Source organism: Diadema antillarum, unplaced genomic scaffold, assembly GCF_040938485.1.
Source record: "Diadema antillarum isolate AM-2024a unplaced genomic scaffold, OU_Dant_1.0 scf00000041, whole genome shotgun sequence".
In the NCBI taxonomy this organism is placed as follows: Eukaryota; Metazoa; Echinodermata; class Echinoidea; order Diadematoida; family Diadematidae; genus Diadema; species Diadema antillarum.
This window is the reverse complement of record NW_027270930.1, coordinates 120,492-192,580: the sequence shown is the minus strand read 5'-3', so window position 1 is coordinate 192,580 and position 72,089 is coordinate 120,492. Positions and strand designations below refer to the sequence as shown.

General features: G+C 38.2%; 3 protein-coding genes across 3 annotated transcripts; 2 read left to right on the top strand and 1 right to left on the bottom strand.

The window, feature by feature from the left end:
• Window positions 1-5,336: 5,336 nt before the first annotated feature.
• LOC139712379 (uncharacterized) lies at window positions 5,337-7,118 on the bottom strand. The gene is made up of 2 exons (XM_071624208.1): window positions 5,839-7,118; window positions 5,337-5,790 (listed from the first exon to the last, which is right to left on the bottom strand). The coding sequence occupies exons 1-2, from the start codon at window positions 7,116-7,118 to the stop codon at window positions 5,337-5,339; spliced, it is 1,734 nt and encodes a 577-aa protein (XP_071480309.1).
• A 5,722-nt stretch (window positions 7,119-12,840) lies between these two features.
• Window positions 12,841-29,737, top strand: LOC139712369 (stimulated by retinoic acid gene 6 protein-like). The gene is made up of 18 exons (XM_071624198.1): window positions 12,841-13,420; window positions 14,922-15,007; window positions 16,384-16,526; window positions 17,350-17,482; window positions 18,038-18,080; window positions 19,096-19,221; window positions 19,908-20,002; window positions 20,999-21,060; window positions 21,923-21,984; window positions 22,756-22,906; window positions 23,854-23,929; window positions 24,742-24,817; window positions 25,441-25,489; window positions 26,102-26,219; window positions 27,088-27,189; window positions 27,532-27,695; window positions 28,574-28,711; window positions 29,289-29,737. The coding sequence occupies exons 1-18, from the start codon at window positions 13,085-13,087 to the stop codon at window positions 29,735-29,737; spliced, it is 2,409 nt and encodes an 802-aa protein (XP_071480299.1). The 5' UTR covers window positions 12,841-13,084.
• Window positions 29,738-33,318: 3,581 nt separating this feature from the next.
• Window positions 33,319-50,790, top strand: LOC139712358 (stimulated by retinoic acid gene 6 protein-like). The gene is made up of 19 exons (XM_071624191.1): window positions 33,319-33,603; window positions 34,401-34,486; window positions 35,300-35,442; window positions 38,640-38,772; window positions 39,508-39,550; window positions 40,288-40,413; window positions 41,534-41,628; window positions 42,151-42,212; window positions 42,595-42,656; window positions 43,238-43,388; window positions 44,353-44,428; window positions 44,817-44,892; window positions 45,539-45,587; window positions 45,986-46,103; window positions 46,964-47,065; window positions 47,485-47,648; window positions 48,001-48,138; window positions 49,365-49,687; window positions 50,488-50,790. The coding sequence occupies exons 1-19, from the start codon at window positions 33,319-33,321 to the stop codon at window positions 50,788-50,790; spliced, it is 2,535 nt and encodes an 844-aa protein (XP_071480292.1).
• The last annotated feature ends 21,299 nt before the right edge of the window (window positions 50,791-72,089 follow it).

The following is a 72,089-nucleotide window of genomic DNA, read 5'->3' as shown; positions in this document are numbered from 1 at the left end:
TGTTTTTTAAGTGTAGAAAAAAATGAGCAGGGATTACAAAACAGAAAATTCAATTAAATGCTGTGAGTTTTAAGAGGAAAATTTGAACAGCCTTTAGGGCCAGACACAAATTTGAATTCTGGTTCTTTATGTTTCAAACAAAAGTTGTCCTTTTTTGGACAGTCTGTCAGGATTGCCAGAATCATTTAAGGCTACTTGACTTAAGTGTTTGTCCTGTTTAGAGGACAAGTTGCCTGACAAGTTCTTAGGCTACATGATTTCAGGTATTAGGAGTAAAGATTTTTTTTTTCAGTGTTATGGATTTTGGAGATATCTCCCATGTGGTACATTATAGTGCAATAACTATGTTATGTTTCCCTGTCTAAGCAATTACTGGTGTTGGAATTGCGCTTTTATGTTAATAGTTGCATAGTGTTTTGAAGTGTCTATTCGACGAATAACTCACAATTTTTTAGCTCCTTTACAGGTGTTTGGGACAACAGATGACTGCACCAATTTTATCTTGAAATGCCAGTGATATGCTGAAGTAGAAGTTAGTAGCCCTTCGTGATATTAAAATGAGAAAATCATGCTTTTGGTTTTCATTGGTCATTCGTAATCATTCGGGCCATGAGCAAATGAAGAAAACTGTCCTGAGATATTGAAACAACTATGTTGGAGGGCCCATGGAATGTGAAATGGGAGGATATAGTGAAGTTGACAAACACACAACCTGTTATTTGTCCACTTTGTTCACATCAACACTGATTGAATGTACAAATGTACTATTACTCTCTCTTACGAGTCAAAATTTTCTTTTTACAAATGGTGGTTCTCCTTCATTTCGTAATGTTTCATCCGGAGGTTAAGGGCATATCCATTCTAATGTCTCGGGTTAATGATGAGAAATGACAGTGTGCATTAATGTGTTCTACATTTCTCTGACTGTGTCATCTTCCTGTGGTCAGTGAATGTTTACATCATGATCACGAATCGGGAGGTAATATACAATGTATATTACATTGTACTTGCCACAAGATTTGTTGTTTTAAGGCACTAGGAGTACACGCTCCCCCTCCCCCTTTTTTTTTTCAATGCAAAAATAACAGTTTCTAGCTTTAAAGATACTGGAAGACACATTGACAAACTATTTCATCCCAGTCATTCAAAGTTTGTTTGGTTTTTTTTTTTTTTTTGTTCAACCTGAAGTCATCAGACTCAAGAGTAGTATGACCAACAATCTTGCACATTTGGTTTGGAACATCACATTATTACGTGTATTATGTTCCAAACCAAATGCAACACTGTGAATGCTTTGTCGAAATTGGTTTCTGTTTGTATCAAACAGAAACTAGATAAACTTTAAAAAAGGATGATGATTTATATTGATGTTGATTTCTAGAGTTGCAAATACAGATAAAAAGTGTTTATTCATATTACCATACATACAAATTGTATTGTCATTGTTGATTGTCATACTTCATGATCTTCGTGGATATAATGAAGGCTTTTCCACTACACATATGCAAATGCTAGTACAGTTGCTGCTGCCTGATCGGGATGACTCGGGTGCAAGACCTATGTACTGACGAAGTGACTGTCACTTATGAAGTTACTGAAATTGATATTCAGAATATCACACAAAAGTCAGTACACAGGCTCACACAACCCACCATAACTTGTTCACACTTGAATGGCACTAACAAGATGAATTCATGCAAATTGTCTTTTTGTGTAAGTATCTGGGGAAAGTGTTGACTCTTTTGGAGAGAGGTGAATTTAATGCACCTTGGAATTGTTTCAGTAATATTTGTGTCCCATTGAAGCTGTGTTCAAGTTTATCAGAGTCCCAACTGAACAGCAACAACAATGATTCTTTAGGTTTTCATGATACAGCTTTATAATCATTCTTTTCTTGAAATCTACAGTGTTTCCTCACTGTAAGGAGATCCTTGAAATTGAGAAAATATTAGAGAAAGTTATTTCAGTACAGTGACAGAACACCCAGGACTGACGTGGGCAATCTTCAGGCCACAGTGGTCAGATTACCAATAGCTGTTCAAAATGTGCCTCAAAATGAATAGCACAGCGGAGTCCATCTCATGAATATAAAAAGCTTGAGAGAGCAAGTGAAATGATTGAGGATTGTGTTTTAAGTAGTTTAAAATGCAACATTAAAACTGTGCAAAATACCTGGTTCACTTCATTGGTAACTTGACCAGATGGGGATACATATTCCCTGCTACCACTGTAAACAATCAAATGAAATACACACACACAAACATACACAAACATGTGTGCATGTGTTGGTAAATATATAGAGGTATCTGCTTGATTCTCTATTCATGATAACAGTAATACCGAGTGTAAAAAGCTAGAAATGTTTCATTTATTGCAGGTAGAATTTTCAGTGGAAATATGCCATGATATTCACTGTACATGTTTACACAGTGTATACATCAACTGGTATGTACATGAAGCAATTTAAAATGCAGCATTAGAGCAGTGTGCAAAATACCTGTTTCTTTGCCGGGGTTATGTAATTAACCAGATGGGAATATATATACTCTGCTACCATAGTAAAAATTAAATAAAATACACACACACACACACACATTCATGTGTAAGTGTGTGTTGGTAAATATACAGAGATATCAAATGGAGTCCCGATTCATAACAGTAATCAGGAGTGTTTAAAGCTTGAAATGTTTCATTTATGGCCGGCGTATTCATTTCTGTGAAATTATACATGGCATGATATATATGGTACACAATGTCTACGTCTACTGATATGTATGCATGTACATGTATTAAGTATATTAAAATGCAGCATTAAAACAGTATGTGCAAAATACCTGTTTCAGTGGAGTGGTTATTTAAACAGATGATTATGATTATATATACATTATAAGACTATTTCCAGCCATAAGGAGAAATGAGGAATAAATGATAGTTTGGGGGAATTTTGATAAAAAGCATAATAATATTCAGAAACAAATACATGTACATGTATTGCCCTCTCTTGAAAATTATGCATTAATATGGGCTCAGTGAAGCATTGAATTGACAAGAGCAAAAAAAGACATATACCACTAAATTCTGTATGTTAATGAGAAAATACACATGCACAACCCTCTTTCTATTTTTTTAAAGAAAAGGCAGATACAATGTATCCTCCACCAATGACCAGTTTTCTATGCACATCCAATACATTGTATTACATCCATGATATATATATATATTTTTTTTTTGGCATCACTGACAATCTCCCCTAAATTGTATTGATGGTACAGTCCTCTACACACACTAAGCCATAAGTGTCCTACTGTGGAGTAGTCCTGAGGCCCCAGATCACTGATAAGGCATTGAAAAACATTGTCAAAACCTTAAGGGAAATACAAAATTTCCCTTTCGGAGCAAATTTTCCTATGGACAAGTATATTTATATTTGTATACGTACATGTATGATTACATGCTCTGTAATCATGGTAATATTATTTTGAATTAAATACATATATGTACAAAAAAGATATTTAAAGCAATGCTACAATTACCTGTGGCCTTTCAGCAAACACACACACTGCTGACACTTGAACAGTGTACTAGTAATAAAGTTAAAAAGCAGTCTTTTCTTTTCCTCCTCAATGACATTGTTTGAAAACAAGAATTTTATAAACCGATTCATGAAAAATATACACATTGACCCATCACACACTAAAACAGGATAATCAATTTTTGTAACATCTTTCGACTTTTTAAAGATATTTATGCACATACATAATATCAATGAATTTGACTGGAAATTATATTTGGTGTACTGTATACCTGGGTACATATACGCATTGCAATAGTTTGATGATTAACAAAACAAAACAAACTTCTAGATTTTGTCTTATACACTATGTACACTAAAAAGTAGAAAACCACAACAAAGGGTAGAAACATGCATTAAAACCCCTTATCATGCATTAAGAAATAATATACATGCACGCCTTAAGGTACACTTTTCTATGCACCACTGTATTTGAATATTTCAGTTGAAAATTTTAGGCACTGTTTTGTTGAGCTGAAAGTGTCAGTTTTACTTCGTTGGAATCTTATGTACACACATACTCTTTCCCCTTGATATTTGGCTTGTGTCAAGCTCACAACAAATTTCCAAAACTGTCATTTCAATGATTTGAAGGAATGTCAACAAATTTTGTGAGGTCTTGCGCACACACCACAGCCACAAAAGTGGATGAGTTGTGGTATGCCTGAGACTGAAAACATGCAAGTATTTTACCTGTATTTTGCCTGTACATGTATCTTACTTTCAGCTGGTTGCTCACCAGTATAGTGTACGACGCTGTTGGCGCAGTATGCATGTTAATATGAAGAGTTTGTTCTCAAAAACCAATAAGTCAATTTTTGAAGATTTTGAAGTACGGTGTCTGTCATAAAGTACAAAATAATACCTTTTAAATGATATATTGGTCACTACATATAAAGGTACATTTTTGAAGTTATGGTCAAAAGAAGCAAAAATTTTCTTATTATTCTCTTTATTTTTCTTGACCTTTAATCGCAAATATCTCCATTTGGCAAATGTGGACTTATTGGTTTTTGCGAACAAACTCTTCATATGTTCTCTACATACGAGTGCCATATATCCTGCAGTTCCTGCAGGTGACCATGCCAACTACGCTTGATAACTAAAGCAGGTAAGAGAAGTCTTTGACATTGATAATCAGGCCTACAGGCGACTCCCATAGTAACAAAGTCGTCCGGACTGGCAGTTTTCTTTCTTTATAAAATTATCATCATCTCATAATATTCAAACAAATAAAGTATATGAAGATATCTAGATAACCATTTTGAGCCCTTAATTTTACTGCCTTGTATCCGAAATTTTGTGATACAGCCTGTACACGTAGTCATTTTTCTCATAACGGGATTGCACTGGATAAAATTATTTTCACGAAATTGAGATCTGCCAAATTACACAGAATGTCAAGTTGCTATAGTAGTATATGTATAACATTATATTCGACCTCGAGACAACAAGCATCATTTCACATCATGTAGGCCTACATTTTTTTCACATTCATGCTCTCTGAATTGTCCTTAACAGCTTGCGAAGATGACCAATATTTTCATGTTGTACATATCAAAAACCTCTTGCTGGTACATGTATTTCACGTTGGCTCTGCATTTTCTTTACATATTAATGGTCGCAACAGATGGTCACATCCCTCAGTACACCACAGAGTATTTCTCTCTATAGAGAATCCAATCCAGTCACACAAACACTTTATGTGGTAGATTCAGTTTGCATAATTATAGTAGTATATCAACACTTGACGAGGTACCGGTATTCATCCGTTGACAGGCAGCGTGATGTCAGGGGGCAACTCCCACACGCAGTCAAGGCAAAGGGCGGATTTGCACTCGTCACAGTCGCCAAATTCCTTAGCCCGCACGTACTCGGTCTCTACTCCCGCGACCGTCAACTTCAGCCGGCCACGCGACGAAATCGATGAATATGGCTGTCGACTTGGGATTGGCAGGACACTCGATTCGGGTGACGGGCTGCTTGTGCTGTTCCTGAAACGTGTTCCAAGACTTATCTTGACTCTTCCCTTTGCAGATAAGATGTGCAAGGTATCGCTAGGCTTGGGGGCATCGCTGCCTTCCGTTCCTTCCGTGCCTTCCTCTGGCTCTAGCTCTCGCACAACTTCCTCAGAAATGTTAACAGCTTCTTTGGCGGTATCAGCAGCTTCCTCGGAGGTGTTAACAGCTTCTTTGGCGGTATTAGCAGCTTCCTCGGAGGTGCCAATAGCAGCTTCCTCGGAGGTGCCAATAGCAGCTTCCTCGGAGATGTTGACAGCTTCTTTGGCGGTGTTAGCAGCTTCTTCGGAAGTGTTGGCAGCTTTCTCTGGGGTGCTGGCAGCTTCCTCGGAGGTGTTAACATCTTCTTTGGCGGTGTTATTAGCAGCTTCCTCGGAGGTGTTGACAGCTTGTTCGGAAGTGTTAATAGCATCTACTTCCTCGGAGGTGTTAATAGCAGCTTCCTCGGAGGTGTTGTAATTAGCAACTTCTTCTGAGGGATTAACAGCTTCTTCGGAGATGTTGTCAGCTTCCCCAGAGGTGTTATTAGCTTCCTCGGAAGTGTTAATAGCAGCTTCCTCGGAGGTGTTGACAGCTTCTTCGGAAGTATTAATAGCAGCTTCCTCGGAGGTGTTAACAGCTTCTTCGGAAGTGTAAGCAGCTTCCTCTGAGGTGCTGGCAGTTTCCTCGGAAATGTTAACAGCTTCTTTGGCGGTGTTATTAGCAGCTTCCTCGGAAATGTTAACAGCTTCTTTGGCGGTGTTAGCAGCTTCCTCGGAGGTGTTGACAGCTTCTTTGGCGGCGAGAGCAGCTTCCTCGGAGGTGTTGACAGCTTCTTCAGAAGTGGTAACAGCCGCAGCTTTTTCGGAGGTGTTAGCAGCTACCTGGAAGGTGTTATTAGCAGCTTCCTCGGCGGTGTTGACAGCTTCTTCGGATGGGTAAGCAGCTTCATCTGGGGTGATAACAGCTTCTTCGGAGATATTTATAGCAGCTTCCTCAGATGAGGTGCTAGCTGCTTCCTCGGAGGTGTTAACACCTTCGTTCACGATGTCAGCAGCGACCTGGAATGTGTTAACAGCTTCCTCGGAGGTATTAACGGCTTTTGCGCAGGTGTTCACAGCAGTTTCGTCGGAGGTGTTAGCAACTTCTTCTGAGGTGTTAACAGTTTCTTCTGAGGTGTTAACAGCTTCTTCTGACGTGTTATCAGCTTTGCCAGAGGTGTTGGCTTCCTCGGAGGTGTTAGCAGCTTCCTCGGAAGTGTTTATAGCAGCTTCCTCGGAGGTATAAACAGCTTCCACGGAGTTGCTAGCAGCTTCCCTGGAGGTGTTTGCAGCTTCCTCGGAGGTGATAGCAACTTCTTCTGAATTGTTAATGTACGCTTCTTCTGAGGTGTTAGCTGATTCCCCAGAGGTGTTATTAGCTTCCTCGGAGTTGTTAGCAGCTTCCCCGGAGTTGTTGGCTGCTTCTGATTTTTTGTCCCATTTTGCCTCGCTATCCGCAAAAGTCGATGGAAGTTCACTTGTTGATTTCAGCATGTTTGTGATTTCCATTTGGCTCCGTCAGGTGTTACAGGCAGGTGGATATTGCCTCTACAACCTCTCTGCGTTGCAAACTGTCCTACAGCGAATTATAACGTGGAATATAGTATGCTCGCTTCCTGTACAAGCTTTTATCAGCGTTTCGTGTCAACAATGTTGAAACATTCGACTGCCTCTCAATGACTACGCGGTAAAGGACTGCACTGGGGAATCCCCAGTGTTGATAGTCTTACTTTCTAGCCTTGTTGCTGAGGTGAGGCGATGGTGGATCTACACCAGACCATGCTTAGATTGATTGAAAGTGTTAATCCTTTTTGAAGAATACAGAACATGGGTAGATTGTTGTTGTCATGTTAAGGGACAGTGAGCAGACCTTCAGGGGATAGTATGCAAGTTTAAAATACGAGCCGAGGGACTACAGTAGCTGCAGCGTGGACCCCGCTTTGACCACCACACCACCAGTTCAGGTCATCCATACCATTTAATCATGAAGGGGGTGTAAAACGTGTGCAGTGGCAGATCGTGGGGGTGGGGGTTGGTACCATGCACTATATAATTTATAATGCTCGAAAAGCGCACTGAATTTCCCAATCAAATATATACAAGCACACATAATCATATCATTATTATAAGTATATATCTTATTATAGATATAATAAACATACATGTATATATATATATACACACACACATAGGTGTTTATGTATGTATATATATATATATATATATATATATATACCCTACTCACTAAAATGAAATGGTAAATCGACATTTCGAGTGTTAAATTCAACATTCAACATTAGGTTGGAGTGACAACATTTTAATTTTTGATTTACTATTTCATTTTTAGAGTATATATATAAATAAATATACAGTACATATAAATATATATATGTGCATATATATATATACTATACATATAATATATATATATAATGTATATATATGATATATATAATATATATATATATATAATATATATATATATATATATATATATATATATATATATATATATATATAATATACTCAGTAGATTGTCCGCTACCGGCGTGAAACCGCCGGTAGTGGACAAGACGCAAAAGCACAGGTACGCCTATTATATACATGTATTAATATATATACATGTATATATACACATATATATCAGGGATCAACATTAGCATTGCAAGTGTCGGGCCACCAAATTTCCATAAAGGTTATCCTTTGGTGACCCGATCGCACATTTAAGATTCAAAATGGATTGTTTTGTCTCCGTTTATATCGGGCCACTGCATCTTTTTTTTTTCAGGCCACCAAAACTCCAGATTTTAAAATTTTAGTGGCCCGAAAGAGACACCAAAGAAAAAAAAAAGTAGTGGCGAGCCCTGTATATGATTACGTAAAGCATCTTATAAACCGTCATGCCAATTAAGCCATTTCTTCCACAACACTATACAGCTTATATGTCAAAGAATGAAGCTAAAAACAAAACCACACCCCCCCCCTAAAGTTTGGTCAATGCCAAAGAACTAATCATTGTGGTGTGTGTGTGTGTGTGTGTGTGTGTGTGTGTGTGTGTGTGTGTGTGTGATTTACAGTCATCTTATGTTTTACAAATTAAAGATGACCACAGTAGCTATGATTATACAAACAAAGAAATGAAAGATCTTTTTATTAAACCGAGTAAGTGTACATTGATAAGAAAATATAGAGAATTTCAATTTATGATGTTACACAAGAGCCATGGCGTAGTTTACACTAAGGAGCGTTTAATGAAGTTTGGTTTTGTAACAGACAGCCTTTGTTCCTTCTGCCAACATGAGCCTGAAACTTATCTGCACTTATTTTTACACTGTGTTAAAGTGAAACCGTTATGGGAATTCATAACTAATTATTTTGATATAAATGAGTTAAGGAATATGGATTGGAGAGATATATTTGGGGGAATCTCTGGTTATTCAAGTAGATCAAAATGTGTAAATACTTTGATTATTTTAATAAAATACATCATTTTTAAATCTAGAACGGGAAATAAGTTACCCACTGGAGAAAAGATGCAAAAGATTATTGTTGAATTGATAAATGAGGAAAAAATCCTTGCGACCAAGGCTGGGAAGCTACATGTACATTTACAAAAATGGGAATATTTTGAGACTTCGTTGAATAAACCAGTCTGAAGCTACGTGCAACGTCTGTGACTTTTATGAAAATAGTAATGTTTCCATAGTATTCCACTCTTTCTTTTCTTCATTTTTTTTCCTTTCCGTCATTCCTCCTCCTCTTCTTCTTCTTCTTCTTCTTTTTTTTCTCTCTTGTGTTGTGTTGTATTTGCTCCCCCTCCTTTCCCATGCGTTCCTGTCAGCCTGTTGGCGGGCTGATTATATAACTATATTTACTATATTGTGATGTGTAGGCAAGAGCAGTTAACCAAATTAGGTGCATGTGTATGTGTGTGTGTGTATGGGTGTGTTTGTGTGTGTTTGTGTGTTGCATGTGTACAGATAGGGGTGGGGGAGGAAACAGGAAGGGAGGGAACTGGTGGGGGTGGTCATAGGGACTCAGTAAGGGATATGAGTTAGTAGGTGGGCGGGTATTGGTTGATAAATAATATGGTTCCATTATTTATTACTGTATAATTTTGCTGCATAATTCATTTGGATGATTATTAAGATTAATGATAGAAGAATTGAATTATCACTGTTAAATTTAAGCAATTTTTTGAGAGCATAGGGGAAGTGACTGTATGTAAATTGATAATTGTTCATGAAAATGTAATTTTTGTTATGTCATTATGTACAGCAATAGCAAATTTGCTATTATGATCACAAATGTATATTTTCGTCATTTCAATTGTAGCAAATGAAAATTGTTATTTGTTTCTATTACTTTGAATGGAACAGAATAAACATCGTTGAAAAACAAAACAAAAAAGTGTGTGCGCGTGTGTGTGCGTGCTACCGTAGTGAGCGATTTAAAGAACGGAGGGGCGGTCCCCTCAGGTAGGTGGAAAGAGACATCTCCCTGGCATGGTCTGCTCGACTGTGGTTCTGCTTAGTCGATACTCCATCACGGTCGTTTAAAGGAAGGCTGCACCGTTTTTCTAAACAGAAACATGCATGTCTTAAAGTGAGTTTTTACTGCAACAAATAGAATACTCTTATTGAGAAAGGGAAGCGTAGATCTGTGTCCAACCTCCAGATAGGATGGACCCTACTTTGCAGAGGAATTTTGCCCAGGATACACACGCGGCTGACAACAATTTCTCCTCAAATTGGGTCAGCCCATACCCCCACCCCCCCCCCACCCCAAACACACACACAGACAGATGCAATAACACATGCACTTGTAAACATGAGTTAGTTATTCAAATTCATGAAATACTTCCGTCGAGATGTTTTTATTACAACTGATAGACAAATTGCAGCACTTGCTGTCGGGCGAAATATCGGTGGTGTGGTGGAAATGACGCCTGTCCGGAGATCAGAAGGGCGTAGGTTCGAATCCTGCTCGAGTACGTACGCCCATGATTTTTTTTATCATGGCTACTACTAAAATGCTGATCAATTCAGTGCTTATTTACGTCGATGTAGGGCAACTTGTCAATCAGTTGCAATGAGTAACTTAAGTAATTATTTTGGAAAAGTCCATTCTTACCGTCCATTATTACAACTTACTATAGCATACGTCACACCCGGGCAAAGAAACAGCACAGTCCACAGTGCATGATATCAGGTGGCTTTTTCTGTTCAGTTGTTTGTTGTTTCTTAGTTGTTGTTTTTCTTGTAATCAGATCTGAGTGCAGGTGATCGCGTTATATACGTGTATAAGCTGTAAAAGTCATGCCTGTTCTGAGTATTGAAGAACACGCTTCGATCAATTTTCCACAGTCTCTATATGGATTATCATATTCTTTATTGTAGAGACCGTATATCCTAAATTTCACTGGAGCCCACAACGGTTTCAGTATATCGCATCACTTCCCTTGATAATTCCTATAGACCTTATAATTTCTATAGACCACTCAGAGCTTGAAGATTAAAATTTTAAGCATACAAGTGAAGTGTGTGGAAACATAGGCTCTCTATATGTATCCATATTCCTTTTCCGGAGTTCACCTCCCCCCCCCCCCATTTTTTCCAGTCAGTAGAGCTATTGGCGCATTGTTATATATGAATTTGTTTTGATTTTATCTGGCAAATCAGTAGCAAAATCAGTGTGTGTGTGTGTGTGTTTTGGCAGATTGTGCATAATGTTTCATATTGAACTATCGATTTTTTTTTCCAGCATTACATCTTTATCAGTATCGTTTTGTTATCACTGCAACAAAATTGGCTTTTTGAATGATTATGACGTCTTTGATTTGATTTGATTTCTGCTTTCACTTCCTTTAACACTTTATTTATGAAACATTTTTAATATCTATGCAAATAAATTGCATGTTTTTAACCCTATTCTCACCAGCGGGGGGAGGGGGGAGGGGGGAGGGGGGGGGGGCTAAAATACCCGACGTTTCGCGTGATTACTCCCCAACGCAATGGTGCTCTCGCGGCGATAGTTTATGACTTTTTTCTTTCAAGTATCGCGCAACTTTTGTCCCTACCGGGCATACCTTTATGAAGCCACGCCCCTTTGAAAATAATTCGTCGACCCAAAAATTGCTCAAAAACATGATTTTGTTTACAAATCCAATGTAAATTGTGTTTTTGCAATTAATTCATATAAAAATAAATATTTTTACTTTCAATGACTGATAATGATTTATTTTAGCATGATTATGCTTTAAAATGTTTCTGCGACAAATTTTGACAAAAAAACATAAAAACAAAAAGAAAAAAACCCAAAGAAATACATAAGAAAATTTTGACAAAAAAAACATAAAAACAAAAAGAAAAAACCCCAAAGAAATACATAAGAAATTCAATAAACATGAAAATAAAAAAGAAATACACTGTAATTATGAAGCCGACAATTATTTTTGCATAAATTAATACAAAATACATAAAGTAAAATTTGAAAAAAAAAATACCTATACAATCTTGTTGATTACATTGGCCTCTACATTAGTGCAAATTTTCGCGAGGATCGCGCGACCCACGACCGAGATCTGAAGGGGGGGGGGGGGCACTCAGCCCCCACCCTCCTCCCTCACCCCGTGGTTTCAAGTCCCCAAAAACCCGATGGGATTAGGGTTTACACTATATGAATATTATTAGATCCCCTTGAGATACAACCCCTGCTGGAAAGGCTTCCAACCCACAATTCATAACATATTCATCGATAAAAATATCAATTCAAATCATATCTAATCACATTATATCATAATTATTGTCATATCGTATCGTATCGTATCATATCATCATATCATATCATATCATGATTTTTATCATATCATATCATATCATATCATATCATATCATATCATCATCATATCATATCATATCATATCATATCATCATCATATCATATCATATCGTATCATATCCCACTGCTTGATGCGTAGGCTGTACTGCCCTTTTAGCTCCACAGAGCTCCATGTCCCACCAAACAGTTCTAATAGAGATTGATTGACAGTTTTAGGGCTTTTGAGAGAAGGCTATCTTCTCTTTAATGCAAAACTAGCAAGCCGATGTAACGTCAGTGCGGAGGTCAACACTCTTGTGACACTGGTGGACTTTGATCACTTGCTTGTGTGTCAGTGTAATCAGTTATCTGTGCTGTGGTAGCAAGAAATGCATGAAATGCGGCTCGATTCTCGGGACCGCGGTCGTGTTAACTTCCGTCATGGAAGCGACGTTGGTCCTCATACACAATAACATACGAAGTGCGCATTTTAAGCTTCTATACCACAACAACTGTATACTTGCAACAAAATGTTACGCGTCGACCTTGCAAATGGGTGAATGAATGGATGAAACGAAACACAGGAAAGTCAAAACGTTCATGTTCTGCGGATCGAGATCGACTAGCCACCCAAATTTGAAACGCCAGCCAACCACATGCACAGGCTTCCCAAGCGCGGTGTACTTCATCAACACAATCTGACATTGACCAATAGTTCTGAAATCACACACAGAAACCTGACCATGACTACCTGGTTTAAGAAGCACTCGAGTCATTTCATGCTCCTTGGCGGGCTTGCTCTGGCCATTTTAGGCTGCATCCTCGGCTATGCCGTCTTTTCCTCATCGTCGGGCAAAGGGACTGCGACCAACTCATCGACGATCATCGACTGGATCGACATCCAAGATACCAGCGAAAATGTCACAACGAACCTGTGTTCGAACCCGACGTTCAACGTGCAGCAGTGGACCATCTTGAATCTACCAGTGGCAGTAAGTTTACTTGGAACGGAATCTTGATGTGGGCCTATGTAGTGGTTAAGAAAGAAATATGCCAAACATAATAGGCCTGGTATTTGAAAAAAAAAATCTCTAAAAGAATCTTGTTTCTCAAACCCTACTGTCTACAAATAAATTTGCTGGTTTTGTTATCGTTATTCTATTTTATCTACTACTACACATGTACTAGCTACTACTGCTACCATCAGTATGTCGTTATCATTGTTTTAATTCTATACGTTATCATTATTCTACTTTAATCATTATTATTACAGGCCCTATCTTTATCTATAAGATTACAATCGTTATTGTTATATTAATTGATCTTGATCATCCTATTCTATTGTCATCATTGTCGCCATTGACACTAGGCCTAATCATTGTTATACTTCAATGTCATTGTGACTATCATTAATTTTGATGAGGTTTCTACTTTCTGTACTTCACAGAACACGCTATGTCCAGGCACATCTTCATTATTTTCGTCTTCATTGTGACGTTAATAGTAGGGATTATATGCAAATATATAAAGTTGACCATGCAGAGATTTTTTATAGCATGTAATTAACGAAGTGTCAACCCGCTTCTGTCTGCTTCATCGAAAGTAGAATTTGTATCAACACTGTATGTTAAAGTTTCCTTAACGCAAATCCGTGTTGCTCAATGATAGTTTCCTTTCATCCTTTTTTTTTTTGTATGAAGACAGTTGGCGTATGTGGAGCGAATTTACAGTGAAAATATAAATTAATGAACCATGACAGTGAAATGGTTTACAATCTCTTGGACTCTACCTCTTTCTTCCTTCCCCCCCCCCTTCCTCCTCTGATCCTCCTTCCTCCCGCTCATTCCTCTTCTTTTTTCACCTCTTATTCGTCTTTCTATGTATCTGTATCCAATTATTCCTCCCCTGCCAACCCATTCTTCCTCCTCCCCTCTCTTCCTTTCCGTCCTTCCCTCCGCCCGCCCCTCCTTCCCATCCCTCCTCCCCATCCCCTCCTCTCTCCCCTCCTCCACCCCGCCCTCCCCTCTTTCCCATCCCCTCCTCCCCTACTCCATCCCCCGCCCTCCCCTCCTCTCCTCCCCATCCCCTCCTCCATACCCGCCCTCCCCTCCTCCCATCCCCTCCTCCTTCATCTCATCCCCATCCCCTCCTCCATCCCCTCCTCCCTTCCCTCCTCCCTCCCCTCTTCACCATCCCCTCCTCCCTCCCCTCCTCCATCCCCGCCCTCTCCTCCTTTCGGTTCCCTCCTCCCCCCCCCCCCTTCGTCTTTTTACTTATCTGTATCCAATTTTTCCTCCCCTGCCGACCATTCTTCCTCCTCCCTCCCCCTCCTCCATTCCCCGCCCTCCCTCTTCCTCCCCTCCTTTTTCCCCATACGAACCCGTCTTCTTGCTATCTCCATTCTCCTTGTCTTTTTCTCCCCTCTCCATCTCCCTCCCCTGTCATCTCTCCCTACCTCCACCCCCTTTTCTTCAATCACTTCTTTTCTGGCAGACTGTCATCATCGTATTCTTTGGCTTCTTCCAGCCTCGAGCTCGCCTCTTTCCGGGCTGCTGCAATGGAAAGCCGAGTGTAGCGTAGTGAGTATACGATGACGGCCGAACCATGCAGTTTGTCCATGTTCTGTTCTTATTTTTCATAACCTATTACAATTAACCTCTTACAATATGCATGGTATGGAAGGTCAATATCCACTGGCATTGTGCTCTTTGGCATTACTTCGATCCGGAGAAATCAATCATTTTTTTTAGACAAGGTACCAGTAGTTTACCGAAGTTTTAAACTGAATCTTACAATCTGATGCATTTTATATATAGTTCACAATAAGCATGTATTGTGTTATCAGTTCAATTCATTTCAATTCATTTCAGTTCGATTCAAACCTGCTTTTATTTTATTTCATATTAATCCTATAATACAGAGTATGTATACAGTGATAAATCATATAGCGTTAACAATTTGTAAGCTATATAATTATTATGCAGATTATAAAACTTTTATGCAAATATGAACGAATGAATAGAAACAATACATATTTTGCAATGGTGACAAAAAGTAAGCATATCGATGGAAGAGGAAAAGCAGAGCTTGTAAAGTATAGGTCATTATAGGTCAATATGCCAAAATCATGATATATTTCCGAATTTACCTATTTACAGTAAGGGCATTTGGGGATAAATGAATGAATGAATGAATAAATGAATGAATAAGAATGAATGAATGCATGCATGCATGTATGAAGAAATGAATATATATGTGTATATATATATATATATGTATATATATATATATATATATATATATATATATATATATATTATATACATGTTGCAAGTGATCAAAAAACGTGTCATACACACTGTTTTAAAGTACTGTATTTTTAAGTATAGAGAACATACAAACTTAAAATGAGATAAAGTGTTGGGGCAAAGATGCACTATTCATCCTCTTCGTCTTGTAATCATCCCTTCTAAGGCTACATCTCAGGTAAATTAATTGACTTATGTCGCATGTTGCAACATTTCTCTCTCATATTGCCGTTTCCATTAATCTTTCTTCGTTTGTTTGTTTGTTTTTCTAATTCTATTCTGTTTTCCTTCTCCACAGTTCCTCCATATTCTCATTGATCTTTCTTTACATTCTCTCCCTCAGTCTTCTCAATTGCACTATCTCCTTCCGATTTCCCCTGTCTTCTTCTCTCATGTTTTTCCTTTTAATTCTGCTGTTGTATACATGTACATTATCATTTACTATCATTTCCGTCTGCAATCACCACAATCCTTTTCTTCCTCTCATTTTTTTTTTACATCTTAGTTTTTCCTTCCATTTTACCTAACTGCGCTCTGTTCTGACGTAATCTTCTCTACCACTCTGTATGGTAAAAGTGTTTGGAAACTGTCGATGTGCATCGTGCGTCGATCTCTCTTGAATTCTCATTCTGCACACTTTCCAATAGCCCTGTTAATCTTCTCGACTCGTACTCGGATCGGCTCGCATTCGTATGCGCCTTTGGCATTACGTGCATTGGGATCCTGGACCTGTTCACGGGCAACTACTACCTGGAGCCCAACTACGAGGATCTGCCGGAGATGGTGCGAGGTGAGATGGTCGTTTGTGGATAATTATTAGAAGCCGCAAATGCCCGCTATTCTCAGGGTGATTAGGCATTCCTGTCTCACATCAGCTTGATTCAAAATGCAGATTGTACCTGAAAGAGAAATCATGCATCCGCGGCGCGAAACACACGCATTCTTCAAGGAATTCTTATCCATTCACTATCCACTTAAAAACAATGTCTGTTATTTTTCTGATCATAGTATGAGGACAAATAAAATCTCTCGAGATGATATTAACACAGGCGCCTACGTCTCAAATGATCCACGTCTTACAAGCTTTGCTTTTCAATGGACTTCTTTTTTTTTCCATTCTGATATTTACTTTTCTGTTAATCTTCCATATGTACATTGATATTTTTGTTTATTTAATGAAATTGTATGTATAGTTTATTATACTTCATGTCACTTTTATAATACTTTATGTGTTTTCTACTAACCCTGTCTACAAAATGATAATTGTGCAATACTATTTATTTAGTTTCTGTTTTTGTGGACGAATGGAAAAAGATGTCAATTGAACTGAAATTGGACTGATATATTCTTGTCTAGTTATATACTTAGCAGTACTCTTTTAAATCTTTACATTTCGGTAATTTTGCTAATTCTTCGGTCAGTTTTATCCAGGTTGCAGATAGTTTGTCTACAAAATGATTATCATCCTTAATTTTTTTACCAGCCACAATGCACTTTATTAATTCCCACTATGTACCTGCACACACACACACACACACACACACACACACAAATATGAATTTAAAAAAAAATGCATTAAAGTCCTCAATCTTCTCTTTCTCTTTCCTAATCAGGCGCAGTGCGCAGCTGCATGGCGTACGTCAACGTGTTCGCCATAGCCTTGGTGCATTATCCAATCATGGTCAGTCTGACGGTTCAAAACTGGGTCGTCAGTGACGTCATAGGCCTACTGTACACGCTGGAATGGTGAGCTGAGCTGATAAAGTGTCAAGTCAAATACATAATTCTGGTGGATCATGATGTAAGCGATGTCAAAGTCAATACGCCCAGCCGAAGTTAACTGTTAGTTTCACTTTCGTATACTTGATATAGTCCTGTTGCCTCACAAAATTGCCATACTACGTGTATATAATTTTGAATGATACTGCTGCTATAAAAAAAAAAAGAGAGAGAGAGAAAGAGAAAGAGAAATATATGTATATATATATAGAAATATATACTGTACATATATACATACATATATATTATACATATATATGTATATATAATGTAAGTATACTTCTAGTTGAAACGTATAGTCTTTAGGCCATAAAATAACGTTATTTAAACTTCTGAATGCGTATTCAAACACCACGGTATTACTGCACAAGATGCGATTGCAAAGTTATTTTATTTTTAGAAATATTGATGCGCTTCCTTTTTCCCATCTTCAAACTTTAACAATGATCTTACGCAGCACTGAAATTTGCATTGGTCTAGGAACATTAATTTGAATAATATCATCGCTTTCTTGCATTGCAGGGGATTCATGTATTACTATACACTAGCCGAATGCCCATGGCGAGTAAGTATTGGTTACTAATGACATTTTCAGAATAAGAATTACAATCATGAATGGCATTGTTCGTTTCTTCTTTCTTTTTCTTTTTTTTTCTTTTTTTTTTTGGCGTAGGTGACTGATTCTTTTAAGCATTTCTACAGAAAATAGAAGAAAAAAGTCACGCAGAAAAAAAATCAAGGACAGTCATGTTGAACATGATAACATCCAATATATTCAATAATGATTTAAAACTTAAAGAACTCTTATTTCTTGATTATTGATCATTTATTTCTCTCACTCTCATATAATACCAGGCATGAGTGCTGTCATAATCTAAGTAATTACAATGTATTTCTGTTATTTTTTGAATGCTGTCGGACACCTCTGTTGTGGTTATTTTGAAATAATCATATCTTTCATAATAATATTTTGCACGATTTTTCCGTTTGGTCTTCCCTCGTCTGATCAGCCAAAATTATTCTGCTCTAGAAATCCATTTTCATTTTCTCTGAAGAGAATTATTCTTTTTTTAAACCAAAAATGTCTTGCTTTAACCCTTTGTAAATTACGTGTTATGGCGTCGTCGCTTCAAACTTCGACGCAGAGTCCCCGTTTCATTGTATGTATACGACTAGAGACTTAATTGGCACTACTAAAAGCTACACGAGTCATTTCTCGCTATTCGCCTTCGTTGATGTATGTTTTGTGTGTATTTCTTACCGGGGTCTTCCCACAAGACCGACACCCAAGAGTCATGCAGCCCACGAGTTCGACATTGAAAAGAGGTCCATGAGTGTCATACAGCTCACGAGTCATACAACCCGTGAGTTTGACACTAGGTAAAAGCAGCCCACGAGTTCGACAGATGCAACACGGGGCTTAATGTGTCGGTATCGTCTCGTGGGCCAAGTTAGCTTAGTGTCGAACTCATGGGCTGTATGACTCGTGAGCTCTATGACTCGTGGGTGTCGGTCTCGTGACGTGCACCCTTTCTTACCTCTCTCTCTCTCTCTGCTGATACACTTCAAAACTGAATCAGGAATCCGAGACACTGGACGCAAACACTCTCATCTTGTTACCTGTCTACATCATGTACATCATACTTACGGTACTCTTCGGGAAAAGGATGTACGAAAATCACAAGATACGGAAAATGAAGAGAAAGGTATAGCTCTCTTTCAACTTCACGCACTCAGGTTCAAGTTTATATTACTTTTTTTTAACAGAATAAACAGATGAGGATGAATAGAGATATTGACATTTAAAACTCGCTTGACAATCTTTTATTCTGACATTTTTTATTCTCTTTGTAATATTCAGTTGCATTTTCTTTTGCTGTTCTTCATTCAGTCTTATTTATTTATCTAATTATTTCACATTTTTGTTTCCAAATGATTGTGAAATTATTTGGAAGGAGGGAGAGAAACTCCTATAGTTCGACAAATTGTAGAGTAATTTACTACACTATCAGCTTGATCTTGGTGCGGATGTTGAGGTTTATTTGTTACGAGATATTTAAGAAAAAAAAAAGTGTGGGGAAATGTCGCACGTGAATATCTATCTTGTTTTTGTTTTTTGTTTTTGTTTTTTTCACCCAGTTCCTATCCGAAAATAATCTATAAAACTTCTGGATAATGTTTTTAAGCAGAAAGTTGGAATCGCTAGCATATAAAATCACTACATTAGGCACATACATACAGCAGAATAAAACCATCAGTGCAAATACGTGAGAAAGAATACCGGTATTACTAATCCCTGAAGCTAACGCCCCCGTCTGATGATTCAACTTCAACGTGATTATAGTCAGACAGAAAACCAACGAGTGTGAACTACATTTTACCTCCATCGTAGGGTCTGGAGACGAGACTACAAGATAAGCTGTTTGAGAAGACGCATTACTACGAGAGAGTGAAGTACCTTTTGACTCCTAAGGAGCAGTGGGATAAGTACGTCTTCATTATTTCATATTCCAATTCCAATTCAACTCAATTTCAGTCTCCAACAGAACGTCAAATAAGTTTACAATGCTTGCAAAAACATTCTGTTGCTTGCAACACAATGCCAAGAAAACGATACGCTGGTATGGATATCGGTATAGATAGATAGTTTGTTAGTTAGTTAGATAGATAGATAGATAGATAGATAGATAGATAGATAGATAGATAGATAGATAGATAGATAGAATGGTCTTTGTTCAAATCATGCGTGACAATCAAAGGTTGATCAATTGTACAGCTCATCACCTAATGAACCAGTTCGCATACAATTCGTGTCAGTATACTTCACTATAAGTAACAGCTTTGAATTTGAATGCATTGTGAAACTGGCTTGGACAGTGATTTAGTACTTCGATTTGTACCTTCCAGCTCCCCCCCCCCCCCCCCCCCCTTATGTATCTATATCTGGACGAGCTGCCTTGACTCAATGTCTTGTATTGCCTTTTGCAGTGACTTGTGTATATTTTCGTACTTAGTTTCAGAAAGAAAGACAGTCGTCAAATGGCCGGGGGTCATCCCACAAGACCGAAACCCATGAGTCATACAGCTCACGAGTCCTACTACCCACGAGGTCGACACTAGGCAAATAAAGCACATGAGACCAACACCATAGGTAAAAACAGCCCACGAGTTCGACAGATACAACAGGGGGTTTAATGTGTCGTCTCGTGGATCTTTTTTCCTTAGTGTCGAACTCATGGGCTGTATAACTCGTGGGCTGTATAACTCGTAGGCTGTATAACTCGTGGGTGTCGGTCTCGTGACGTGCACCCGTCAAACATGTCAATATAATGTCAGTTCTTTCGTTAAGGAAATAAAATATGTATGATATACAGGGCAATTAATTGTTTAAATGTTAGTAAATGTTGGATAAACGCGTATGTGTGTGTGTGTGTGGATGTGCGTTCCTTGTAACGATGTTGCTTTGGTGTGTATGTTTTACAGAAACCAGCCAGAACCAACCAAGTTACAAAAGATCTTGAACAAGATTTACCAAAACGAACCAGGTAAGATATACAAACCGTCTGACATCAAGGACACATAATGGGTTGGGACACTGTTAATATGATTACGTATCTATTACTAATTGATTTATAACTAAATCGATCATATAATTTCTTGTATTACGTGTGGGGGGAATGCACCCTACAAGCCCAGCTTTTCAGCATTCTTCCCCATTTCCAACATTTTCGTATACTTACAATTTTTTTTTTGTAAACTTATCCTTTATTTTGTATTATGATGACATTTATGTACTTGTATTCAATTTCTGTAATATATTAATATGTTTTTGTTGGAAATGAAAAATAAATGAATGAATGAATGAATGAAAAATGAATTTCTCGCGACCTTTGAGAGTCACTGTGGTAAGGGGTATTACTAATACTGTATCTTATCTTATCGTTATTATTATCTTCATAAACAAAAATGGTATAAACATTGATGATAATAATTATAATGATAAGCAAAATATTGTCTTATTCGTTATTTTGACCTGCGTAGCCTCTTCAGTGTTAGAACTGCTCCTCCGAGAGGACCTCGCCATTATAACCGTACCCCAGCATTACCAGTTACCCATTTACACTCCAAGGTCAATTGTAGGCTAAACATTTCATTCAAGGACAAACGCAACGGACGGAAAATATCAATGTTTAATTATGTATTTACTTTTTTTTTTGCGTATTATCCTTGAAGTAATCGACTTTGTAACAGTGATGACGAAATTTTGCGATCTAAGGTTATTGTTGTATGACATTGATGAATGGTTTCTTGCAGGTCAAAATTTGCTCAATTTAAAGACTTGTGCAATGGGACACCATTTGTCGATTTGTTTGATCGTTTGATTGTTTATCTGTTTCTTGTTTACAGGATTCCGGTATTCACGACGAATAGCGTGTACCATAGGACTAAGTGCGCTGTGTCTATATTGTGTAAGTTGTCCGCCGTTTTGGGCCAGGGGATTATGAAAGGAAACCCAAACCCAAAGAGCTGTGTGAATTGAGTGAAAGCAGCAACATTTGTAGAATACATCAGTGAAAGTTTGAGGAAAATCGGACAATCGATGCAAAGTTATGGATTTTTAAAGTTTTTGTATTGGAACCGCTGGATTAGGAGACTACTAGAGGTTAGGACGTATGTGTGGACAACAATATAAAGAAAACATATAGAAAATTCCACAAAATTCAATTTTCTAGCATGATGAAAGAACACTTGACTAACCACTTTCAAAAAGCAGGGGAAATTATACTACTACCCTTAGAATATGTCAGTATTATAAGTTGATGGAATGTGTAATTTTCATGAAAAATGATGTTTTTGTGTGGAATCACCTTTATATTTTCTTTATATTGTTGTCCACACTGACACATTGAACATGATAATATTATGCTATAACAAAATGCGATATGTCATAAGACCTGTATAATATGAACATCGGTTAGATTTTGAGTATTTCCAATTGCGTCTGTTTAAACCTTGTCGAACCCGATAGATAGCTATGAGAGTGGAGGCTTCGATAAAATTGAATAAATATTAATATCTTTCTACACCTTCCAAATGCCGGAGAGATATTGAACATGTGCTGCCACATCAGTTTAAATATAAAGTGTATCGGTTGAAGAGAAAACGCCAGTTGAAGGAGTACAACGGCATGTAGCATAATGACTGTGTATATTACATTTTTACCTCTTATATAATTTCAGGTTGGAATAATTTACGAAACCTTGGACGTGACTTTGAGAGCAATAGCGAATGCAACGTTTGCAGTCGATGGAGACCTTTACGAACTGTACCGACAGGACAACGATACAGCCGGCTTTTACGACCTGAAAGAGTTTGTGGATACTGTGGTTTGTAAGTCTCTAAGCAGGAAAAGTATCGTTTCCTCTTGGATGCTTGATATATGTACCGTTATCTGGAGGACACAGAATCTGCTTAGTATATTGTTGTCACTAGCTGTACAATAGATCTTCGCACGCTACACATCCTTGTTCGAGTGGACGTACAGACGTGAGAATGCAAAACTAAAGGAGAAGGCATATCTTAAAGGCTGATTTCTCATACAGTAATTAAATCAATAGGTGTCAGATGAATCGAAGGTAACCCCCTTACTAGTGTATTTTACTGTATTTCATGACACAATTACATTTGTTACATACATCTTGAGGTCAATGAATGCCGAGTAGTAACAAAATATTTAAAAATTCAGTGTTTACAATCTTCAAATAATATTTCGTGATACAGAATGGACTTAATCACTCCAGAGTGTGTCATATTCATATTAGCCCAAGAAGACTTATGCCGGGGAAGCTACATAAAAACAGATACTTGTAGGGGTAAGGTCCACGAAAAGAAGTCGAACATACTCATACACACATCATACACACATACACACATACACACACTGCACGCACGCATGTGCACCTGGACCAGCATGCGTACACACACACACACACACACACACACACACACACACCCAAACAAACAAAAAACAAAGAAACAGAAAACTCCAACAAGATCGTCATAGGACGACATTAAGTAGTAAATAATGTGGATGCCTGCAGCTGAGAGAGGAAGAAGAAAATCCGTGTATGAAAAAACAAGAAATTGGAGATGAGACCATGTGGAGATGAGACCATTTTGCGCTGAAAAGTCGAAAACTTGCCTTACATCTTGAGTGCGGTCGAAATTAACCCCGTCTAGATTCAAATAACAACAGAAAAAAAAAGTCGGTTAAGCTGAGATTTATTTCTTGTCACGTCTTTTGATTGCCATTCATGAATCTCTTATCACCCTCACAGACACGTTTTCTCCAACTGTCTTTGCTGCGATGGTCATTATGATCTGCTATGCATTCATCGCCTTCCACACCTACAGGTATACTCATTAAGCTTCTTAGTGTATTCTTTCATCATCTATTGTCTTCATCAAACCCAAGTTTCTTTCTTCAGAATGTTGTTGTTGTTGTTATTTGAATTTATTTTTCGTTTATCATTCCCCTAGGAATACTTACACCAAATCTATATTCATAAAATTTCTTTAAATTTTCAAATTTTACCCTATATTATTTCCATGTTATTGAAAATAATTCAAAAATCATATATGATATCAATTATGAAAATAATTCAAAAATGATAAAAGAATGAAAATACATGCAATAGTCTCGAACGTTGCGATTGAAGATGTAAGCCGAAATACTAAAAGTTCCTTGATTGTCATCAGATGAAAAAAATTAAGCATAGACAGTTAATCATAGTTTGCGTTTTACTGTCCCAGCTGTTTCTCATGTTGGTAAGACGCTAAAAAATGTTGAATGTGTGTAATTTCCCACAGAAAAGAATCGTCATTAATGCGTCTTAACATTTCATATGGATTTCGTCAGTAGCATGACAAACATCCACTTCATTGAACCGCTTTTTATCATGAAGGGTGGTACTCTATATGATAAGATTGTCTCTTCGTTGTGGTGGAGCGAGGAACACAATGAAGGAATCGGTTTTTGTCTTAAATCCGCGAGAATGTAAATGTATACATTCGCAGACAAACAGCAAATGGAAAATGCTATTTTAAACGTTTTCTAATAAAATATCATTTCTCTTTTGTTCTGCATTCATCTGTAGTTAAGGATTTCGGCAAGTTTATATAATTATACTTTTTTGGTAATATATTATATCCTGTTTCTCTCTCAGGAAAAATACACTCAGCCTTTGGCGAGGAGATAAAAGCTTTTGTCCGAAAGAGAATTTCAAAAATACAACCCTGGTGGTAAGAATCTTTATAATCCCCTATGAATAAATGCTCCTGTCTCTACTCCCTGCATTCCTGCTCGGCAATTTGTTGTTCATCATATCCCTCTCATTATGTACTCACGTTGCTTTTTAATTCGTTTTTTTTTCTTCTAAGCTATCTTCTAATACACCTATTAATGTCAGATGCCTTCTATGTCATATCATTACTTTGCTGTTGTGAAATATTGCATGCTTATGCGTACTGTACAAGTGTCTTGTTTTCCTTCGTACGTTAAAGTAATGTATATACCGAACGTGTGCGAACAGCTTCCGTTGCGTCGTGATACGATCCCATAGTAGTTTTCAGAATGTATTTCTTTTATATGTTCTAGCAGAAAACCATATAAAGCCGTTAATCAAAATTTAAAGAAAAAAAAGTTGACTATTCTTTGAACAGTGTTGAATAGAAGTCAAATTAGAAAGTTCCCCATAAAAAAATACAATGCTTTCCGCATTCTACATTGACAATGGTGCGATGTCATTGTCGTTAAAAATTATCATGGACACAAAAGGCAAAAACGATACTAATCCACAGTTCTTATTGACGTGACAATTATCTATTCATTATAATTCACCACCCATTACTATCATGTTTAACAGGTGTCGAGTTTCAAATACTCTGGTTTCCACATCGGCTTCGTGTTATGGGGTGAGTAAACGTGTTAGGACTTAATGTTGTCCGTGGCACGCCTTTGTATATGAAGTCGTCAATTTGTGTTTGTTTCGTTGTTGTTGTTGTTGTTTTATTCCTGGACTAATGTTTAAACGTGGGATAGATTCTTTGACCTCCTTAGACAGTGAAATAAAGACGATAGCTTCTTTTATAAGCATGATGATGTGCGCGAGATTTCAAACCTAGGTATTATATTGGTTTAAACTTTTGATTACTGTTTGTATACGGTAGTATTGAAACGTTATTTTTTAAATTTCCCTATACAGGCATAAAGGTTGTTTATAATGTAATTATAAATTGATGTATGAAAAAGTGTATCCATAAATTCATTTAATGTTTGGTGTACTGCGCTCGCAGGTGCCAGTCATTATTTTCGCTATACAATATACATGGTCTTTCAATAATTAATGTAACCATGAATTTAATGTCATGTGCACACTCCATTCTATCATAACAATTGATGAATCCTCTATCTGCACTATTTTAGAGTTTATAATTCTGAATTGCACTGCATTTTAACTAGTTATTCTATAGTAGTGCCTTCGAGATCATTAACATTGCCGTACAATAACATGGTTCTTTGCGTAGGTTTCATACTGCTCCAGCTGACGCTCTGGTTACTCGTCTTCCTGGTCATCTACTATCTCGTCATTCCTCTCATCGATCGAGAGGAAAACTGGGTGTGGTCCATGATCAAAAACCAATGGTGAGCGGCTCGCAGACCACTCTATACAGATGATGACATATTGAGTACTTCGTGTTACGATGTAATGAGCACACATAGTTCCGTTAGGTTGCGTTGAGGCCTGGGCCCTGGTTTATAAAGAGTTATAATTGATTATATAGTTGATTTCTATGGTAAGTCTATGGCAGTCTGTGTGGTAAGGAAATTTATAATCGATTATATCTTTTGATAAAACGGGGCCCAGGTATGTAATGCGCAACCTGCAATGTCATAAACAAAAATATGAGTAGTCATAAAGAAGTAAAAGGAGAATATTGTATCTCATCTGGATATTATAATCTAAATTTTATATTTTGCGCTATGTTTTAATAAAAGTTGTTTTGCTTTTTTATAATTTTCCCTTTTAGCGCCTGTTTCTGAACAGTTCGCTCGTTGCTACTCCGATTGGCGTACTACCAATGAACTGACGAGAACAATTATGATTATTGTCAACAACAGACTTCTCTTTTTATATGTTTCCAAGGAATTGTAAGAAGCATGAACATGTAATTAGCATTATTAGGATGAGTCTGGTCTTGACCACATGTATAATGTGTATTTAAATGAAGTGTGCAGAATGTTGTTTACGTGTGTCAATCGTCACGTATCGGTGTTTTTTTAATAACTTTATAAGATAAAGTGTAACATTAGCAGCACCACAGATAGTGTGTTCCAGTCGTTGTTTATGCCAGCTCATAGGAATTTTCACTGCGATCATGATCTATCAACCGATCTGGTCAGGAAAGGACACGGTCTATGTATGTTATCTGTTTTTTTTAATGCGACTGTTTCAAGAGACTGTGAACCATGAATTATTGACTCGGGGCTTTCATATTTTGCTTCATTGTAGGTTGACAGTAGTCGTGTATCTCAGCATATACTACAGTCAATTGATATCAGCAAAATACTTCTTCCTCCATGAGCGAGGGGCAGAACTCAGCATCGATAATAGGTAAGTAAATGAAAAAAAATGTAAACATGTACTTCTTAATGTAGCCATATATTTAACTAAGATATCCACATGCTATCTTCTGCAGCTAATCCATGCCGACACAAATGTACACAATACAAGGGTGTATATTCATAGGATGAGATTTTTCCCATAAAGCTAACGTCATTCACTGCAATATCAGTATACATAAGTACATCCTCAGTCTATCTCGATATGATTACGTAACTCGAGGCCCGCGTGAGAGTTGTAGAATTCTTATCTCTAGCTACTCTGTACCATTGGAAATATCACTGAATATGATGCACATTCTGAATGTTTGTCTGTTCCCCTCTCAAATACTAGGCGAATGTTTCACGTTCAGGTGTACTTCATGTTCTTCTTCAACGTCATTCTCGGTTTGGCCTCGTGTCTGTTCCGGATATTCAAATCGGTTTTGTTCGGATTGCTCCTCGTCGGTCGGATAGATCGGTGCCTGCTCATGAGGGGATTCGAGCTCTTCGATTCAGGTAATTTCTCCATCATTTTTGTCTTGTCTTGGTGAACAATTAATTCTAGATCAAACCACTTATTGTCCTTACAGCAGTCATTATAGAAAAGAGAAAAAAATAACATCATACTCTGTAGCACTTTATAATGAAGAGATAAACAGATCTCATAAACTTCTACTTTTCGTCACAACGTGTCAATTCTTGATCCTCTAAGTTCTGTGCCCCGAAAATATCACCTACACGATACATAAATAATAACCGCATCTTTTGGGCGCTCAATTTCATTGTTGGTTATTTTCAGACTCTGTCTCTTTGTGTCATTTGATCTATATACTGTTGGTATCTCAAGAACTTCTAGTATATAACAGTGTAGTAATTATATTCCATGAGATTTGGGTGATGTTTGTGTTCCTATGTAGAGAACTCGCTTATGTTTGAATATAAGATAAATCAACTTCTCTTGTGAGTTGGGACTACCATAGACGTTTTAAACAAGCCGTAAATTGTTACCATAGAAACACAGAATGAAGTAACGTTATTAAAGATTTGATAACGAGACAAAATCGCAGCCAATAGCGTCCTAAGAAATTCACGTCGTTTTTGTGTGAGTAATAGCTCATACTGGTCTAAGATGAATTCATTTGTGTCATTTCAACTTCGCCCTTTCATGAAAAAGTTGCCGCTTTGTATTAGCTGACCTAATCTTAAAACGCCACCCCTTTTTTATGAAATGACACGCTGCTACCATTAATATCATTCACACGTATTGTTATACTGTATATAGGATTATATTATTACATATGCAAAAAGTGCAACGATCTACATCATACGTTGTTTGTTCGTTCGGTGGTGGTGGTTTACTACGCAATGTTGTTTCATCGTTTTGGCGTTGACAGGTTACAAGGCTTACCTGGGCTTCTTGCAGCTCGAGGTCGCCCACACTCACCCCGTGGTCGTCACCTTCTGCCACTTCCTCCTCCAGACACAGAAGGAGAAGAGGGACAACGTTTCCGACGTCGACGTGGAGGATGACGGTAGGTCGTGAAGCAAAAGGAAGAGAACTGAGAAAAATGTTTTTGATTTTTTTTCCATGATCCAACAGAGATAATTCACGTCTACTTTATGAGGCAGGTACTAGACATACCTTTAAGTATTGCAGTGTGTGTAAGATTTTGGAAGGTAAAAAAAAATTACTCCCCTTTTCCCCAGCTATCTTATTGGGAGAGCCATAATTATGTTATCTGAATAGGGGAAAATGTGGTATCTCTATTCAAGAGGGATCAAAGGTATCTAAGCATGTTCGTTTCCCTTCTTCTGATTTGTTTACTTTTTCTCTTCTACTTTTCTTCTTTTCTTTCTGTTCGATGTACAATTCAGTAAGGATGCTATTAATGTTCTAGTGGTATTACTAAACTCAGTATGGCTGCATAAATGTTTTCCATCAATCATGTTTCTATAAAGCATTACCCGTTCGATATTCTGTTAAATGTACTTCAGCTGGAACGAAACGTTTTGCGCTTGAAATTGAAGACTAATAACTTTTATTCCCAAAGCAGTGTTTCGAACTAAGTTTGTCTTTGTCTCATTCTCTTTTTTTTCCACATGTTTCAGTGGAAGTGGAGCCCGCAAAAATAGGCAAGAGTCGAAACAGACGGGCCCGCAATCGTTGGCATCTGGCTTTGACTCTGTTGAAAAACAACCATCTACTCTCGCAGAGACTGTCCGCCATCCTGCAAGCGAACCGGGCAGAATTCTTGGGACAGATGGAGAGCGTTCGTCGGGCAAGGAACCAGATACTCACCGAGCAAGCCATCAACAAATTCGTCAATGACTCATGCGACGACGACGATGATGATGATGTTCCCTTGATCCTCGACGAACCGGACTGTGTTAAAATGAGCACGACGAAGGATGAAGAGGTGGTTGTAAGATCGGGTTCCGGGCATAGTTTGCAGAAAGCCGACAGCGACGACGAGGAACGTCGGATTCTCTTGGAATGGCCACATGCATCCGACAACGCTCGTTATCGTGCTATTCCACTTCGTGAATCGGAAGCATAATCATCTTGATTGTTGTTTGAAGACCGTAAAACAAACTACAAGAGCGCGGAGAGCGTAAGCTTTCGCAGAGGACGTTTAGCGTAACAAACGCCCCAAAACTGTTGCACACAGCATCATAAAACAAAACACAGATATGCATTGTGATCTGGATTCCCACTAAAGACCTATCACGTGTTCCTTTTATTGTAACGCATGTATCCTGAAAAATTAATTCATCAAACCCTGCCTATAACTTAACTATTCGAGTGCAAATAGACAAACAAACATTGTAAAACCCTCGCAAAACACTGTTTTCTTGGCGGAGGTGAAAAAAATACGAAAGTCTCCCCACCCAATTATTATAGCCACGTTAGAGTTTTTTAGTAATTTGAGTGAACGATAATGTTTTATCATTTTCTGGAAAGTTGACGAATAAAGACCAAGATGCAATGCAAGTGACGCAACAGATAATTATTAATGTGAGCGGTTTTAGAATGAAGAGACAAACCGGTCGCTGTGTGCATTATTCAAAGAGGTTGAAGATATTATTGTATCGTACGTTCTTTAAGAGAAATCTAACAGTGCAACCTTCAACAACTTCGTGCTATATATCTTTGTGTATCAGATGTGCAGCCATTCTGGATGTGTAAATATAATATTTGAAACAAAAAAAAAAAAGAAAACGAAAAACGATACTTTGGACTTGATAGAGCTACGCAGTACATGATAGAGAGTGTTAATTTTTGAATGAGCTGGAATTAATGCTGTAGGACCTACAATGAATTCGTGCGTGGATGCAAATTATAAGCTGATTATAACTGATGTTGATATGCATTTTGTGATGGAAAGCAAATGTGTTCAAAGTATCTGTCACAGAGTTCTTTGATAGATTGATGCGCTTTTACCTCTCTTTGCCCTGTATTGCGGACAATAATTATTGCTTCATATGTCACGAAAATGATATTGAATTATGATTAAAGACACCTACAATCAATGCTATATCTATTTTCTAGAGGTATCAAGTGGAAAGGCTCTCTGAAAAGTATTGTTCCTCGTATGCGGCCTTCCCCCGAAAAGAAGATTCATATGATTATGTAAAGTTAATTACATTTTTTATGAAGAAATTTTTACAGTTATTGCTATAAATCGAAATGTCATGGATATGATCGCTAGCTAGCTGAACTTTACGCTTGACATCATAGCACAGTTCCTGTAGGCAATGAGTAGCGAAAATGAAGAGGAGTGGTAAAGATTATATAGACACATATCACAGATTAAAAAGACCTAAAAGAACAGAGAAAGGGATGCTTAATAGAGCATCGTGAAAAATAGAAAATGGGCCAAAAGTAAACATGCTCATTGGAGGTTTCCAACAAATTTTCTGTCATACAATAAATTTCACAGGTGTTGTATTTCATTACACTTTTCCCTTAATGATGATAAACGACCCTCTTTGATTTTGTATCACAATTGATTATGTATTAGGAAATTATCATGCTGTATTCAAACCTGTTTGGTATTTAAGGCATTAGAAGTTTAGTTTATTTTTGTAGCTCAAACGTTGTTATAACGATTATCTATCAGTATTATGATACGACAATATTTTGACATTATGCAGTACATGATTATTTAGACATGAAGAACATTCCATTTGAACGCCATACGTCACAGATAAGAAATGAATGATCCTTTCTTTGCGCCTGTCTTGCTTTTTTGCTTTTTGCTGTATCGTTCTTGTTCTTCTTTTCTTTTCAATGCATGTGATGTTATAGACTCTTGAATATTGTCTTGCCTTGTGTTAGTAAACGATATTTACCAGATGCTTTTTGAGAATAAATTTATTACAACTGTTATGAGTAAGTCAAATTGTCAGTTGTCGTATGTTTTCAAATGATACCTATTAAGAAAACGTCTTCTCGATAATGAGGATATCAGTAACCCTATGTCCGAATTTTGATCAATATCATACATGTTTATATACATGTTTATATAGATGTACGTAATATATATATATATACATGTAAATAATATATATATATATATATACATTATATACATGTACATGTGTGTGTTGTTGGTTACTCTCTCTCTCTCTCTCTCTCTCTGTGACCCGGTCGGGCAACAGAATTCTTTGAATATGAAATTTTGGTGGCCCGAAAAAGAAACGGAAACATAGACATTCATTTTGAATCTTAAGTGCCCGATCTGGTCACTCCCAAATACAGTGTGTATGCCCACTTCGAAAGTTTGGTCATGGCCCGACATCAATTTTTAGCGGCCCCGGGCCTTCGCTTATGTCGAGCCCTGATACGTTGGCAAGGATTTATGTACAGGCATCGGGGTGAAAAAAAAAAAAGTTGAAGTGTGGGGAATGAGATATACAGAAAAAAAAAGTATATTGAAAAAAAAAAGAGATCATTAATTCAAAGGGCTGATTAAGTGCTATGACAGACTGTTTGTGTGTGTGTGTGTGTGTGTGTGTGTGTGTGTGTGTGTGTCAATTTCAGCCTCTGTATAAATATACATGTATTTGCAAGATCGCAACTGCTGATCTTACAGGTTTGTTAAAATGTAGATCATCAGTTGCCATCCTACCAATACATTATTTTGTACAGAGGTTGACAATAAATTGATTAAAAAAAAAATATCAAAGCACAAAACAAGCATAGTTAATAAGGCACGCAAGGACACGCTGATACATAACCATCCATGCGACCGCACTCATGGTATATTGGCCCAAAAATGATATAATGTGGATTCAGTAATTACAGAAACGTCAGAAGTACCAGGAAAACATGACAATATGTTAAAAAGACATAATTTTGTAGTGTTATTGTCATTTTCAAATTTCCCGGGACTTATCTTTTTCAATAGGCATTTATTGGGAATGATATTATCCTTAACATATACTTATGCCGATATCAATATGCACTTTTCAGCAATAACAAACAAGAGAAAACCCAAAATGACAATGGCGCGATATACATGTCGTCAATAGTGTGTAGTTAAACTGAGACGCAACACGCAAACCAATTGACCAGAAATGTCACACTCAGTACTGGTCTTTGCAAGACATTCTCTCTCCTTGGAAACAACACTCATTGTTTTCCCCGAGTCGTTCCTTTGTATCAGACACGGTGAACCATCTGCCCTGTCGAAAACATTAAGTCGTCGCCTTGACTATTTGAACAACGACTTGAACTTTGTACCCCCATTTAGGGTGTTATCAATGTAATTACCCGTTTCTCTATGGACGACGTCAGGGAACTACAGGCCCAACCCGATGCATAAACTCCTTGAGAACAGAGTGGTGGTTCTCTAGAGTGATTCAGAAGAATATTTCAGCCTGCGGCTGCCACACAACAACAAACAGAATACAGAATTTGATACCAATACTTCAAAGCTCTTACTCCGAGCAGCATGTGTATACCTTTCTGTGATGTAACATGACTTGGATTGCGTCCTAAAGTTCGTCGGTACTTCCATGTTTTCGACCAGGCGTTCGATCTCGTCTGACTCTGCTTCATCGACTTTCCTTTATTGTACTCATTTTGTGGTGAAATTCAAAAGTTTTATATATTTCTAGTAACAAACTCATCACCATGGGAACCAAGAAAGAGTTTTCTCTCGCAGGAATATCCATTTTGTTGCTGTTCGTCTTAGCTGGCATCTTCGGTTACGTGGTCGTCTTCGTTCAGTCCACTGGCCCTCTGACGACCGTCAGGAATACGAGATCGAACCGGCTCCCCAGCTCGCAGAACATTCCGATCGATTTCGATTTAAATTGGACCGACATCGAGGACACGGCTACAAATATCTCACAGGGCACCTGCGAAAATCCGACGTTTACCGTCCAGCAGTGGACAATATGGAATCTACCAATTGCAGTGAGTTTGAAGATTTGTTCTTTCTGAGTACGCTTTGCTGATTCGATTCACCTTCGCATGGCCCATAATGCTAGACAGTTTTCACCATGGAGACACAAGTATAGTTGAACTACGATAACACGTGCAGCAAATGTAACAATTTTAAACGTTGAAAACGTGTCTCACTGTAAGTAGTTTTTAGACAAGTAAATAAATGCAAATAGTCAATGTCTTTCGTGCATGATATCAAATGACAAATGAATACTATAGTAGTAACATGTCAGCTCCAATGAAAAGTGTATTGACAAGCTTGCCCAAAACTATGTATTCTGATCTAGCAACAAGAAATGTGTTTCATCAGTGCATTTGCAGGTTTTCACAAATCAAAGAAGATATCCCAAAACATGATGAATACATCGGTTTGCACACTCTATCCAAAATCAGACATGAATAATGATCATTGTCATTGCGCCATAATATCTTCGGTAAAAGTTTTATTTTTGTCACTACTTGTCTATCTGATGTGTATTTACGTAGCACCAATAATTCATCCAATATTAACCATTTCTATGCTAATGGGTCAAATGTGCACAAATTTTACACTCAATCCTATGGAGAGGAAATCAAGGTGGCACACAGAGGGCTAACTGAACAAATTTGTTTATACGTACAGGTTCCTTCGTACAGTTCTTGTTCCTTAAGGTTCATAGGATAACCTTATATTATTTGTCCTTTTGTCTATGAGTTAACTCCATCTTATTCTATTTGCTATGCCGATGTATCTTCATTTATTCACTCCTTTATGCATCTTCTTGCAGGCAACAATCATTGTATTTTTCAGCTTCTTCCAACCTCGAAAGCGCCTTTTCCCAAACTGTTGTGGCGGGAAGCCGAGCGTAGCTTAGTAAGTTCAATCACTCCTCCTTAGTGCCCTCCATTCAGTCATAGACACACTGTGTTAAAACCGAATAGCACACAGCCATACAAACTTCCCGAGAGAAGGGCTACCACAAATTATGTTTTAAGTGATGAAATTATATGCTTTATAAGTTTATGCATCGAATGACCATGTTACAAAATAAAGGAACGAAATTGTCAAAACTTGTTTTAATTTGCATATTGAATCCATTTTACCCCACTTAAAATAACAATAATTCTTGAAATTTTCTTTTTCAACTTTCATTACTTTTTAATCAATTATAAGTTAAAGGTACTGTTTACCATTGGGACCTGTAATTTAAAAATGTTCGAGTTATCACATTTTGATGCATATGTGTAGGTCAGTTGTATCACAAAACATCCTACCATATAAAAATCTTGCAAGTAAGCCCTAACATATAAGGAGTTTTCAATATTTTTCTCACTAAACCATAACTGTACACGGTTTAGTCTATTATAATCATTGTTCATTTTTGGTATATCTAACAGTACTTAACATTGATTTTATTGATTAACTTTTTACACTGGTTGTTTCTATCCCTAACTCACATTTTAAAACTACTTTTGAAGCACTATAAGAGCTGGGTTTTTATTTTATCCGCAGATGGTAAATAATGCCTTCAAATCATAAGAATTTTCTTGTGTTAGAATTGCTTCGGATTTTTGGACGCTTCCGTGAGTTTCAAAGAGTTGTAGTTTGATCGTTGTATTTATCATTATAATTATAATTTTCTGCTTTGTTTTTGTTGTTTTGTTTCGTGTCTTTACTTTATTTCAGTCCCGTGAATCTTCTCGACACTTACTCTGATCGACCGGCCTTCCTATGTGCCTTCGGCATCTGCTGTATCGGAATCCTGGACCTGTTCACGGGCAACTTCTACCTGGAGCCGAACTATGACAACTTGCCCGAGATGGTGCAAGGTAAGATAAACATTCATGGGATAGTATAGTTTTGGTTGAGATGGGGGATTAACTTCTTGCGAGATTATTTGAAACCATTTATGAAATAGAAAGGAGCATACATGACATTATAAAGGAATTCAAAATTTATTTGATGAAAATCGATTTTTTTTTTATTTTTTTTTAAATTTATTGAAATGTCTTTATTCAGGATAGCTCGATCAGCATTTACATCAAGATCCTGATATACAGGACATTGGTGTAATGGCTGAGACGGAAAAAAAAAAGATAAAGTATAACAAAGTGGTCCTAACAAAACTTTTATTGGGACTTGTTTTTTCTGTTCTGGGATATCTCACATATTTCAAAACCGATTTATCAAATAAGCTTTGAATTCCTCCTAGAATTGTATGTTCTTTCATATCTCATAAGAGGTTTTTCATCATCCCACAAAAAGAAACCGGAAACCTGAAGCCCATATCTCAACCAAAACTATATCCATCCCTTTAACCCTCTCGTCACCGCAATTCTAAAGTGATAGGGACTTTGCGTATAAACAGATTAAAGATGGTATTGAACGGCTGAGTTATTGCTTGTCTGCGGTAGGTCTTTGGAGTTACAAGACTGTCCAGCCGTCCTTATTCATACCTCTCTTATTACTCCTATGATTCACATAAAATATGTCACATTCTGACGAAAGCAAGTCATTACGTCGAATACGATATTCAGAAATAAAAGATTCCGTTTTCACACCTCTTAAGTTCTTTTAACATTTTACTGGAGTGCGCTCCATTACACTTGCCATGCTTGCACGCAGTGGATGATAATGATAAAAAGAAGAAGTTGTAGTTTATAATAGATCTAGACTTAAATATCACAAGCCAATGTGATACAACAATGTAAAGGGTGCAATTTGTCAGAATTTATGAGGGAAGGCCGAGGTGCCATCTGTGTCAATGTCACTCCCCGTGTAACATCAAGATTGCAAGTGATATTAGCCAATGAAGTCCCAAAATTCGCATTGATATTCGTTGATGCTGCGCCTTTGTAGAAATATAACCTTTCTTTCTATTTTGGATTTCTGGTATTTCAAAAGATATAGAATAAAAGCTTCTCACTCATGTTAACCTTATTTTGATTTTATAATTGTTTATTTCTGTTGCAGAGTTATGACAAGCCTCTAAATCTTTCAATTAACCAATGAATATCCTCAACTTGGTCACACATCGTTAAAGGGGCTGTACAGTAATGGTTGAGGTAGGGATTCATGTTTTTACATTCCTAAATGAGATAATTAGAAACCTTTTATGAAATATGAAAGAGCATGTAATTCTAAGAAGGATTCAACGTTTATTTTGATGAAAATTGGTTTTCAAATGGCTGAAATATCCAAAAAAGTGATAATAATAAAATACTACAGGCCACAACTTTATTAGGATCTCTTTGTTTCACGTTGTTTTTGGATATCTCGGCCACTTCAAAACCGATTTTCATCAAATAAACTTTTGATACCCCTTAGAATTGCATGCTCTTTGACATCTCATAGAGTGGTTTCTGAATATCTCGCAAAACGTTAAAAGCTAAATCCTCACCTCGACCAGAACTGTACACACCCTTTAAGCATTGAAGTATATATATTCAATTCGGTTCAATTCAATAAAAAAATACAAAGTATACACATGGCATTTCACATTGTATTACAATTTCTAGGAAATGTGATTTATAAAGTGTGATATACAGAATGAACGTATGAACGAAACAATGCACACTTTGTAAGGAAGATAAAAAGAAAAACAGCGATAGAAAAGAATGTTTTTGTATAAAGTGAAAATATCTTTTCCAATCTTTTCCTGATTTTGAACAGATTGAACGATTTTTAGCAAATTCCACCAAATCTTTCTCCACTGTGGATATGCCATAGAATTTACCAAGTTGATATGAACCAATAAGATAAGGAGTTTTGCATGCAGTAAATTAATTTACTCTTCACTTCCTTACTTCAAGTGACTAATCGTGTATCACTGTATAGACTTTCGTGATACCAGAGATCGATATCTTAGTCGGGATCGACTGCCTCCTCTTTCTACCCCCCCCCCCTCTCCAGTCTCTGTCCCTCTTTCTCTCTTTCTTCATCTCATTTGCATGATTTCCCTCAACAATCCCACTTTTTGTAGCACTTTAAAAGCGATGAATGCTCTCAGACATTCTTACAAAATCTCACATTCTTACATCCAGCTCTAATAATGATTTTTGTAAAGTGCGTAGTTCATGTCAAGAAAACGCACAGCCTATAAGGTGAGATTAAAGTTTTAGCAAATATGGCTTTGGGCCGCGAATGCTTTCTTTCGTATATGGTTGCTTATTTACCCAGCGTATCGATAGGGTTGGGCTACGATTAATTGAAGTACATTCCCCAGGTTTGCAGTGGGTGAGCTGTAAGAAACAGCCACGATACGACTGATTGGTAGATAAACAAAAGGTTTAGGGGATTCGTGTTAATGATTGATGTCGCAAATGCCATCGATACTTATATACTTAAAGTTGATCATTAAGCCGGGGTAGTTGTGTTTTAGCGCATTTATAACTACGAATTGTACGTCCTAACATATCCTTATACAGTGTAATTGTTATATACGACAATCTAATTAAGAAGTAATTGAGTTTTATATGTCATTCAAGGTAATGTTATAAGGAGGGGAAATGTCACTTTGGGCTTATACTGTATCCGAATACACAGGGCTGGAAAAACTTAAGTAGTATGAGCTCTTGGTGCCGAGACGGGAGAGCTGGAATAGAGGTGGTCAGTTTTTTACCCCTTTAACCATTTTATATTCACAGCAGGTGCCCATCGCGAACTATATACTGCCTTCCAAAGGCAGTTTGATTTTGTTTTGAACAAATCACAACCACAATTTTATGTTTTTGGAATGCGCAACAAGATGGTAGTGTCATTGTCACATAATTTATGTATAATAAGCAGATATGAAAGTATGTTCCCCAGTTCTTGGATCCAGTGTTTGGGTTTTTGAAAGAATGAAAGAATGCACAAGCATCCTAACGGGGCACAAATTTTATCACTTCGATCATCTGTGCGACCAATTTCAGAACAAACATTATCAACATGACCAAGTAAAACTAAAATGCCCTTTCGTCTGAAAGAGATACTAAATGAATGTGTGAATCTGTTTTATTGCTACTTTCTACCTTCTTATAATCAGGCGCAGTGCGCAGCTGCATGGCCTACGTCAACGTGTTCGCCATTGCCTTGGCTCATTATCCAATCATGGTCAGTCTGACGGTTCAAAACTGGGTCGTCAGTGACGTCATAGGCCTACTTTACACGCTGGAATGGTGAGCGACGAAATCAATATTCGATACTGCGTTACATGAATTATGTGTGTTTCTCTTTCTTGAAACGTTGCGAATACTGCATCCCCGTCTAAGCAAGCAAAAAGAGACTGCGTTTATACTGATGCCAAAAAACAACAAAATTGACATTATAAATATAGTATACATATCATATAAAAGAAAAAAACGTGAAGGCTGATGACACTATCAACAATTATGTTAAATGATAGGACTTGTTGAAATATTAAGAGTTAAGATGTTAATATTGTGAAGACAATATAACTGCAAAACTGCAAAATGAAAATGGGGTTTCTTTGTAGATGCCACCGACAGTGACCGATATTGAGGTTGAATGCAAAGGACATGTTTTCTCAATGGTGCTTTACGTTTGTCTTCTTTTGCAAGTAGACATTCAGGCACATAATGATAGGGTATACCCTGATTGATGCTGTATTGTGTCATAATTATTTTGTACCTTTTGTTTTATTTGATTACACAACCGTTTGGTTCATTTCAGACGAGTAAAATTTCACATCCTTAAAGGTCTCTACCCAAGCATATCAAGGAGAAATGTCAATCATATTGCGCATGCGTTATCTCTAGATCTTCAACAATGCGTCTGTTAGGACATCAATATTTGTGATGTTAGCCACGTATTTGACATTTTATTGTTCGGAACAGCAAAAAGGGTCGACATTGTACCGGTATTCTCTCTTTCTATCATTTCTTTTTCTCCAGGGCCTTCATGTACTGGTACACACTTGCTGAATGTCCATGGAACGTAAGTATCAGAGCATTTTTCAGCTTTGGCCCCTTCTAACATGTCTAAAGAACGCTACCGCCGCGAAATCGTTCGAATATTATCATTTTAACATTTCATATTAGCAGTTAATTCTTTAAAAGAGACCCGACATAACATTTACTCGTTTAGAATCACACAATTATTTCGACTTTGCAGAAGCTCATTCGATCTGCTACCTATTTCTCATTGGCGTTGGATATCAAATTAATGACCGCATTCCACAATTTTGACGCCAGTAACCGATTGATGAGATTTCATGTTCCGAAAGCATGTTGGTTTAGTTGTGTCCCTGGAGAAGTTGTGTCAGAAGTTGAAATCAATCCGCGCAGAATTGATCAATACAGCATTTTCGAGGTTGAATAATTCGCACTCTTCTTACCAAGCTTACGGTGAAAAACAGAGCTATGTATACATCGCATATCTTTTTATAATGAAAAGCCGATGGAGAGATAGATGTAATATGAGCTACACGGATAGATTGAACTGTCAACTAAAGGGTTATACAGAAAAGAAAGGAAAATTAAAAATAATCAGCTGCCATGATCACTTATATTCTGAGACGATGTACCACACAGGTTCGCTGACATTGACGTCGTAATTCTTTCCGGACCTTTCTTTGGACCTGTGATGTCATTAATTGTGGGTTTATGATTATTATCATCATCCCAAACAATGCGAGTGTATTTCTCTGTCTTTTGCCATTCTACTGCTCACAGGAATCGGATGAAGGGAACGTTAATAGGCTAATCCTGATTCCCGTCTACATCATGTACGTCATACTCGCCATCCTCTTCATAAAGAGGTCCTATCACAACCACAAGATCCGAAAATTACGGAGAGAGGTATAATTCCTTTGGGACCGGCCAAATAATAGTATATATATATATATATATATATATATATATATATACATAATATAGGCAAATATATATATATATATATGTATATATGCCCACACAAACACTATCCTGTTAGTATTTTTGTATGTTGCACAGTTCCATATATCATGCTAGGATTAGATAAACAAACAAACAAGCAAATAGTTAAATGCATCACGAAACCTCGTCGTATCCAAAGACACCACGGTATAACATCCATGTTGGAACATCCTGGTCGGAACATCCTGGTCGTCATAAAAGATCAATTCGTAAGTTGGTGAAGTATAGCACAGGAAAGGTAGTGTGCTGATAACAGCCTGGCTGCATTACAATTAACGAGACCAATAATGGACACCATCTTTGGTGTCTTCTTAAAAGTCTTGTTTACCTTTGGGAACTGTCATTTTAAAAATGTTCAAGATATCGCTATTGATGCATATGTGTAGGTCTGTTGTATCACAAAACATCCAACCATATAAAATGTTTCCAATAAAACTTAAGATATATGGAGATATCACTATTTTTCTCATTAAACCATAACTGTTTATTCCGGAAACATTTTCATTATAACTGCTGTTCACATTTTGTATATTTAACAATACTTAACATCGATTACACAAGTTAGAATTTTTACATTGGTTGTTTCTATCCCTTACTCATATCTTAGAACTATTTTGAAGCACTAATGCTGGGTTTTGTTTCATCTGCAAATTGTAAATTAGGTCTTTAAGTTCCTCTTTCGTTATATCAGATGTTTATCGAGTTCGGTGTGCACCATGTATTTGCCATTAATTTGACTCTTTAGTTGTCATGAATACAACCCCCCCCCCAAAAAAAAAAACAAAAAAACAAAAAAACAAAACAAAAACAAAAACAAAAACAAAAAAACACAAACACAAAACAAAACAAAACAAACAAACACAAACAAAGCAAAACAGAGAGAACAAAAAAAACTTAACCGTTCATTTTTCATCCGTCTGCCTTGATAGAAATGGTTGATATGTCTACGTATATCCTGAATTAAAGCACAGAAGATTAATGGGTTAAATGGATTTTTATTTCTTAACATCACATGCACAACAAGGGACTGGAGGCTCAGGTTCACGAGTTGCATTTTGAAGACACACATTACTACGAAAGGGTGAAATATCTCCTCACTCCAAAAGCGCGATTCGAAAAGTGAGTACACTGCATAAAATTATTATCATTTTCTCATCGTGTGGTTTGGTAAACCGCGGTGTACTTCATAATGTTGGCTATCCTATTTAGTGCGATGTGATATCAATGAGCTTTTCAGCGATATTGTCGAGGAATGAATGATAAAAACATAAAGTGTTTTTGCCATGGCATCAGAAAACAAAGCTTAAAAACATGGCAATCTGTACTGCTGTACTCCGTATCATCAATATCCCATTAATCTGTAACTCATAGGAATTGTCAAATAATCGAATATCGATGTTATAAGCATGTCTTTTGATGAATGGCACCGCCTGCTATTGTCGCTGGAAAAACGTACATGAGGTGGTAACAGTGCGCCATAATCAGCTAGAAGTAGCCGCCACATGCAGTTTTTGAGATATCATGATTATTTTTTTTTATTAAACAGGGCCAGATTATACAAACGATGTGTCCCATGATTTTAATTGTATGAATGTCTTACTAATCAATTTTTTATTTTATTGCGTTCTAATGACTTGACAGAAATCGGCCGGAACCGGGCAAATTTCGGAAGCTTATAAACAAGATTTACGAAAGTGAACCTGGTAAGTTTTTTTTCCACTCATCTAAGATTGATAACACCTACTTAGCTGACTCTAATTTGTGTAGAAGTCTATTCGCACAGTAACACAATTCTCTTATTGACACAGGGCAAAGTGCTGAATGATTTACATGGCTATTGACAACTGGAATATAAGGAAGATCAACAAGAAAAAAAAAGGACAAGCACAATTATTTTCTAAAATATTCTATTCACACTGAAACTGAATTCTCTTAACAGAAGGTGAGAGTAAAAACTAATAAAAACAAACGCAATTAGATGTATATATATACATACATATATATAAAGGAAAACACTGAGAAGGAGTTAAAGGAATAAATAACAATATACTTGAATAATGTTTTTGAGTTATTTTTCCCCGACAGGATTTCGGTATTCCCGTCGAATCGTGTGTACCATAGGACTCAGTGCTTTGTGTCTGTATTGTGTAAGTAGTCTTCTATCTTTTAGTTTTCATTATTTATAATAACTCTATACTTACTTCGTCGCCAGGCGACAACAGATCGTGCATTCTGAAGAACTGTACAACATTTGCTTTGCTTACATATGCAGAACAAAACAGAGGATGGTGCATCGGGATTAAAATTAATGTGAAATGTGACAATGTTTTCTCATTACTACACTTGATGGTCTTGATGATATCGTAACATATTATATATATATATATATATATATATATATATATATATATATATATACATGTGTGTATACATATATGTATACTAAATACGTGTATGTAATATTCTATTTCTTGTGCAATATTTCGTATATAGAAGTATCATTCAATAAACTGGTATTGAAATTTTATATTTGTTCTTTTTCGTTTGTTTGATGTGCATCCGTCCCTCAGTGCAAGTATGTAAGTTAGCGATTCTTTATATCTTATTTCTTGTAATTTTTGGAGAATCCAGTCTTCGGATACTGCTATCATACAGACTATATTTCAGGGCTATATAAAACTCATACCCCTTTTGTCTGTTGTATTTTCGTGCGCTTCTCCACGTATAGGTGGGAATCATATACGAGGCTACGGAGGTGGCTCTTCAACGATGGCTAGACACCACGTTTGCCGAGGACGGGGACCTCTTCGAGTTCTACAATCAGGACAATGACACGGGCACCTTCTATGAGTGGAAGGAGTTATTTGATACGGTTGTTTGTGAGTCATTGTTCACAATACAACGCATGAGTGTATTATGTACTGATTACTCAAGTTAATGCCAGATTTGAGCTAACTTTTCTACGGTGGCTGAGAAAAGAAGTTACCGTTCATTATTCATAAGGTTCATTAATCCGAAAATAAAATATGGTCCGTTATTTCGAATTAGGTTCGTTAGTGCGCACCTTTACTTCATTTTCGGATTAGGGAACCTCATTTCGTTTTCAGAATTACGAACCTGTGGAATAACGAACCTCACTTCATTTTCGGATAAACAAACGAACCTTATTGCATTTTACTTCAGAAAACAAACTTTATTTCATTTTCGGATTAACAAAACTTTGCAATAACGAACAATGGGATTAACGCCACAAATGCTCGGCTTAAACGACACCATATTTTTATTTTCGATTTAATAAGCAGCTAGGTATAGGAAATTTGTGTGATTTGGAACAAGAAGTCTTCGGAATAACGAACCATATTTCAATAGATTTCAGATTATCAAACAAGTCAAACCTACGGAATGATTAACGTCACCTGTATAAGAGTACCTACTACGTGAAAAAGAGGTGTTCGCGACGCATGCATCATATCCAGAAATCGTTAGTTCAGAACCATCATATCTTTCGTACGGAAGCATACACGTGGCATAGATATACATGAAGTTCAGGGAAATAGTAAAACTAGGAAAAGATTAACGCTTTAATGAATATTTCTACTGATAAAACACCCAAGCCAACGGTCGACAGGACCATTGCTTTGTTGGAAATAAAGCATGTTTTTTAATCCTTTGTAAGATGGTTTGAGAGTAAATAACTTGATTAGAATCTAAATGACGAAAACCTAGACGCTTTCCATCATTCGTTAACACTGCAGCAGATTCTTGAAGTTATGCTCCTCAAGTTCCTTTTTTTTTTCATGCATGATAATAAAGTTTGTCATAACTCTACTCCTTCTAAAACAGACACCTTTTCTCCGACCGTCTTTACCTCAATGTCAATCATGATCTGCTATTCCTTCATCGCTTTCATCACCTACAGGTAACTTACCCCTTCCGCTAACTTTCATAGCAATTTATTATTTTTTATCAGAATGTTGCCCGGTGATATTCAGAAATTATTCTATCACTATTTTAGCATCTTATAATCACCATCATGCAGATGGACATTATTTGAATTTAAAAAGTGATGAGTATGATGAATTAGATGCGAAAAAATGAATTCTCTTCAAGTTTATATTTAGATATTTTAATATAAAAGGCTACCTTAACCAAAAGCCCGTGTTTACCCACTACTAGTGTCTTCATGAGTTAAATGGAAGATTTCAATAGCCTTTGCCGGTCCAACTTCATATCGTTACACTGTATTGTCGTGTATCAGCCCTTCGTCAGTCGAACTATGTTAACGTTATTTTTCGTGTATAACACAGGAGAAACACAATATGCCTTTGGCGAGGGGATAAATCATTCTGCCCAAACGAGCACTTCAAGAATACATCGCTTGTGGTAAGTGCTTCTGCCTTCTACATTTTGCTGATTCACCTTATTCCAGCATAAACGGTGTGATATAATCATATCACTACAATTTCTAAGAATATTATGTTAGTAGGCCCTTCACTTGTTACTATAGTATCCTGCTACAACTTATGACTACATGTGCTTTGCTATTTCTACTACGACTACTACAGTATGACACTTCTTTACTCTTAATATCACCATAACTGCAACCTTTTACTGCTGTTGTGGCGACTTCTACGATAACTATTATCATTACTCTTCCTATGGCTAGTAATACGGACACTTCAAGGTATTTATAATGGTGCTTTATAATTATTATTGTTAATACAATGAGATAGGCCTACATTATTATCAATTCTTGTTTCCCCCACACACTGATCATCCACGCGATAATCTTCGTCAGCGATACAGAGTTTCAGATATTACCTCCTGTACCATAAAGCTTCAATGGGTTGCCTTTTATGTTTATTCTGCTTTGCTAGTTTTAACAAAATTGTATATCTTTAACGCGCATGGTGTCGTCTACGTCATTTATGTATTGACATGTGTTGCGTTCTCACAGGCAGTTTAAGTTTCTTGATGTGGCGTACTCTTGTCGTCTGATGTCATGAAATCTATCATTCTCTCGGGATAGGTATCCAGCTTCAAATATTCCGGATTCCACATAGGTTTCGTCTTATGGGGTAAGTACAGCAGCTTCTCAAACAATTCCATCACAAGTTACTGTATATATAGTTAGGTAGACAGTATGCCTGTAGCAGAATCTCAGGAGACATACTAGTAATAATGATAATGATGATGATGATGATGATGATAATGATAATAATAATAATCATCATCATCATCATCATCATTATCATCATATAATGTGCACTTCAAATAACAATATCACTGATATTGGATGCTTTTATAAGAAATGTAAAAAGATGACATAAATGATATTAATGATTATCATTATGAAGAAAGTATGGATGCGACATATCTATACTCATGGCGCAAAACTGCCACACTAGCCTCAACGCTAGTTACGCGCCAGCTAGAACATGTTACATTATGGTTCTTTTTCTCTTTCCTTTCCCAGGTTTCATACTGATCCAGCTCGTCCTCTGGCTTCTCGTCTTCCTCTTCATCTACCTCCTCGTTCTCCCACTCGTCAATGGAGAATTGAACTGGGTCTGGGTCATCATCAAAAACCAGTGGTGAGTTGAATAGACAAGAGTTGTAAAGGTCGGTTATACATCTACGACGCCCGACGTGGCAGTGTTTGACGCAGGAGATCATGGTATGGTGCTAACGCATGACGTCACAACGGACTTTGACGTCATCCCTCTGTATGCCAATTTTGTTTCTGGTCCATCGTATGTGTGTGAAATTTGTGCACATTTTGACCCAGCGGCACAAGAGGGGTTAAACATCCTTGATTCTGTACAAACGCTGTGTAGTTATTTATGGTGGCCCTGAAGTGAAGTTATGCAGTGAAGATAAAACTGCTCGCACACACACACAAAACAGTCTTTAAAGGGCATTATCCTCGGAAGTCCGTAGCATCAGACCTTATTATGATCAGCAGTGGAGTGTCCAGCATACTTGCATGATTAAAAGACATGAAACTGCCCAAAATTAGGGCTTATACATCTTTATCAAATCTTCTTCAGGTGTCTAAGCACACAGAAACATTTGGGGTTGTTTCATAAAGCTGTTCGTAAATTTACGAACGACTTACGAACGACTGGTGATCAGTCTTTGTGCTGAATTATTGAAATTCTGATAAGTATAGCACATCAGAACTGATCACCAGTTGTTCATAAGTTGTTCGTAACTTTACGAACAGCTTTATGAAGCAGGGCCCAGGAAAGAGTTACCCTGTCTATGGAAGAACTGTGTATCATTATCGACACTTTTATAATAGTTTATTTTGGTCTATCCTTCATTGACTTTATCGTGTTATCTTATACATTCAATGTAGCAAATACATTAAGTAATCCTCATAACTACTGTACATAACCTAGTCTTCAGTGACTGATCGTGCCCTTTGTCATCACGTGATCGGTTGATACAGGTTGACTGTCGTCGTGTACCTGGTCATCTACTACGCTCAAGTTTTCTCGGCGAGATTCCTCTACCTTCGAGAAAAGGGAAATGAGCTCAGTATCGACAACAGGCAAGAATAAAAACCCACCTCGCACTCCGATGCACTCACGTAATATTGGTCTGTAAAATGGGTTGTGCGCTTGTGGTGCCATTGTGACCCCATCTACAGACACAATTCTGTGCGCACTTAATTTACCTATTTTAAATAAGATTATTTCAAAAACGGGTATACCAATCAGTATATTATGCTGGCGGCACCATGCCCCATGTGTACGCAATTGTTCAATTTACCTTTCCATATGATCGTAATTGTGCAAAACCTGTACACGTGTGCCCTTGGATAGACTTACATAATCTGCAGTTTGTCCTACAATATCATAGCTGATAGGTTTTCTTTCCATGCACTATACAAGTGATCTTCGTAGCATTATTGAGTACTGGTCAAATCCCGAAATTTACAATATCGTTTCATGCTTTCATCGGATTCAGGCGTCTCTTCCACGTTGAGGTGTACTTCTTTTTCTTCTTCAACGTGATTCTCGGTTTGGCCTCGTGTCTCCTTCGGATATTCAAATCGGTTTTGTTCGGATTGCTCCTCGTCGGTCGGATAGACCGGTGCCTGCTCATGAGGGGATTCGAACTCTTCGATTCAGGTGATGATAAACTGTAACGCCATTAATGTGCATTATCGGTTTTAGTGCAAATCATTACTTGAATCAAAAGGACAGATTACCATGCAACACACCGGATGATAAAAATGTTACATAATGCTTGGGCTTTGGATGCCTTCTGGTTTTGATGTCATGGTAGCATGCTTTGGTAAAATATACCTCTCGAAGAAATTTCTTGGCATTTAAAGATGTGCATTAGTGGCGATTTGTTGCTTCTAACGCAGTGTTGATTTTTAAGGTCTGTTCGCAGAAGACGTGACAGTCATGTGCTTTGTGTGATAATTAGATGCGAGTTTTATACAATCTTTGTTTATTTTTCTCATCGCGGAGACAGGTTACAAGGCTTACCTGGGCTTCTTGCAGCTCGAGGTCGCCCACACTCACCCCGTGGTCATCACCTTCTGCCACTTCCTCCTCCAGACACAGAAGGAGAGGAAGGACAAGCTGCTCGAATTCAGCGAAAAAGATGACGGTGAGTCTACTTCGCACAGTAATGCCCCAGTCACAAAGACATCCCTCACCCCGGACCACCCCGGATCAGATCCGGGGTGATCGGGGAGAGATCCGTGTTGACGCCTTGGACATCCTTGGACATCCGTGTTTGTCCGCGTAGATCAGGGGACATCCGGGAGGCCAACACGGCAACTCTCGGAGGTCAAAAACATCCGGCATCATCCGGGGATTGCCGTGTTGGCAGAGCAATGCGGGGGGGGGGGGGGGGGGGTCCGTGTGGCTGCCGTGTAGCTGTCGTCTTGATCCGTGTAGATGACGTGTTTGTCCGTGTGTACAGTCATATCAACGCTCGTCGACACTTCATCGAGGTCGAAACTATCCCGGAACTCCCCGGACCTCCCCGGACCTCCCCGGATCTCCCCGGATCTCCCCGGATCTCCCCGGATCACCATGTAGATCCTTTCTGATGAGCATCCGTGTTACTATGTGACTGGGGCAATACCAACGCTCGTCGACACTCCATCGAGGCCGAAACTACCCGGATCTCCCCGGATCTCCCCGGATCTCCCCGGATCACCGTGTAGCTATCCTTGAGCATCCGTGTTTGTATGTGACTGGGGCATTAGGAATGACAGGGACCCGGCTTGCGACGGGGATTGTCGACGAAGTAACGTCATTAACAGTTTAGCAGTCCCCATCAAAGAGGGCGCACGTCACATCTATGGGATTATCATCAGCCCAAATAACCAGAGTGTGTGCGTGCGTGTGTGTGCATTGTGTTTACTTTATTTTGAGATTGAAGATGTAAATACATAAGAAGAAGAAAAATAAAGGTGTTATCGTAACATGCTTTAAATCACTGACATTTTAGTCAACAGTTCAAAATGTTTTGCAACTCAGGTGGCAATACTTTATTGTTTTGTTTTTTTAATATTGTGAGAAAATAAGGCAATCAATGAGGTTTCAGTTGCCATGTGAAACTATTACTGAATGCAAGATAATAGCAAGATCGTTTTTCGTTAGAGAAAATGTAGCTAGCAAATCAGGGTAGTATAGCTAGAACCGATTAGCATGTGATTAGGGGGGAAAAGTTCTGGTTACAAAATGATATATCCAGTGACCACTATATTTGAGATCTCGAGTATGCTTAAAAGAAAGGATGCATTTAAGGCAGGAAAATTATGTTTCATATCCTATTAAGGTTGATTATTGAGGTGTATAATTAGCGTCTTCTCTCTGTTGCAGTGGACATGTCGACTCGGCGAAGTCCCGATAAGAGGGCGCGAATTCGTTGGCATCTGGCTATGACCCTTCTTAAAAACAACCACCTGCTGTCTGACAGACTAGCCGCCATCTTGGAGGCGAGACGCGAAGAACTGCGAAAACAAGTCAGAGAAGAGATGGAGAAGCAGGAAAAGGAGAGTATTGAAAGCGCCGTCGAACCGCTGGACGATGTCGAGGACGAGGGAGGAGAGAAGAGCAACAAAGAAGGGAGTCCGGTGATAATGGTTAAGCCCGATTCGGGTCACAGTTCACGTGAGGTCAGCGAGGATGACGAAGAACGGCAGGTAACCATGATAAAGAATCAACCATCACCCCGTACTTGAAAATGATGGATATGAATTGATAATACAATTAGATTATTATGGACAAGTCTAGGCATCAAATCAAATGCAAGGGAGGGATAATGATAATTATGAGCAATTTCGTTTAACCAAAATTATTTTGAATACTCCCTCCATCTTTGGAAATAGCGGCCCCTCTGAAAAGATATAATACTTGTCATTTTGTGCCGGCCTTATTAGTCGAACAAAGGTTATCAAAAAGTAGCTATCGTCATCACTCTCGATAAGTCTGTTGTATGATTGAACCGTACCCCAACTTTGAAGCGATCTGAAATGTTCCTAGATTTCCTCTATATCTTAATAAATGGTAACTATCTTAAGTGTCATGGAAATTGTCTGTTCGTATAAAACTCATAAAGGCGTCGACATGTATGTTATATAACAATGAGTCTTGTTCTATACAGTGTTTTTGCTTTTGGTGCACACGGATGCTACAACTGGCAAGAAGCCAGCGCAATTTCGAAATGAATCTCATTTCTGACTTTCAATTATTACCAACATTCAACATCCATAAGCAACATGAACGCAATTTCAATCACCTAATTAGTACATCTATTTTGTATTACTCTTTATGACTTGTACTGCTGACAAACTGTTACTTTTTGTTGGAGGAAAATAAAGTAATCAAATGGAACTGAATTTAAAACCTTTCGAGCAACAAGATCAATAACCTTAAAATAGCAGTATTACGCAGAACCGGTATTAATTCTTTATCATACATATTTGCGCCCGTGAACGTGCAGAAATCTGATACTACGACGATAGATCAACACTCGATAGCAAGTACCACTTACTTGATACTGGAAGACGATGGGGAAACGTCAGCTGGCAGCAAGCGTCCAACTCCAAAGGACCAACTTGACGGCGCCTCGCGGCCGAGTTCGATTCGGTCGTCCACGTGCTGGGCCGAGCAGAGCAGTACCGATGGTCAAAGTCAAGGCGCCCAGATAGCGATGGTTGATATGGCGACTGTAGACAGCATTGATGTGAAAGCAGACGGTGGTGACGTCATCATGGAGGACAATGGGGAAAAAAGTCCACCATAATATAGTCAAGAACAGATTGCAACACGATGAATCCTGAGTGTGATTTGAGTTCTACCGTTGGCGCAAAGGCAATGATGGCCCCGATGGGCAATTTTGACAAGCGTTAAAACTTCGGAAATCCGAAAGTACAAACTGTTGTCATGCAACCCAAGCTGACCATTGCAAGGATATCATTAAACTTGATCAATGTATAAAATAGTGCATTTTGAGATATGTCTACAGATGTATCTTTGTTTCCGCAAGGCAATGAAAGTAGACGCACAAAGCTGACAGAAAAAGTGGCATGATTATGAAGCTGTTTTTTTTTTTTAAAGTACACGAATAAGACGTTGGAGTTGCTTAATGTTCTGGCGTATTCTTGTGTAATGAAACCTTAGAAGTTGTTTAACAAAAGATTTTTGTCTCTCGTCCCGTGTAGGTTAAAAGTGCACAGCAAATCATGTTAAATACACTCATCATGGTACGATGTAGGACCCACGATACCATCTCTTCGTTGTACACATTTTGATCGCTGTATCCTACACGAATGGCAGTTTTATCAATTCGGCACATCGTGTCATACCAAGGAGGTACACCTCTTGGCATACGAACAGAAAAATTAGTAAGATGCTTTAAAGGCCATGCACCGCACATTATACGACTTTCGGTCGCACGACTTACTTTGGATCCGAAATAAATCGCGATAGCCTCAGAATAAACAAGGTTATTTATTTCAGGTCCAAAGTCAGTCAGTCGTGCGACCGAAAGGTGTGCGGTGGCCTTTGAAACTTGTCATAGACAGATTTGACTCAACTTGACTGTCTGTCAGTCAGTTTTGTTCTATCGCATATCAGCGTAGATAAATCAGTGTGTGACCCACACAGTATGCAAAATTATAATGCTTTGTAGAAGGGCTATATACTCCAGGGCATGCACGACACTGGTGCGCAAAGCATGCTCATCACATTTCAGACGTTGGGCAAATGTTTTATTCGAACGAAAATGTTTAGGGAACAATTTTGATCAGTATCACATTGTAGTGTAGAGTGGCTTTGTCTTCTTTTGTAACGACCGCCATGTTTTGTCTTGTTTTGTTCCGCTCCGTTCTGTTTTGCTATGTTATTAACATGATCGTGGAATGGTAAATGAAGTGAATTGAATCTTTAAGAGCCATAAAATTACAAAGATATAATTTCTGTTTGAGAAGTCTGACTCATCTTTCTTATCATGGCATAAAATGTGGTTATTTCCTTTGTTGTAATGTTGACTATGAATTTGTCAGTCCTAAAGTTTCTTCGGATTTTTTTTTTCCACCTGTAAGATTTTGATCTGCCTGTACCCTTCCAGGGAGTAACATCAACAATAATTATCATTATCACTGTCAATGGATGGTAAACGTCAGCTATGACATGAAATTAACATATCGTCTTATTCTATCGACTAGACAGCACGGCAACATTGAATTATGGCTTGTTGAAAGCACGGCGCTTCCATGCGTTTCGTCAGGTATCAATCCCATAATAGTTACACTGTCAAACCTGCGTCTGCACCGCTGAAGCAGACGTTCTGTACGTCGCGGCAAAAATTGATGTCTTTCCGTTCTGACAACTTGTAGAGCGCCCTCTTCAATTGAACCTGTTTCCTTGTGCCTTGGCCTAGAGGGCTGCAACGGGTAGGGCCCCTTACCGCGTCACGTCCTGCTTTGCATTCTCGGTCATGTCCCCTGTCATGTCTTTACCCTTTTTTCCCTTCAATTTTCCTCTTCCTCTTTCTCCTCCTGCTCATCTTCATCCTCCTCCTCATCGCCGTATTCTTTGTTTTTATCTTCTTTACAATCATCATCACCCCTTTTATCGTCGTTATCATTGTCACCACCATCAGCGCCGCCACCACAGGCATGGCCATGACAATGCCAAATCAACATGATGCCCTAAATCTTACGTGAACAGAACAATAATCATAATTACCGTCATAGAATATGCGTCAACAATACCTATCTGTCTGCTATGCGTCACGCTCTAAATACTACACAGAAACAAGAAATAGTGTTTGGTACCGTCTATCTACACAGTGAAGATGAGTGGCCTTCGCACACGCATGCAAATACCAACATTTCGAAGTCAATGATTCGCTTTGTATAGAACTCAGGAGGCACATCGGAATTGATGTGTGACTATTGGTCATATATCATACGTCCCATAAACGTAAAGCCTGCTGAATACATTGGTGAATCACTTTATTGTGTTTTCTTTCTATCCTATCTACTCTCCTTATGACTCGACTGAATCGAAATGTTTATAAAATTTGATATCAGGGGTAGATTTTAAACCATTATGGCGTTCATCAATTCCCCCGTCTCGGATATCACTGTCTTGATAAACAGGCATTTAAGGGCATATCATCTTGCTGTAGAAACTAAATTAATTGCAGACCTATATTGGGAACAAAAAGTTTTTGAATTCGCACAGAATCAATATTACAATGAAACATTTGTCAATAGACATGATAGAGTAACGGTTGTAAACCTCGTATTTCAGTGGATTAGAAGCGAAAGACTTGTATCGCAAGCACAAGACTTGAACGACTTGAATTTTTTCCTTCTTTCTATAAATATATTGAGCACACTTAGAGGAGACTCAAACATACTCGACTATAGTATGCTGATGCATACAAACCAAAGTAATCACATTTTGTCAGATCCCTGAGGGCTGAGATACTTGGGAAGAACAAAAAGAAAGGAAAAACGAAGTAGCGGGAAAAAGATAAAGAAGGAGAAGAAGGAGGAGGAGGGGAAAGAAGAAGAAGAAGAAGAAGAAGAAGAAGGAGAAGAAGAAGAAGAAGAAGAAGAAGAAGAAGAAGAAGAAGAAGAAGAAGAAGAAGAAGAAGAACGACGACGAAAGGGGGACAGAATATAAAGCAATAATATAGTATGCTGTCCTGTCCGCATCAATGAATTGTTGTCGTTGTTTAACCGCTTGCAGTAATTAGCACCACAGACGTGTTTCGGGCGTAATTGGAATTAGCGGCCCAAGACGTCATCTCATCAATTAAAAAGCCCACGTCACACAGATTTTCATTCTTTTTAGCAACTGAGGAAAACATTGACGCCTTGGGAAGTGTTTTATGTCGGGCCATTTTGAAGGAATTTCTCCTTGAGTAACTAAAGAAGACGAAATTTATCAGTCGATCAATCAAGAAATGAAAAACAAAGGGAATGAATAGAATGACTAATCGATCAATCAGTCGAGTATTGATTGATTGTTTGTGTTTGATTTGTTTTACTTCTGCCCTTTTTTCAAATCAGACATAATAAAAGTATGGGAATACATAAACATTTTGGGAATAGCATTAGTCGATACATGAGGCTTAGCATTCTATATTACAAAGTAATTCAAAAGGAGATCGTAAAGATAACAATTGTAAAGTAGCTACGTAATGATTGAATATTCATTCAAAGTGTGTTATGTCATCACCATAACCGAAAAGTAGGAGAAAAAAATAGGGAAAAGGGGGTAATCTGAGGTAATGACTTTGGGAATTACATATTAATTGTGGTAATTGTAAGAAAAGAAAAGAAGGAGACCATATGCAGCTGCTTGACATGGATCGAGGCCTCGGGGTAAAATTACGTAACTACGAGGCACGTGTCTACAAAATTGGAATTTTATAATCAACCACAAAGTATCGTTATAATTGTTTAGCAAAAGAGAGAAGGAAGAGAAAGAAAATGGTTTATCCATATGTAAACGAAGGATCAAAAAATAACGGACGTCGTGAATTTTGTGTTCTTGCACGAACTTTGGAAACGCACGCAACTACACCTCTTGCTGAGTCAAATATTCAGAGCGCATCCTCTCAAGGACGTTCATAGTATTAAAGGGAAACTAGCAATGGAAGGCTACTGATCAATGATAAAAACGTGCACGCATTGCTTTATAACTTGCACCCTTGTCTCAAAACTGTTGGAACAATAACGATTAATCTTTTGATATGAATAATAATGTTGGATAAAGCTGTGAACACCAATCAGGGAACACAAGAGAGTCATGATACGAAGACGGGTTGAAATAATTGCACGTATACGTCGCGTCTTTTGCCATCACCTTGAAGGTAAATATACATACTGTATTATTTTGATCATGCATTTCGCGATGCCTTTATTGGCCTATTTTTCCATCAGAGCATTGCATAAGTATGTAAAAGGAATGTGCATAGTTCTTCGTTGCTATGACAAATCGCAGAATGATGGATTTGAATTATGGATTCGCCTACTTCCTGTCGAAGCCAAACAGCCTAAAATTCTTAAAATCGTCGAAATCTATTAATTATCAGAACCATCCTTGCATTTTCAGACCAAAGGGGACACAGAAAACTACAATGTAAATGTTGTGACTATCATATTCATAAATTATCATGAAAATATGGAGGACTGTGATAATACAAGAGAGGGGTATGTATTCCCCTGTTGCACCTCCTCCTCACCTCCCCCCCCCCCCCTCCCCTCGTTCCTCTCTACCCTTCCCGACCTTCCACGATCTCGACATCCGTGCCCTTCATCTGCATGAAAAGCTTCGTGTCGTCGGTGGAATATTGCTGGAGCGGCGGGTGCCGGGTTTCGCTCGGGGGCTTCCCACACCCTGGCAACGGCTAATGATGTATGCAAGACGAAATGCCCATCTTCCACAAGACATATTATGAGATTTACAAGAGCAGGTGGTACGAAAGGGTCATTTTGCAAGTTCGAAATTTTGGGGCCGGAAATATCAAGTAATTATGTTGGGTCTCTTTCTTTCTGTCTGTCTGTCTGTCTGTCTATTTATCTATCTATCCATTTAGCAACATGTATCTATCTATCCATTTATCTCTCTCTCTCTCTCTTTCTATCTATCTATCTATCTCGGAGTAATTGAGAAATACAATGTACATTTTACATGAAGCGACATCATCATCATGTCATAATGTTCATTTGTTGATTGTTTGTCTTCTGTTTGCTGTTGTTGTTGTTGTGCGTGGTTTTTTTTGGGGTGGGGGGGGGGGGGTATTCTATTATTGAGAGCTGATAGCAATGCCATCAACTGTTGATTTTTTTTTCTTACTTCTGATGACTCATTACTATACCTTCATTGACTACCAGCCAGTGTCGATATCGTCTAATTACCTTTAAAATTTAATGACCTTAAACGCCTCACATGCAGGTACCTTGACAATGAGTCAGAGTGCATTCATCAAGAGAATGGACAAGAAAAGCAGAACTATCTATATCCCAAACTGAGTACATGCCTGCATTTTTTCATGGTCATTTGCCATGCACCATCATTACACGTTTCTGGATCAATTATACAGACAGAACAATGTGCCACAGACAAAGACATGTACACGCCCACCAACACACGCTGAAACCTGACTGATGAACGAATCATACGCGTACCATTACCCTGTATGCAGGGCCCGAGGCCGCCAAGAATTGATGTTAAACCACCAAATTTTCGTGGCCCAAGGCCACCAAATTTCCAAAAAGGCTATCTTTTGGTGGCCCGATCAGGCACTCAAGATTCAAAATGGATTGTTGTTTCTGTTTACTTTGGGCCACAACACTTCTTTTTCAGGCCACCAAAATTTCAGATTAAAAAAATTAAGTGGCCAAAATGGGCCACACGAGGAAAAAAAAACCCCAACTTAATTGTCAAGCCCTTCTGTATGCATATTTGTATGATTGTACGTATGTATTGATATCTATATCTCTATGTCTATCACATATTCATATTTAAACATATATAATATACAATCAAAGCTCGACATTAGTGGAGGGCCACTGGCCCAGGGCCACAAAAAGAAAAAGTTAATGTTGAGCTTTGTGTATATATATATATATATATATATATATATCTTTATATACACACACACACACACACACACACATATATATATATATATATATATATATATATATATATATATATATATATATATATATGGAGAGAGAGACAGAGATTTCAGATGAATGCCACCAACAAATAGAAATTGGTAGTGACATAATGGTTTTGAATGACATGAATTTTTGTACCTACTTATTCTACACAAAATAGTCAGTGCTATCTGTCATTATCAATATAAATACACAAAGACGAATTGCAGGAATGAGAAAACCAAAATATCGCTAACGATCAACATGTATATGTACAAATCTTTAATCATGTAATTTCCAATGGACAATGCAATTACAATAATGCTGAAAAACATCAGGCAGAACACACGAACTGATACATATCATTGAAAGGATGAAGTGGGTATAGTTGTCATTCTTTTTTTCTTAACCACAAGTTGTCTCTACGCTGCCACAAACAGGTCTAAAACTTCTTTTTAGATCTACGCACACACAGATTTGAATAAGTCTTCTGCGGCTCTGAAGAGCGAAACTTTACTGTTGCATATGAGGCATCTAAATGTTTGAACACAAGAGATGAGAGGCACATTGATAATAAGACAATCACTGATAGAGCAAAGAAATCTTTATGGCAATCAAGTGTTAGACGTTCCCTACAAAGTTTCTTCGTTTCAAATTATGACAAAAAATAATGAGAAAATATAAGCACCAATACGCAAAACAAATCAATCATCAAGCAAATATATACAAAGACACAGCATGTCCAGCTTGAAAAACTTTTGAAGAGGAAAAAAAAAACCACAAATATGAAAGCATAATTTTTCTTCTTTCATAATCTCTTTTGACACTTGATAAAAATTGGAATAGAATATCTTCTGCTCCTCTATAAGAGTGAGTAATAAAATATACTCTCTACTGTAATAAATGCATTCTGATGCTAAGACACTACTGCTATACAATTATGATATGCGCAAAGAGATAATCTCTATCTATAGTCTGTACTGCGATGGGATAAAATGGTCAACTGATACATTTATGGGCTCACACGATATTCAACATACGAGACAAAACACATTAGAAAGGAGAATGTGTGTGTGCTGAAAAAGAAACAAATCTGCGCTCGCTCAGATTACAAGGTTGCTTCTCTTCTGCACAATGCCGTGGATTTTCACAAACGGTGATTTACTACCCTCTGCATCTTCTGCTGACCCTACAACAAGCACAGAATGTCATTTATAATCTAGTAAAATGTGCCAAAAAGAAAATTCCATGCACACTGATGTATTTCACAAGTCTTTCTGATTTTTCTTTTTCAAACCGGTATGCTATAACAGTCAAACCTGTTTTCAGTGATCACTTGTCTACAAAGACCACATGTATCACAAAGAGTGCTCATCTGTTTTCATTCAATGCATATAACAGGGGAATGAAACCAAAAAAAAAAATCATCATGTGTGATTTGAGTGAATGCAGAAGAGAATATATCAACGAAGTTTGAGAAAATTGGACAATCACTTCAAAAGCTATTAGTTTTTAAAGTTTTGGTACAACCATTGCTGGATGAGAAGACTACAACAATTCCATGGCACGACAATGATATAAAGAAATTTAAAGAGAATTCAACATTAACATATTTTGATTTTTCTAGCATACTGAAAGAGCACTTAGCTTACCTCCTTGAGAAGGTAAGGGGAATGATATTCCCTTAACATTGTTAGTAACATGGAGAAGGAATGTGCTCTTTTCAATAAATATGAAATTTTTGGGAATTTTCTTCGTAGTTTCTTCATATCGTTGTCCATGTGTGACATCACAAATTGTTGTTGTCTTTTTACCCAGTTACTGCTGTACTGAAACTTAGAACAGATTGTCTGATTTTCCTCAAATCGCACTGATGTGTTCCACTACTATTTGTGCATTTATGCAATGCACATACCTATTGACATTTCATTCCCCTTTAAATGCGAACAAACCTGTTTGCAAAGACCACCTGCACAAAGAGATTACTTCTACTGTCTCCTTCCTGTGGTATTGGTAAATGGGTCTCAGTATACTTCTACATGTGCATGCAATACAGAGTAATCACCTAGATTAAAACAGTCACATAGGGCATGAAGAAAAACTATGGGAAGTAAAACAGTACTGAATTTCTTTACACCCTAGAATATTTCACCTAAACAAACTCTTTCTCACTTTTACCTAGGTATAAGCATGTCCACATGCATCTACTATCTATCATTGAAAACATATCTTTCCTTCACACTAGGAACATACAAATTGGTTGACATGATCACATACCACAATACATGAAGGTGAGGTGGTTTTGGGTGGTGGGTATACAATCAATGATCTCAATCTACTCAAATCAATAGTAAAATTAAACAGAAAATCACAAATAATGCTTTGCATTCATCAATATCTTACACTGACCAAGTATTCACTGTGGTATATCATCAGTATGAGTTAGTCTGATATTTTTTCCACCCTTATATTCTTATTGTGATGTACAAGAAAATACCAGACTTTTTGAGGTAAAACAAATTGTCTGACTATGATATCCAAGTACATACATGTATTTTGAACACAAATACTTCCCTGGAAATTACAGTTCAGGAAGGATTGATTCGCTTGGACACAAGATGTGAAACATATTGAATCTTGAGCAGATGTAGGGGAATCATTTCACTTTTTTCTCCTTTAACATACATGTCTCTACGGGAACACAACTAGAGGCCGAAGACTTATGCCATAGTTTGACGAATGCAGCTAAAAGATGGATGAATGACAGTGACTCGGGATCGACAAAAATCAACGATACAGCGGGGCTTTTCCCTAGAGCAATCAGCATTCATAATTTCTCCTTCCCCAAAAATCACACCTTAATTTCATTTTACATATCACAAGGGGGGGGGGTGAATGGAGCATCGTAACTTTGTCCGATCACATGTTTACATGCTAAACAGACACACGCTGAGCAAATCGTGCCGAAATACCACTCCTGTTTGTACATTTCACAGCCCCGGCTTGTCAGTATTGATTAGGATGTCAACACCGGCATGCGCGAATCCGCACTTGTTAGTTTGGGCTGATCGGCCTGCAGATATGTGCGGCATTTTCCAACGCAAATGGAAGCATCGACTGAATTTTGTTTGATTTATACATTCCTGCAAGCATATGTGGGGGAATATGCACAAGTTAGATGCGGGCAAGGATTATAGAGGGGCAATATGAGTGATTGGAATGTCTGATGTGGTTAGAAACACCTCATGATCCCCGACAGGTACAGATCTATCACACTTTCAAGTTGTCACAGTCCATCTTTCAGGGAGTTCTTTCTCTTTTCAACAAGGAAACCGTTGCGTGGCCATTGCTCTGTAATATTCTCCTATACGGTAAGGATAGAAATGCAACAGGATCACCAGTAGAAATGCAGCATTTCATTATTGGCCTTCAAAGTTTGTTCATAAGTATCTGATCAACAAAATATAAATGTAATTATCAGGCGTTAAAGTTTCTAAACAGTTCCTTCAGAAAGTTTTGTTTTTCCTTAAAAGGCAAGTTCACCTCCCTGGAGAAAAAAAAAACAAGAGGAAGAGAAAATATGCAGCACACAGAAGGGCTTTATATAAAATCACACCAAACTATCAAAAGATGACAACATTTTGTAATTCTTACAGATATCAATGCTCTATTCCTCTTAAACATCTTAACATCATCTTCATGGACAGAGGTTAGGAAACATGACAGACATCAGTCAAGATAAACCTAGTCCCGACGTGGGTCACATTTATGTTAAAACATAATAATTATATGCCCTTCTGTCACTCACACATCTAACATATAATGCCTAAATTCATTTGTCCACAATACTGTGGAGATGGGCCACCTGTTTATTACCTAGATGACTGGTATTTGTCATTGACTAATTACAAACCACTGTCTACTTTACAGTATACCCTGTCAGTGTCACTTGGATTCATTTATTGCAGTGGCTGGCAGCAAAACACGGAACTAGGTGAAGTAGTTCAGCACGACAAATCATTACCCGGTATTACAATATTAGATGAATGAGGTGGTATAAACAATGGCACCAAATAACCATTAGAGGATCTTTTTCTGCAGCATAAAGTTAAATGATTGACATAGTCAGGATATCTTCATTACCTCTCTCACAGACTGTCCTGGGATGAAACATCAATCACATGGCATAATTTGGCATTTTGTTTTTGTGACCTCACACAAAATATAGAGGACATAAAGCCACAAAAATTTCCTTCTGAACAATATTCTCTTTTGTAGTAAGTTTGAGTCTGCGTATCGACAGATGCTTTGTCTTATACCAAAATAGAAATAGAGTTATCTGTCACTATTCGTTGAAAAAGTTAAACAGATTTAGAAAAAGAGAGCTGCATTCACATTGTTTGCTTATTTCCTGAGACCTTAGACACAATTTCACCCCCAAAACGTGATTGTTATACATTTGGCCACGACTTAATCTGCTAAAAAACATTGCTTTCAATTCCCTTGGATGATTGTAGATTGGCTTTTTCCGAACACAGCCATGATTCCGGTGTACATAGTAAATACAGAGAGGATATTCTATTAAGAGTGCTGCTAGCATTTATTTACAGCATCACTTTGATGAAGACTCTATAGCCGCAATGTGTGCACACAGTCATAGCCAACTTCCCTACTGTCTAAATAGCATGATAAAATCAACACACACACACACACACACACACACAAACACGTATGAGCAAAATAAATGTAATAAATTCATTTTACAAATCAATCAGCTTTGAGTATAAAATGAATTAGGGTAGTCGTGGAAGCATGCAAGTGGGGAAAATTTGACAAGCCGAAAAATGAGTAACACATGAATGCAGAAGAACTTGTTCTATTTACAAGCAAGAAGAATGGAATTGGAGGCAAAATAAAGAATACATGAGAATCAAAGCCAATATGGCTTCCCATGTTCAAAATATTAGTATGAGCCTTGAATTATGTATAGTCCAAAACAGCCACAGTGCTAACCCAAGAGCTGACTGAAACATAAGTTTGAGATAAAATATGAAATACCAACTGACATTTTCTTGGTTTATGTCAGTTTGTAGCTTGAATGAAATGTACCTTAAATTTCAATGAAGTCTGACTAAATCAAACTACAACAAATAGTTTCAAAACAAGCATTTCATAAAGGAAAAGAAAATGATGTTCTGCTAACTCTGTTGTTCTATTTCATAACATCATGCAGCTCTAAAATCGAAGTGATATATTTTAACTACGTATGCTTACTGTCATTATAACCTTAAAAAGGCCTGAACTGGGTATATAGCAAACATTTCTGAAGACAATGGAATACAAAGACAACACCTTGACATGAAAATGACTTGTACAATATTTTAAGATATGACAATTCTGAGGTCTCTCGAGTTCTGGATATATTTCTATGCATACCTGTAGTAGTAGTAGCAGTAGTAGTAGGAGTAGTGTATAAGCTGTTATTTTCGTGCGGGTTTAATTTTCGCAAATCACAGTTGGACCGCAAATTTAACAACACGCGAAAATGTCACCATGCGCTAAGGTCATAGTGGGCTCATGAAGGCCTCCATGTCAATTCGCGAAAAACATCTTGCGAAAATGTCTGTGACCCCCTCAATCGCAAAAATATCTGTACGCGAAAATAAAAGCGTATCCAGTTGTAGTAGTAGTAGTAGTAGTAGTAGTAGTTACTCTTCACTATTACATATACCTTAACTAGTGGCTGTATCTACAACCAGTTCCATCTCCATGATTCTGAAAGTGCTTTAAGTCATTGTTATATCTCAGCGACGTAAAGTGTAGTGGTGTCGTGTCAAGAATTTGATGATGTCTTCCAAAGAAGCATATAAGCTAAGCAGGGAGCCAAAAAAAAGAATAAATAAATAAATAAAAGATAAAATGTGGGCTTTTCTGACATGATGGACCATCATTGGAAGTTGCTCAGCACCTACCCCAACATTGCTTAAAAATGTCAAAACAGAAAACCCATCCCAAAGATCATTCTTCTCTAAAACTCTGTCGGTCCTGTTAAAATTCCTTCTTCTTTTTCTTTTTTTTTTGGGGGGGGGGAGGGGGAGGGGTCAATATAGGGCCTACATGTTTTATAGTGAAAATGCCAGGTGTTGGTCATGTGACTCTCCTCAAGTGCAAATAAAATGGTTACTTTCATCTAAAATTTGCACCTGGTTTGGAGATTTTCCACGTCCCATCATAGAGCAGTGACACATTGCTCATGCCCACTCAGAAGCGGATCTAGAGGGGGGGTTGTGGGGGTTGCAACCCCCCCCCCCCCCCCCCAAAAAAAAAAAAAAAAAAAAAAAAATCCAGGGACCATTTTTTTTAAATCTTATCTTTTTTTTTTAAACTTGTAATTTTATTTTTTTCTATTTATGTATCTATTTTATTTATTATTATTATTATTATTATACCCAAAATAGTGGTGTTTTAGATGCAAGAAAATGCCATTTTCACACACAGATTTTCAAAAATTCTCCCTACTGTGGGAGGGGGGACACCCCCCTCCCACACCCTCCCCCCCCCCCCCCTCGCTTGCTCTGCTCGCTCGGGCTCGGTCGCTACGCTCCCTCGCATACCGCCCCTGCCACTACATACCAAACAACCTCGCAAGTTGCTACGATGGTTATAACAAACATCCATAGGTCTTCACAGACTTTTCTGCTGTAAGTGAGAACAGTACATTTACAAACCATGTTTTTGTTGTTTTTTTCATATTGAGTTCAAGTTCAAGTTCAAGTTCGAATTCAAGTTTGAATGGAGTTTTTACTGGTAAATGAGCCTGAATTTCAAATAACAGAAGTCTCACGTATCTACCAAATCATTCCCAATGCCCTTTATTTCTTTCTCTTATTATTGCTAGCAAGCAACATGAAATTTATGACGCTCTCATTAGCACATCTTTGACTTGATCAGGAAGATGGCAGAGTGCAGAAAGAGAGAAAGAGAGAGAGAAGGGGGTGAAATAATGACCTAGTCTGCTCTACAAGACCTGTTTATTTTATAGATTCTGGCATGATGGGGCCAACTGGCACAAATGGGGATGAATCCAAGACTAGAAGATGGTCTGCGGAGGTCATCATCGGATACTAGTCAGTGTAGGTGACAGATTGGGACGCGAAGTGCATTACCAGGTAGAGGCATCGTCTTTATCTTTACGCCAACGCTCAACGACCCTGAATCTCGACGATGAGTTGTTGCGGCCTCATCCGAAACCCCAAATAGATGATGCACGCACCAGATGAACGCTACCTCCGAGGCTTTACCAATTTGCGATGAAATCTACTTAAACCCCGGGCTCATTCCGTTTCACCTTGGCCTAATCATTTTCCATCATTACGGCTAACAGTGCTCGTAAGTACTCATCCTTTCTTGTTCGTTTGATCTAAAGGCAGCAAAATATCATTTCACTTTAGTTTAGTTTGAGCGAGGGTATGAACTTTGTCCTGTCTTCATTGTTTATGATTCATCCTCTGGTGCGCATGAATATTTCAGTCTCGGAGACTAGGTCATTCATTATTTCTGTCCCCATGGTGCTCGCAAATAAGAGTGCCTGCGATTCGCACAGGTGCCAGCGCATGTATCCCAAATTCATTATTTTCATTTGATGCGCCATCTTGGTGGTTTGCTGTCTCTGAGAGAAAAAGGGGGGAGGGCAGGGACTGGGGCTTGACATTGCTGCTGTTGCTGATAGATAAAGGAAATGAGCTCACATGAGTATCAGTGTCCACATTTACCTGCCACTGTCTACAGTTACAATAACATGCATATGTGAAGGTTTTTTGGTTGGTCCCCAGCAGAATGACACATGCAAATGCACATCGATACTTTCGGCATTTTGGGTTGTGTATGACAGCTGCACCTTTTACTGGGGCATTGTCATCGCATCTACATCCTGGTCAAATGAACTAGGATTCAAACAACGCACAAGTGCTTTAATGGGAGGGGAGCATGCGCCGACCATCAAGAAAGACCGGCGAATAGGAAGGGGAAAATGGGTGATCAATATATGCCAAACAGCCAGAATTCGGCAACCAACTCATCGCTACATAGCAGGATGCATAGCAATGTCGTTAGTATCTACTCAGCCAGATTCCCACATTGCTCTAGAATACAGCTGTACTTCTAGAACTCTTCAGGTTTCAGATATTTTTTTCCCGTTCTCCATGCTCTCTTTCTTCTTCCAATATTTGTTTGACGTGAAGAGTCTCTCGCACTTCTCCGCTTCCTTGTCCGCCGTTGATGCACACGGTATACTTCACCTCGGTGACGTGGATAGGTGATGTATTTCTTGCACCGATTTGAGCAGACACCATCTGGGGAGAAATGCGATTATGAGAACTTGCCTCTACTTGGGAGGCAGAGAATACTGCTGTAGTCTGAAATCTGGTTGTGCAGGGGGCGGGGGGGGGGGGGGGGAGGGGGGAGGAGAGGAAGGGGTGTCTTGGGAAGAGGAGGGGAGAGGAGAGGAAAGATAGCAGTGGTGGATGGCAGAGGGAAAGATGCATCATTATATCAATTGGTTGCATAAATGATGCATAGCACTGCCGAGCTGGGGTGGCAACGGACAATATTGCTCCGGGAGGCTTGTGCACACATCCCACATCTCTCTTTCCCCCTCTCCCCTCGTCCTCATCCCCACTCCTTCGTCAGATTGACTCTGTTCTCATTTTTCCCTATTGTCGTTCTACACCTAGGAGATGCGAGAGTACCCTCTCCGTCCGAATTCATTGCTATATCTTCTGCGTCACTCCCTGTTGAGGCTATCTCATCGACATTGTCATCAAAGGGTACTTACTATCATCTACAATCTGTATCATCTAGGCCACTATTGCTTGTCTCTTGATAACCATCAAAGTTCTAGGAAGTTTTTCTTACAATGATAACATGTAATATGCAAATGTGTTTGGTTTTTCTTTTCGTGTTTGTGGGTGGACAACAGAATCATAAAAGGGTATTGTTTAAAGTTAAAAGCTGTCTGAGGCAATAAAAGAACTAAATACAACCTCATGATCATTTCAGCAACATACATTTGTCCCTGGTTGTTTCCATAGCACTGGTTTCCTCATTTGCATAGATACAGACACTTCAGGAGACACAGCAATGGGACAGTCATACTTGTCTTATCTACTTTCTTGAAAACATGATGATACATTTTTTCATGGGTGCAGTCCTGCAGTGTGCTATGCCTCATACTGAGTCATTCATGAGCTGGCAAAGGAAATGTTTGCACTGTCCAGAAACATAAGATTGAAGTAACATTACATTTTATGACAAATGTACTTCTGTGCTTTAGTGCTGTTGTCAATGGGGGCATCAGTCATCTCCCAACAAATACAATGTCAAGTGATATAGCAGATATTCTGCTTCAATAAAAATAGCATAACCATTTGCAATAAAGAAAAAGAGAGATTGAGGGGTGAAAGTGGGATTGCTGATAACTCTTAGGTGCTGCCTTGTGCATTGGAAAAAAATCAATTTGCCCGTGAAGCACTTTCATATTAAAACGTATATATAGGGCTAGCCGCGGTGAATCGGTCGGAAATGAAATTGGCAGAGATGAAAGGAGACGAGTATACCACGGTGAGAGATTGGAAAACGAGGAGGTATGATCTCACCTCACCATGAATTCATCCAATCTCCCAGCCAAAGCTCTCCGGCAATGTCACTGGATGCCTGACTTGTGCACCGATCTGTCATTGCGGGGCTACGCGATCTGTGCCTGGCATTCCATGCCGGGACTGGATCAATTAAACGGCAATGGCTGTATTTTTGTTTGGCATAATCAGGCCAAATTAGATTGCCAATTTTCGAAGTCTGTTCAAGTTTCAATCTGGCTTAAATGCCCCCTCGAGCAGACTCGCAAGATGGCGTCCTGTCCGACCACAACACCACGCTAATTTGGTCCAAGAGCTTGTTTTCTCAGGTTCAATTGGGCATGACTAACATTGTATAGAAAGACAAGACAGCCACACTCCAATTGGGAGCATCAACATTGATACCATTAGGAAATATTGAACCATGGTTCAGTCAGGATCAAAATCAAGTAGCTGATCTTACAGTTGATCATTCTCTTCTTGAACATCTACAATAAACCTCTACCTGCTCCATGTATGAACAAATTGGTTCAGTTCAGTGGTTGCTGAACTTCAAGACGTCTGTCAGATATCACTCCAACCAAGGGACAGGGCAGTTGCGCTAGGAGGATTAAAACTTTGCAATTTTCATGCTCACTACCTGAATCATGCTCTTGGTGCACCTGTTAGAAGAAGGTGAGCACGTGCCTGGATGAGTCGTTAAATGGAAAACATAAGCTCTCTAATGTCAGGATTCTGGGTAAGCCATTTCCATTTGCAGTTGCACTCGGAGAGCGCTTGCTGTATTCATCTTCATCAGTGATCATGTGTGCTGTGAATGTCAAACCATTCTTGTCCATCCCGGAGTAAGTTGCTCTTCAAGATGGAGTAATTCTGCCATAAATCTGCATCGAGATTGCTAATTTCTGACGCCTGCTTTACGTGATTTCCAACTGTGACAGACTGCACTCTCATGTTTTGAAATCCTACCCTTAGAGACATTTCCCATTGCTAAGTTTCGTACATTACAGCAAAAATCAATCTATTTATACTCCCCCTCACAGTTTTATTCTTTCAGCTTATAAAACACCCCAACCAAACAAAACAAACCCAAATTATCAAAAAGGTCAAATAGACAATAAGCTTTTCTATCATTGTGATCTCCCCACCCCCACTCTGCCACATTACCATTTGGCTAAAAAAAAAACCCAAAAAAAAAACCTTTTTGTTTTTAGGCAAAAGAATTATAGGAAAGAAAGGTTTTATAACAAAGTAGCTGCAGAGCAAACAAGCTACTTACTGTGTGTGATATACAACACTTCTGACAGTTTGCGGCAGACTTCAATAATAGTCATCGTCTGCTGCAATTTCAGGACACCCTGATCTGTTCCCTCTCCCATCCATTCCCTCCTCTTCTGACTTTAGAATATATAGATATATGACCCGCTCTTCCAGCTCATACTGGCCAGTCCGTCTGATGAGCTACTAACATCTCAAATTCAATTTTGCTCCACCACTCCATCCTGTGCGTGAAGCCGGCCCGTGGCTTTATGACGATCGAGGCCCTCTGGCTCAATCCCTTGCACTTCTTCTGCACCTTCTCTTCATTTAAGTCTTTTTTTCCCCTCCCGATGTTCTGAATCTTTCCTTTCCTCCTTACCCCCCATCTTCCCCCTCCTCACTCCCTCCCTCCAAACGAGCCTCCAATTCTTTTTTTTTTGTCCCCTACTTTTTCACTCTTCTTTGGGCCGAGGTGGTTGTGGGCAAATTTGAGATTTAGTGGTTTTGTTGAAAGAGAGAAAGAGAGGGGATACCTGACTCCATCACACAGCTGGGATGAAATTTCCTCACCAATAGTCCACGCTGAAGGTGACTACGTCGGAATCGTTGCACCCTCACATAATGCTGCCAACATTATGATAATGGATCAGGGGCTTTTCCTGCTCTTTAACTCGCAAGAAAATATAACTACGATGATATTGTCTCCTTCCATAACCATATTCAGAACATGACATCCACAGTGAACGTGAGAAGACATGATAAAACAGCAGATCATGTTGTTCAGCTAACATGAGTCTGGAAGTAGAGGTACACAAAATGAATTACTCAGTCTCTAGTCTCTACTGACTGAAACAAAAGCTCCTGTGTCTAACATGTAGGTAGCATACTGGTAGTGTCTCTCTTGTGGTTAAAAAAACACACGTTCTTTTCGTTCTTTTGATATTTCCTTTTCTAGATCTAAATATATTTTCACATGATGACTTTGAAAGGTAATGTGGAATTTATTACTGGACTGAAAATAAATAATAAAGTCTCCTCAAGGGGAGAGAGGGAGAAAAGAGTAACAGAGACATAGAGGCAATGGCAGAGAGCAAAAGACAGAGTGAAATGTTTCGCTCGTTATGGCCAGCTGCGTATGGGAGCATTCAGCACTACACACTTTCTCCCTGCGAACAATAATAGCCCACTGTAAACGAACCTTGCTCACCTTTGCCAGTTCAAACGCAGAGCACAGAGCTATAGCTATATCCCAATCTCTCTTCTCTTTCTCCCTCCCTCGTTTTCTCTCTCTCGCTGAATTTGGCTTTTGATGCTAGTCAGAGGCGTTGCAGTATAAAATTGGTTGAGTGCAGTCTGGCTCAGCGCTCAGCACTCAAGATCCATTCGTGAGGGTTTGAAGTATCGCCAAAATTTTCCTTGTGGAGTGGAGCCGCTTGAATTACGACTCAGAAAAAAACCCAAAGCAACCAATGCATTTCTCATTAGTCTTCACTTGACTTATCCATTCAGACATTCAATTGCCATGATTTCTGGTACTCAGCATGCTCTCTATCTCTCTCGTTTTTTACCATTCATCCTCTCCTAATCTGCATCCCTAGATGCAGTTGCCATGGCTACGGGTGCACATCTTCAAAGCATATATTATGGGGGTGCTGCACACTGGATTACCTGCTGAAAGACAGCACTACATCCCCCCTTGGGACTCTCCCAACCTCCTCATCCCCTCTTTTTTATCTTCTACAATCCATTATCAGGACTTATCATCAATGTCTCGGCACATTTTCATCAGCAAGCTTGATGGTGGGGTAGCGTGGGCAAAGAGCATCCCTGCAAGCAAAATCCATTCATTCCGACTTCCCCCTCACACCCTGTCTACCCCATTCTCCATCTCCCTGCAAAACAACAACAGCATAGAAATATAATGGTATTCTTTTTTTGTCTGCTGCAAAAGGGAAATGAGAGAAGATGAGAAGGCAAAGAAAAATTCTCTGCATAAGATTATGCCCTCTTTTTTTACCTCTTGTGTGCTCAGGTGACATCCACGTAATGTGGAGAATGAAAGAGAAAAAAAGAAAGAAGTCTGGGTTATGCCGATGAGAGATTATTTGAGATGAGAGGCATGACTGTCGGCTCCAATATGGGCTGCCCTAGATAAATCTGAAATATGCCTCTCCCACACCTGTGTGTGTGTTTGTGGCTGTGTGTCACTGCATCATGTTGTCATCGTTGTACGGGAGCCTCACAGCCATCGTGCCCCCAACCCCCTCATAAACCAGCCTAGTTATGTGCGGCTTGCAAAGAAAAAAGGACTTTCACCCTCAACCCCCTCCTCCCCCCCCCCCCCCTCCCCCACCCCTTCATGACAAGCCTTCCTACCACAACAACTCTAATACATCCTGTATAGACATTGGTCTTCAAAGCCATATTTTCATATTTCATACATATTTTGCGCAAGAATGGCTGAAAGTGCTTTGTGGCATATCACTCATTATGTGCATGTGCTAAAATTCGCTGACAAGTCAATGATGCCAATCCGTCACCCGATATACCACTCATCCCTCTCTTTTGTTAATATGCACATAGAAATGTTTTCATGAATAAAGTGACGATTAATCTATGAACCTGACTGGAGTTCTTCAAGAGATCGCTCTCTTGTTGAGTAGAATACGATCCAAGGTAGAAGTGTCATTGCTGGTTGGTCCTAAAAAGTGGGGTGAAATACCCCCCACTATATACCCATATGACATTATGAATCAGAAATTCTGCATAGAATATGTCATTTCACACCTCCAACATTGGGAAGAGTATGGCACAGTTGCCAATTTGAAGAGCTTGGGGTGCAAACCTCTAATTTGAAAAAGTAGCAAGCCGCAAGTCAGTTCAAGCAGCACATCTTATTTCCATCACACCAGAATTTCTACGACCAAATCATACTTTCTAGCTTGTTTCATAATAGCAATAATAAAAAATAATACTAATTAGAGTTTTTGCCTTTAGAAGCAAGGTTCATAATTCACAATAGAGCAACATCTAAATGATGATTCAATGAAGTTATTATATGTATTATACTATTTTTTTTAATCCACAGGAGCATGTATTAATTGTAAAGCAACACCCATCTGTACAGAGTATCAACAATACAGTACACATTATGCATGCATGCTTAATTTCATCAAAATCTCAAATGCATGTACAGCCAGCAAATCAAATTCTAGCTGATAAAAAGTTAAAAAAAAGTATGGTATGTTCCCTTTTGTTTTACTGAAAAGCATATCATAAAAGTATGAAAGCAATCAATGTATAAGTACTGTTTTGAACAGAAAAATTTTCAACCTCCATCATACAACAACCAAGGGTTTAAAACACAAACAGACAATTTTTTTTATGCATTCTGTTGTTAACAAAAAAAGGACAAAAAATAGCGTTGGGATGATGGAAGAGGACAAATAAAATGTAGATGTACTTTTATCTGAAATACATGAATACACGTACACACACATACACAAAAGAGGCTTGGTACCATGCAATGCTGCTAGTTAGGGCTATGAAAATTGGCACATCACCTCCCACTTTATAGCATGACTGTGTTGCAAAGTCATATGACTTCACTGGAATGATTTGCTCGATGGAAAAATGTGCAATCACTTTGCGGCGAGGACAGGACAGTCCGGCAAAGACCTGATTAAAGTTGTAACTGCCATCAAACTGTCTGTAAATGAAATTCTCTATACAAAAAGAGAAGTTCTGGATGTTCATTCTGTTTTTGGTTTTTTTTCTAAATCATCCACTATCAGTTATTGAAAAATGCATTACAGTTCCAAAATTTGATTTTCCCAAGGAAGGTGACATTTCCTCAGCGTAGAGGCCCAGTCCCACATACAATTTGACAAACACTTACAATTTCCGTTTTCCTCGACCAGTGGAGTACATAATCATAATGATATAATTATCTAAGAAAGCATTCACCCCGGTATGGAACTTATCAATTTCAGTACTGGATCTTTCATTTTTTACAATGAAAATAATATACATGTAACTAAGTGAAACTTCAAGAACTCCCCTTTTGTAAAACATCACTTACATTAACCGCCACTTTTGTTAGTCAGTTGAAATAAGTTCTTTATATATGCTTTGCTCAACAGTCTCTACACTACTCTACTCGATGATTTCATCACACAAACCATCTAAATATGCCATATTCAAAATGTCTGAGATAATGTATGTTGGACTCAACGAATGTGTACACAGATCACTTGATCAGCTTTTACTGTATGTACAGAAAATATACAGGCATTCCAGTTATCCACTCCAGAGACAAGCAATGGAAATTTGTTTTCACATTCTCGTCACATACATGCAGAAGGTGAATGACAATGACATTTAATAGTGTACTTCGAGGAACAAACAAGACAGATTGGAGATTGATTTAGAGAGTGGATTTGAGGGGAGGGTAGCACTGATTTACTGAGGTCAGATCACAAATGCTTTATGGCATATATTCAAGATGAAACATACCTCTGTAA

What these genes read in the sequence shown, in the direction of transcription:
- LOC139712379 (XM_071624208.1), bottom strand. Translation starts at nt 7,118, where the DNA reads ATGGAAATCACAAACATGCTGAAATCAACAAGTGAACTTCCATCGACT. An exon ending in GCCAAAGAAGCTGTCAACAT is followed by an intron (nt 5,791 to 5,838) that starts CTCCGAGGAAGC and finishes TGCTATTGGCAC; the next exon opens with CTCCGAGGAAGCTGCTAATA.
- LOC139712369 (XM_071624198.1), top strand. Translation starts at nt 13,085, where the DNA reads ATGCACAGGCTTCCCAAGCGCGGTGTACTTCATCAACACAATCTGACA. An exon ending in GATTTACCAAAACGAACCAG is followed by an intron (nt 21,061 to 21,922) that starts GTAAGATATACA and finishes TCTTGTTTACAG; the next exon opens with GATTCCGGTATTCACGACGA. An exon ending in GAACTCAGCATCGATAATAG is followed by an intron (nt 27,190 to 27,531) that starts GTAAGTAAATGA and finishes CTCAAATACTAG; the next exon opens with GCGAATGTTTCACGTTCAGG.
- LOC139712358 (XM_071624191.1), top strand. Translation starts at nt 33,319, where the DNA reads ATGGGAACCAAGAAAGAGTTTTCTCTCGCAGGAATATCCATTTTGTTG. An exon ending in TTGCTGAATGTCCATGGAAC is followed by an intron (nt 39,551 to 40,287) that starts GTAAGTATCAGA and finishes TACTGCTCACAG; the next exon opens with GAATCGGATGAAGGGAACGT. An exon ending in ATCGCTTTCATCACCTACAG is followed by an intron (nt 44,429 to 44,816) that starts GTAACTTACCCC and finishes TGTATAACACAG; the next exon opens with GAGAAACACAATATGCCTTT.